The sequence below is a fragment of the Phoca vitulina genome, unplaced genomic scaffold (genome assembly GCF_004348235.1).
Source record: "Phoca vitulina isolate PV1807 unplaced genomic scaffold, GSC_HSeal_1.0 scaffold99, whole genome shotgun sequence".
NCBI lineage: Eukaryota > Metazoa > Chordata > Mammalia > Carnivora > Phocidae > Phoca > Phoca vitulina.
The window spans coordinates 1,064,907-1,136,732 of record NW_022589802.1 but is presented as its reverse complement, the minus strand read 5'-3'; the positions used below and the strand labels follow the sequence as shown (position 1 = coordinate 1,136,732).

The following is a 71,826-nucleotide window of genomic DNA, read 5'->3' as shown; positions in this document are numbered from 1 at the left end:
TGGAGGAGATTCTGCTAAGTGAAATAAGTCAAGCAGAGAAAGTCAATTATCATATGGTTTCACTTATTTGTGGAACATAAGGTATAGCATGGAGGACATTAGGAGAAGGAAGGGAAAAATGAAGGGAGGGAAATCAGAGGGAGAGATGAACCATGAAAGACTATGGACTCTGAGAAACAAACTGAGGCTTTTAGAGGGGAGGGGCGTGTGGGGATGGGTTAGCCTAGTGATGGGTATTAAGGAGGGTACATACTGCATGGAGCACTGGGTGTTATACGAAAACAGTGAATCGTGAATCACTGCATCAAAGATTAATGATGTATTGTACGGTGACTAACATAACATAATAAAATAAAATTTACGAGACCAGTGCTCTAACCCCTGAGCTACGGAGCCCCGTCAATAAAATAAAATTTAGAAATAAAAAATAAAGTAGGCCATTGAAAAAATTTAAAAATAAATAAATAAATAAAATCTTTTTTTACAAAAAGACAAAAGCTAGCTAAGCATTTTAATTTCAGTACATTGATAGCCCATGTTACAAGGACAAGCAATTTCAACCACATGGATTTGAGAAACACTGAAGCTGCTGACAGCTAGTTAGAACCACTTGTGCCAATGTTTCTGGTCTGCAGGCCATCTGGGAGGCAAGCCTCTCAATATCCAGCGGTGCCCTGTGGAGCCAGTGGCAGCCGGGCCCGCAGGACCACAGCCGGCATCCTGAAACCATGGGAAGAGAGTCCAAGACAAGGGGAAGGAGCCTCAAGAAATAGCTCCACCATTGCTGTTTTATGGACAGTGACATCACTGACCCGCTAGAAGTCTACTAAGCAAATATAGTCCTTGGCAATTACTGAAAGAAGAGTCTTTTCTTCTAATGTACCCAGAATGCTTAGCCTGAGTAGCCTGACCTGATGTGGCCTGCTGAGGCTGCAGTGTGTGGACTGGGAACCTCTAGGGACCAGCTCCGTTAGCAGCGTGGGCTCACACACCCACAGTCAACTCCCACCCCACGCCCACCCCCGCCCCGCTGGTGTGTGGTTGCATGGACTCCTCCCTCCTCTGTGCTGAGTAAAAATACATATACACATGTAGAATGCAAAACATTTTTGTCTTTGGATTGATTCAGTCTAGATTGGAAACATTGAGGCTTAAGATCAGCAGGAACATTGCTCTTTCTTTTCCAGTCTCTGAAGAAGCAGGAATGTAAATTGAGTTATACCAGTTGGCCACCAAGTTGAGTTCTAAAGTTTATCTAACTGAAAGCCTATTTAATTTTAGCACAGAGACACATTCATCCATTCAATAATCACTTCTGGAGCACCTACACCATGCCAATGACTGGGCTGGGAGCTGAAATTACCACACACTCTCAGCACAGCACACGCAAACCAGTGCCCAGTGGAGGACATGCTGAAACATGTACTTGTAAATCAGGAGATGTGTGCTGCTCAGATCCAAGATGAGGGATACCAGGGGACCGTAGAAGGTGATAGCAAGGGCACCCTCCCTTACGTAGCCAATAGGGAAGTCTTCCAGGGGGAATTTTAAGCAGGAAAAGGGTAGGCGTTAGCCAGGCCAGGAAGGTGGGAATACAAGGCAGGGAGAAGCACTCACAGGTAAAAAGGAGCACAGTGAGTTAAAGGTGGGGATGCCAAACTGTTTCTGTAAAGGACCAAAGGGTAAATATTTTTACCTCTGTGGGCTCAACTCTGCCAGAAATGAATTGGCATGGCTGTGTGCCAGTACAACTTTATTTATGGGCACCAACTTTTGGATTTCATATATTTTCACGTGTAACAAGGTGTTATTCTTCCTTTCATTTTTTCCAACCATTTAAAAATATTAAAACCATTCTTAACTTGCCAGTCACGCAAAAACAGGCAATGGGTCAGATTTGAGAAAGAAAACAGAAACGGTACATACGATGCACATTGTTCTTCTTTCACATATCTACACAGTTTGGAATCCTTTCCACACCAGTGTAGAAGTAGCCTCAATCTTTTTGTACGCTGCATGGTAATCCAATATGTAGATATGCCTCAATTATTTAATCTCCTATTGTGGACATTTAGATGGTACCAATCTCATGCTATTACGAACTATGCTGCAGTGAAGATCTTATATATACCTCTTTCACCCATGAGAGTGTTTATCTATAGAATAAATATTCCTACTAGTACAACGATTTGATCAAAAGCTTTGTGCATTTGGATTTTCAGTGGATATTGCTAACTTGCTCTCCATAGGTGTGGTACCAATTTCTACTCCAGCCTTAGCCCTGTGTGTGGGCCTATGGTACAAACTCCAGAGCTCTTCTTCTGCTCTCTGGGTAGCTGTTAACCACAACTTAGATTTATCCTTGCTGTGTTGGCTCTCTTCTTCTGGCTCAATATTTTTAAAGTATTTATTTGGCTATGGTGAGTGCCGTGAATTGTGTAAGATGGGTGAATCACAGACCTGTACCTCTGAAACAAATTATACATTATATGTTAAAACAAAAAAAGAAGATAGTAGGAAGGGAAAAATGAAGGGGGGGAATCGGAGGGGGAGACGAACCATGAGAGACTATGGACTCTGAGAAACAAACTGAGGGTTCTAGAGGGGAGGGGGTGGGTTAGCCCGGTGATGGGTATTAAGGAGGGCACGTATTGAATGGAGCACTGGGTGTTATACGCAAACAATGAATCATGGATCACTACATCAAAAACTAATGATGTGTTGTATGGTGACTAACATAACATAATAAAATAAAATTAAAGAAATAAAAACATCAGACAGTAAAAAAAAAAAAAATTTATTTGGTGCCTGGCATTGTGCTACACTCTAGGGACACACATGGAGAAAGCATTGTCTCTGCCCTTGGAAAAGACTCTACTCCTAAGGCTGGAGAATGAATGAATGAATGAATGAATGAGGTGCCAGGCAGAGAGGAACCTTTTCCACATCCAAGCCTCCTTCCTTGGCCTGCTCTTCTCAATATGCTTCCCCAGCTCCAAATACTGCTAACTAAGCTTATACCCAGTCTTCAAGGCCAGCAGTCTACAAACCAGGTGGCAGGGCCAGGTAGGTGGGGGCAGAAGAAGGGGGCAATGGTGCATTTTCTATGGCTCTTACATCATTTTAAGTGTCTAGCTTGTAGGTATTTTATAGTGTAGTACATACTATATTACAGTAGTAACACATATATGATTTAGAAATAGTTACGTACACGCATCTTTAGGAGGACGGTGTCAGGTGACTCAAGTCCTGATCATTCAATATTCACCTCTGTCACTGTCATTACTGTGCAGTTTGCTCATGGACTTCAGCTTCCTTTATCTTTATGCCACTTCACATGCTCAGTAGTAATGACTATATCATCCAGTGCCTTTCATCTATGTTTCTCATTAACATACATGAATATTTATTTACCTGTTCATTCTCAGACCAGGTCATTCAGTTCCAGTGCTAAACCACACACGTCCACATCAGGAGTCCTACACACAAGAATGGTTTCTGGTTACCTAACTACTGAACACATCACTTAAACAGATTTTTAATTCCAAAGGATTTGAATATGATAAAACACTAAAATTATGTTTTAAAATTACACTCAGGGGGCTCCTGGGAGGCTCAGTTGTTAAGCAGCTGCCATCGGCTCAGGTCACGATCCCAGCGTCCTGGGATCGAGCCCCGCATCAGGCTCCCTGCTCAGCAGAAAGCCTGCTTCTCCCTCTCCCACTCCCCCCGCTTGTGTTCCCTCTCTCGCTGTGTCTCTCTCTGTCAAATAAATAAATAAAAATCTTTAAAAAAATAAATAAAATTACACTCAGAAGTTTGGAGTCTTGGTCAATTCTAAAACCTCCTGGAGCTTTCAAAGGCCATCTTTCAAGGCTTTAGCCTTGCATATGCTGCCCCCATGACATTAGAATAGCAGCTTCACTTGTATATATACTAATATACAATGGAATATTACTCAGCCATCAGAAAGGATGATATCTTACCATTTACATGGACATGGATGGAACTGGAGGATATTATGCTGAGTGAAATAAGTCTGTCAGAAAAAGACAATTATCATACGGTTTCACTCATATGTGGAATATAAGAGACAGCGCAGAGAACCACAGGGGAAGGGAGGGAAAATGGAATGGGAAGAAATCAGAGAGGGAGACAAACCATGAGAGACTCTGGACTCTGGGAAAAAAACTGAGGGTTACAGAAGGGCAGGGAGTGGGGGGATGGCGTGACCAGGTGATGTGTATTAAGGAGGGCACATGTTGGGATGAGCACTGGGTGTTATAAGCAACTAATGAATCGTTGAACACTACATCTGAAACTGATGATGTACTATATGTTGGCTAATTGAATTTAAATAAAAAAGAATAGCAGCTTCACGGGAGAAGACTACCAGTGCCCACCTGCCTGAGTTTCTAACGTGTTTCTCCCCATCGCCCTGCCCACATGACCAAATGCAGACTCCAGGGCCCCACCACTGGGAGTCTGATTTGGGAATCTCAGCTGAAGCCCTGGCCTCTGGATTAGCACAGGCCCCCTGAGGGCCTGGATGCATGCTGTCCTACTCCGTGGGAGTCCAGCCCTGCCATCAATCAGAGTCTTGGCGCTGGGAAGACGCAAGGAGCTCACTGGGCCTCCCTAAAACCCGAGGTCGCACCTCCTAGAGCCAGCAGACAGCCTGTTTGCCCACATGCCCATCCGCCCCAGGGACCCGTCAGATCCCCAACGGCGGCTCTCCGGCCACGCCCCCCGCAACCTGGGCCCACGCTCTCGGAACCTGAGGGGCAGCTCACACATCGGGAGGCTGGTCTGGGCTGGTCCGGGTACGCTTAGGGCTTTCAGCCGTCCTTCTGGGAAAACCACAGGACTTCTTCCCACTCCAGCCCTGAGCACCGCTGGCGTGGTACAGGGTTCGAAGGAGTGGGGGAAAGAGTGCCCTGCCCCTGGGGGCGCTCCTGCCGGAGAGTGATGCTGAGGACACAGAAGACAGTACCAGCAACAACAAAAAGGACCAAGAGAAGGGTGGGGATCAGTGTGCTGGAGAGGTCTCCTGTAATCCCACTTCCCCGCTCCATCCCGATCATGCATTTCATGATCTCCATTCTGAGGAATTAATAAGGAAACAAACTGAGGACCAGAGGAGGGCCAGGGAAATGGTGTTTATTCATTCCAGTGAAATAGGTAATCACCAAGAAGTAAGTCAACCGAGGAACGGGACATGCTTGAGTGCGCCTAGTTTCATATCAAGAGAGGGTTCCTCAGTCTGTCAGCTCATCCATGGACAGCGCTGTCAGGGAGAAATCTTCAGTATGGTCGTTTCGTAGTTGCAGAAATTGAAGTTCAAATAGGTTGAGAGTATTGCTCAGGATCACCAAGCTACTAAGGGGTGGAATTGGACTTAGAATCTACACAGTCGCACAAAACCCTGCACTCTTAACCCATTGCTGGGCTACAGTGATTCTAGAACTGTCTTCCCTGTCAGAACCACTTGGAGAGCCTGTTAGAACTCAAGAGTGCTGGGCTCTGCTCCCAAAGTGTCCAGAGTGGGGTAAGGCCTGAGAATTTGCTGTTTCTGGAGTTCCCAGGTCTCCACCTCACCTCATAGCCCACCTCCAGCACTGGCTCAGCAGTGCCCTCAATATTGCCTGCTTTGAGGCAGGTCCTTTGCCCTTTCTGGAATGTTCCCTTCCAGGGTCACCCCAGGAAAATCCTCCAGATCTGCCCACAGGAGATATCTTTCTCTGTCCTGTCCTCCCCCTGCAACAATCCTTCCCAACATTCTATTGCTACTCCATGGAACAATGATCTTGTGGTTTTGCACATACTTACTTTTGTCTTTATCTGTTTCCCATGCTGAGATCTTACTTTTTTTAAAGGAAGTGACCTTGTTCTATTTATCTTTTTATGCCCAACAGCAAGTTTTACAGAAATGCTCGTTCACAAATGCATGACTCCATCCTCCCTTTCAGGTCCCTCCATAGCGCTGGCCTAACCACTGTTTCATTCTTATCTTTTTGGCATTCCTTTGACTCACCCTGCTGCTCCATATTGCTTTCCACGCAGTAACAGCATCAGACAGGACAGATGGAGTGATGAACATCTACAAACGTAACGTGTGTAATTCATCCTAACAGTGACCAGTCAGTGCAATAAATGCATCCCAAGGACTTAGGAAGTAGGGAATAACACAAGAATTCTCAAAGCAGACTCTGGGGAACCCCGAGGAGTCCTTAAGACCCTTTCACGCAGGGGTCCACAAGATCAAATCTCCTTTCATAATGATGCTTAAGATGTTTTTGCTTTGCTCTTTCTTTCCCAAGGGTAAAATGGAGTTTTCCAGAGGCTACCTAAATGTGATCCCATGGCAGACTGAAGTCAGAAACAGATATGATTACTCAGCTGTCTCCTATTAAGCCAGACATCGAAGAGAGTTGCAAAATGTAAAACTCTTCCCACTAAATTTCATTTGTTTTGTATAGATTTTCTTCATAAAATATTTATTTTTATTTTTAAATTTTATTTTATTATGTTAATCACCATACATTACATCATTAGTTTTTGATGTAGTGTTCCATGATTCATTGCTTGCGTATAACACCCAGTGCTCCATTCAGTACGTGCCCTCCTTAATGCCCATCACCAGGCTAACCCATCCCCCCACCCCCTCCCCTCTAGAACCCTCAGTTTGTTTCTCAGAGTCCATCGCCTCTCATGGCTCTTCTCCCCCTCCGATTCCCGCCCTTCATTTTTCCCTTCATAAAATATTTTATGTTAACATATAATAGTTTTATTGCTGTCATCTTTAAATGAGTGAAGTTTTTAAATTTCTCACTTTAGATTTAAATACAGCAAATAATTCATATGTATAACTCACATAAACGAGAGCTCCTTGGGGTCCTCAATAAGCGTTAAGAGTACAAAGGAGTCCTAAGAACAGAAAGTTTAAAAACCTGCTTTGATGTTCCACATTGGAATGAAGAAAAGAAAAAAAATCTTTCATAGTATATTTGGTTATAGGGGAGATCTTTACATTTTTAAAGATTACCTTATGTTTTTTTTCCCTCGTGATGGCAGTGCAGGTACCACAGAATGTAAATTTAGAACAGCAAGCATGGAAAATTTTTGTAAAATCCATGCAAAACATCAGGTATTTTCACTAACAATTTCTATGCCTTAATTTAAAAAATTCTCTTAATTCATTTTTACATGGGAAGGGTATATAAATAAATTACAATTAAGGAAATATGGCTTAAGCTGGAAAACTGCCTGTGATAAAGAAATTGGTTGCATTACATTGCTGTAGCCAAGCACCACAAACTGAGTGGCTTAAACAACAGAAATTTATTGTGTCAGAGTCCAAAACCAGGCTTCCAAGATCAAGGCACTGGGGCAGGACTTGCTCCAGGCTGCTCTCCTAGTTTCTCCTGGGTTTGCAAAAGCATTACTCTGATCTTTACAGAGTGCTCTCCCTGTGCACATGTGTGTGTCTAAATTTCCCGTTTTTGTAAGGACACCCATCCTATTGGATTGAATCCACCCTAATGACCTCATTATAAGTCTTTATCTTTGTGAAGACCCTGTCTCCCAATAAGGTCACATTCTGAAGCACTGGGGATTAGGACTTCAACATATCCTTTTAGGGGGACACAATTCAACCCATAACAATGGACAATGATACAAGTTAGAGAAATTATAAAAGAAAGAGGTATGAGTTAAAACCATGGGGTTCAAGTCAAGGAAACCAATTCCATATTTTGGTCCATGGTAATGAAGAGCTGAGGTTCCCACGGCTGAACCTTAAATTTTCTTGTTGTATCGTTATTTGTCACCACGTGCATGAAAATGTTACTTGGTAACTGGGTCTTCTGCTGTTAAGCTCCTTGCTGGACCTCACAGATGCCAGGAGGATCTGCTGGTCTGGGGGAGAAAGTTCACATTGTTTTAAGCCGTTCCTGCTCAGGTGATGCAGGTGCGTGGGGGATGATCTGGACCTGCAAGTTGTAGAACCAATCCTAATACCTTTCCATCAAAAGTCTGGGAGAAAAAAAAAAAAGTCTGGAATAAGAGGGGAATATGGAGGAGGAGAAAGAAAAAAAGAAAAGTGGAGTCTTACAAAACTCTAAAATATTCTAAAACTTGGGGCCTCCCAGCCATTTAAAGATGCAGCTCGTGGTGATGAGCAATGTTGCTAGGAAGGAAATGAGTTTGGTCAGTGACTATAGGGAAAGAGACCTTGTAAAGAAAGACAATGAGGCAGAAAACCCTGCCGAACTGTGCATTGTTGCAACCAAAGTAGTGAGCTGAGCCAGGAAAACAGTTGAAAGTTGACCAAAAGGAGCCAGGAGACTGAGGGACATTGAGCCCAGTGCCCACCATTCCTCTGAGCCTCAGTGTGGTGGAGAAAATCTATACCCATGGGCCACACCCATTGGAAGGAGCTGCATTTACAGGAGGAATGGTAGGCTGGCTACCTAATCCAGCCTCATATAACCAACCACTACAAATTTAGAAGCTTAAAATAATGCCCATTTATTATGCATAATTGCCCTGGGTCAGGAGTCCAGGCATGGCCTAGTTCCCAAGGCTGCAATCAGGGAGTCAGCTGGCTGGGGGTCTTTTCTGGAGGTTTTGGGGGACAATCTTCCCCGGTTCACTAAGGATGTTGGCAGACTCCAGTTCTAGGTGGTTGTCAGTCTGGGGTCCCCATTCCCACCCCACTCTCCACTTCTAGGGACCACCCACATTCCTTTGCACATTTGTTCCCCTCCATCTACAAACAAGCTTCACATCTCTCTGAATTCCCTTTGTGCTTCAGCAGGGAAAGGCTTTCCTCAGGTAGCTCCCACCAGAGAATCCTAGACAATCTCCCTATCATAAGGCAACTGATTAGTAATCTTAATTACATCTGTCATGCAGCTTGGCACATTCATGGGCATGACACCAGGAGGCAAGGGTCATGGGACCAAAAGCCTGCCCACCACAGAGGGCAAGCCTGTGTCTCAGGGAATGCTATCTTTGGAGTCTATATATTTCATTCATCAGAGGATTGTTTTAGTTCTATCCTCAAAATCTCTCCATCCTTCCAAATTGCTTGCTAGCCACTTTTAACTTGTAATCACAGCGGTTCCTTTAGAAGCAACTCAAGTTGGCAACCTCTTTCCTGATGCAAACCACCTTTGTGTATTTTTCCACAGAATGTCCTTCCATAGCAGCTTTCAAAAGAATGTTCTACCTGTTGTGAAAAACTTCATTATCAGTTGCTGCTTGCTGCGGAAGCACCCTAAGATGTGAGTGAACAGGCCAGCAACAGACCCCACTGATGCCCCCCCCACCACACACCCCTTCCAGGACCTCCCAGTGCCCATCTCTGGGAGAGGGATGCCCTGGGCCTGGGTCCCCCTCTGGGTCAGCAGTGAAAGAAGCAGATCCCCCCGCCCAGGATGTGAACAGGCCAGCAACAGACCCCACTGATGCCCCCCTCACCACACACCCCCTTCAGGGGCTCCTTCCCGCATGACCGGGCTGCTTCTCCATGCATTCCCTGAGGCCTTCCCTCCCAGTGCAGCTCCCCTCTGGGAGGATTCAGGCCCTGACCCTGAAACTGGAGCCCCCAGCTGGGTGGTCTCCTTGTCAGTCAGACCCGGGGCTGCAGGAACATGAATAAATAAATACACACATGCCCCAGCCCACCAGCACCAGGGCAGGGCCTGCTGGGGGCACGGAGCAAGTAGACTGGCCTGCTGTTGCTCCGGCGGCATCTCAAGCCCAGGGCGGTCCCTCATCTGCAGCGCCTCATGGCAATTCTGGACGTGGCTCTGGATCGCTGGGACCACGCCCACAGAAATGTCCAGAATGCTTGCACATTGGTCCTCAGGGAGGCATAAAGAGGGGTGACATGAAGGACAAAAGGAGGGGGGCTGACCTGATGGAGGGGACAGTGGGTCTTTTAGGAGTTTTCTCCAGTTTCTCTTTTTATATGTTACCATGCCATGATCATGTGGGAACATAATCCAGGGTTACCTAAATGTAGTCTTGCCATCCCTTAGTGGTATAGATTGGAGGACTTTGATGTGGCTTTTTCCTTGTGCCCTGAAGTACCAGACTCAGGTGGTGTTCCCTAAAGCTCAACAGATGTGATGTGAGAATGGCACATGGAAACACTCTTTGGCATATGTGTAGGAAAAAGTCATAATGGCCACTGCAACTTCACAGTCTGGTTCTGTGCGCTGGGGCAGGTCAGTTTAGGAGCTGTTGTGGCCTCCAGTATAAAGAAATCCCTTGGTCTTGCGGAAGGAGAAGGGACCGTTCCCACAAGTGGCAGAGGCTACCTGGGAAGCCCCTAGGCCCAGCTGGCTCCTCCCCACCCCCACTGCCCAATGGCCACAGCACCCCTGAGCCCCGACAACAGAAGAGGGACACTCAGGCCCTCTCCGGGGTGATGGCAACATGAAAGGGGAACCTTGGCTCCGGTCGAGGTTGGATTGGATGGACTCGGTGGGACTGTACCCTCTGAACTAGGGTGTTGTGAATGCCACTCCCACCCCTCCGTACTTGAACAACAGAGAAAAGGAGGACCCCCTTCCCCCCACACATACATCAGCAGCTGGTGTGCACCAAGTTGGGCCTGGAGACAACCACTAAGAGCCCAAGGTCCCTCAGGAGATCCTGGAGAGAGAGAGACAAGGCCTGAGGCAACAGGCCCCAGCTCAGAGCTGCACAGCTAGAGCCCCAGGAGAGGGAGGAGTTGTCCCAGATCCACCAGGGATGTGGGTGAGGGGGCAGTGGGGAGGGGGGCGGGTTGTCCCCAGGGCTGTGCCCGACAAGGTGGAGGGCCTCCAACAACAGGCGATGTGCTTGGCTCTGGGTCAAGGAAGCCCAGCCCTGGGAACACCAAGTGCAATCTAGGGGACAGGAGCTCCCTGTTCCAAACTGCGTGGTTGCTGCAGGGTGAAGGGGGAGGTGAGAGGCCTGGCGAGGAACACGGAGTCCACAGCCCGTATGTGAGCAGTGGGCTAACGCTGCTCACCCCAAGCTCTGGGGCCTGCCTGGGGCCTTCCTTGGGCCTCTCCCAGGGTCTAGTTTCTACCCCAGGAAGGACCCCAAAGGCTCTGGGACGAGGTGGACAAAGGTGTCCCTTCAGCCAAGCTCAAACCTACTGGCCCCACGGGAGGCTCCCCATCTTCTTGTGCAACCTCATCCGGCCCCCTGCCCATGTGTCTAGGTCCCCTCCAAACCATAAGGCTGTGCCAAGCCCTTTCAGTCCTGCTCCTTGGTCTCTACCAGGGAGTCTGACTCCCAGGATGGAGTGGGAGTGGACGTGGGGGCGTGAGTCTTGCCTGACATGCACCTCATTCCTGAACCACCGATCTGGCTTCCTTCAGAATCCCAGCACTTCCACTGAGGGACTGTGTGACACTGAGCAAGTCTGTAAATCTTACTGTGCCCAGTGTCCTCATCTGTAGAAGAGGGGACCTAACAGGGCTCCTCTGAGGACTCTGGGAGAGAGAGCAGGCCCAACTGCTCATCCCAGTGCGTGGGGCGTAGTCAGTGCTCAAAGATGGAAGCTCACGGGCATGGGGGCGCACTTTTCTCCAAGGCTCTAAACCTTCAGCGCTTTGGCGTGGATAGCTTGTGTGTGCAGGGCCATTAGTGATAGGTCTCTGCTTTCCCTTGTTTGGCCAGCTGGGATCATGGCTCTGATTGCCATGGGGGACTAGAAGCAAAATGTGGGGGTACCATGGAAGACAGTGGCAGGAGCAGTCCCACAGAAAGCATAGCATGGAGGGCATGCAGCGTAAGGATGACCCTGTGCAGAGCCCACATGGGCATGTGCTAGAACACCTGGGTCTGGACTCAAGGAGAAGATCAGGGCCCAGTCTTCAGCAGCACAACATGCCCCGGAACAGGACCAGAGGCCCCGAGGGTACTCTCAGCTGGCTGTCTGCCTTACCCACACCCTGGCATGGGAAAGCAATGTGCTTAGAGGGCTGACCTTCCTTGTGATGTGGATCATGGCTTGCAAGGAGGTGCTAGGAACATAGGGACCTATGGATTTCTACTGTGAGAATGGGAATCATGAGTTTGAGCCCAGGTGATCAACTGGGGCCAGGAGCAGGGTAGCCAGAGTGCTGGCAGCCAAAGTACTCATGGGAAGGATTCCTGTGTTCAGGGATAGCAGGTTTGGCTGAGAAATAAGCCCTGCTCTGGGATCCGTGAGGAAGGGTTGGGGTCTAGAGGAGGATGGTAGCCTTGAGAGGAGCTGCACCCCAAATGATGGGGCTTTGGGCATGGAAAAGCAGAGGGCAGGCTCCTGGTCATGGCACAAGCCTGGCTGGGGAGGAACGCAGGGTACACAGCTCTGTGGGGTCTCCAGCAACAGGGGAACTGGGCTCATTGCCCAGGCCTGGGGAAGTGGCGGGCAATCACACGGGCTTTGAACCTTGCCCTGCCAGCCTTAGGTGGAGAGGCCAGGGGCCTGGACATGGCGATCCTGCAGAACAGGCAAAGGTAAAAGGAAGAAAAGTACACATTCATCTCTTTCCAAGTTCTTTCACCACAAGGGGATAAGACGATGAAAGGCTGGGAGAGGGTAATCGCCAGGAGCCTCTCTCTTCTGAGCCAGCCCCAGAAAGAGGACAGATTCCCAGGGCCAGACTTGGGCCAGCCAGCCTGGGGACCAGCCCTTTTCCTGTCTCCCCTCCTCCAGAGGGGTGGGAGAGTGGCTGCCCCACTCAATCCTAGAAGGATTCAAAACCCACCAACCCCCCAACACACGCAGGCACACACCTTCTCACACGCATTCTATGACGCACACTCCTACTCACACATTCACACTCCTGCCCACGCACACACTCTCACATACTCAGGTCTTCTCACATTCACTCACACTTGCACACTCGCACACAATCACTGACACTCACACACACACTCACACCTGCTCAGGGAATACACATGCACAGGTATACTCTGAATGAGGGAGAGACAAGGGACCAGCCCCACTCCCATCCCTTCTCCTCTTGTCCTGCCTCCTAACCCAGATCCCAAAAAGTTGGTGGCAAGTGGCCAGTTGCCATGGCCCTGTAAGACACACAGGACACACGTGCTTAGGGTGGTGCCTTGCCTGAAGAAGGCAAGGAGAACAGAGCCCACCTGGGGACCTCACCCCAATCCTGCAGCACACCCTGGTGGGACACATCCAAGTGTCCGCACAACATGGGGCCAAGCCGCTGGAACAAAGCGGCTGCAGGCATGGCCCTGATGACCCCCTTCTCAACAACCTCCTACAACCCTCCTTCCATTGCCCATGTGTCTCATTACCCAGCATCTCCAGGGGCCCCTTCATCCACGCAGCCCCACTGTCCGCAGCTCTTGCCACGCGGCCCAGGTCTCCCTAGATGCGTGGTTCCTGCAGGCTGGTTAAGCAGCCGCAGGCCTGGGCCTCAGCTCTCTGCAAGGTTCTCGCTCTGGCTCCTTGGCTGCTTGGGGACTCTGTCCTTCATCTGTACCATGGGGGTGATCAGAGCCCCTGTCCCTTCAAAACAGCTGGAGAACATCTGTGGACACAGACTGAGTGAGCGCCCAAGGACCCCTCACCACTTCCAGGTGAACAGTACTATCCCCTCCTCGAACACATGCAGGGAGGGGCCTGATTGCTCCTTCTCTTAAACGCTCAATCAGTTCAAAGGCAGATAGTGGGCTGCCCTCAATTTGTGGAGGGCAGGGCCCAGGAGGGTTGGGACAGGCAGTTCCTGACTCCTCAGTCCTCAGGATGGCCCCCTCCAAGAACTTCCCCTCCAGCCACAGCACTCGGGAAGGGGATTCCCAGATTAGCAGTGCCCTCCACCCTGGACAGGTGCCCTCCTCAGGTGGCACTGAGGGCTCTGTGAGCTGCAGAGATTCAGAGCTCACCTCCAAGCAGGAAGAGGCCACTTCCCAGGCCCTGTCCACAGTCCCCACTCGTGCCCCACTGCCCCGTGCCTGCTCCCAGGACATAGGACTGGTGCCCTCAGAGTTGGTTGGGTGCTCCTTCCCCCCTGGGGACCACCCTGCCCAGGATTCAGAGTGGAGGGCAGCTCTCCCTGCCTTTCCTCCTTCCTGGCAAAGCAGAAGCACTGTGAAAACCCTGCCCAGCCTGCTGTCTGTCCCTTGATGTCACAGCTCCCAAGGTACCCCAGTCTCCCTCGGTGGCTAGACCGACTGGCCACTTGTTAGCTAGCAGGGCTAGGCTGATCACAAATGGAAGGGACACTCCTTCATCTTCTGCTCCTTCCTCACCTGCAGCTCCCTCCTCATCTGACACTCCTCCATCTTCAGCTCCTGCCTGGCCAACCCCTGCATGCCTCTGGGGCTGTGCAGGGAAATCTGGTCTATCCTGTGACTCTGAGTCGGGGGCCTGGGGCAGAAAGACCACAGGCCAGGGTCCTCCCTTGCCTGGTATTTGTCGGGGAATCAAACTTCGGTTTAAATACTGAGCAAACTCGACCAAGGCGACCCTGGATCCGAGCTCCTTTCTGAACACTTTGCCCAGCACTCGGTACCTGCCCAGGGGCCACAGGGCAGTGCGCACGGCCTTCTGGAATTCCTCGTCCCCGCAGTCGTCGGGGATGCCCAGGATGAGCAGGGAACGGAGCGTGCTCTCGCCCATCCACCTGCACCAGTCACCCAGCATTGTCAGTGGCAGGGCAGATACCTGGCAGGGAAGGGAGCGTAATGGGCCAGGGGCACGCAGAATGTCGCAGTCTGTAGTGGTGGCCTGTGAGTGCAAAGAGGAGAGAGGGACATTGGTGCCAGACAGCCCACCCCACCGCCCCCCACAGCGACCTGGATCTCCTCCCTGGCCAGTTCACGCCCTCCATGCCCCAACTCAGAACCCACACCAAGCACCCCTCAGCTCTGCAGCAAGGAGACCTCCTTTCGCCTTGCCCAAAGCCCCTGACCCGGCCACTGCAGCCGGAACCCCACCCCCCCATCACCTGCAACCCCGCAGCTGGGAACCCTCCCTTCCTGATCCCTGCAGCCAGGAGTCCTCCCATGGTCTCTTTCCTAGCGCCTGACCCAGAGCACCGCTGCTCTGCACGGGCAACCTTGAAACCTGGGCCCGCGCCCCCACACCCTGAGTCGGAACCCCGCCCTCTCCCACCAGTACCTGCTCCTGCAGAGTCGCCCTCCGCAGCCAGGAGCCCTTCCCACCCGTCCCCTGCAAGGCAGGTTGGGATCCCCCTCTGCCACCCCCCGCCTGCAGTGATCCAGCCCTTACCCAGGGTGCCCCATAACTCTAAGGTCCCGTCCAAGCAAAGCCCTTGGTCTCCTGCTCACTTTCTCTGACTCTGCAGGCGCTGCGTGGCGGGAAACACCGCCTGCGGGCTGCGGGGCGACTCTGAAGCGGAAGAATCGGAACCACCTCAATGCCCTGGAGCGAGAGAATCAGCAGACTACACCTCAGCTGCGCAGCCCAGGGCTGCACGGTCCGGAGGGTCTCCCAAGTCCTCGGTGCTAAGGCCACGTGGGCTTCCCAGTGCTCCCAGAAGGCCCAGGTAGATGAAGGAGAAAGATCTGGGCATCTCTGTGCAGGGCAAATGCCTGAATCAGGAAAGCATGGGAGGAAGCATCCGTGTTGCCATGGCAATGGGACCTGCTCGGTAAAGGCTTGATGTGACCAGGCTTGGAGCCTCCAGAAGCAACAGGCACACCCACTGGCCCGGCAGCAGCAAAAGAGCCCCAGCAATAATTGTGACCATTGTGTGGGGGCTGCAAACCGGGAGTCAGGGGGCAGAGGAACCTGTGAACAAGTCCCTAGTACCATTCTGTACTCCAGCCTTCCCTCATTGAGCCTGGAATCTCCACGGCAGACACAGGTTGGGTGTTCCCATGTCAGGAGCTCATCACACCTTTGTACATTGTAAAGCCAGCCCTGAACCCAGGCAGCCATCGCATTGGAAAGCGTGTGGCCTTGTGTTATGTGACTATAGATTCACCTAACAGCTGGGCGGCCTGCACAGGTCACTGAACATCTGTAAATAGGCGATAGAAAAACTTTCCTTTTGGGCGCCTGGGTGGCTCAGTTGGTTAAGCGACTGCCTTCGGCTCAGGTCATGATCCTGGAGTCCCGGGATCGAGTCCCGCATCCGGCTCCCCGCTCAGCAGGAAGTCTGCTTCTCCCTCTGACCCTCCTCCCTCTCGTGTTCTCTATCTCTCATTCTCTCTCTCAAATAAATAAATAAAATCTTTAAAAAAAAAAAAGAAAAACTTTCCTTTTCATATAGTGCTGGATTTGATTTGCTGATAGTTAAGGATTTTTCCTATACTGTTCTTGAGGGTTATTTTTCCATAATTTTCTTTTTCTACATAATATTTTATCAAGATTTATACTAGCTCAGAAATGAGTTAGGAATTGTCCCCTGCTCTTCTATCTTCTGAAAGTGGTTGTGTAAGACTGATGATTTTCATTCCTTGAGCATTTGCTAGAACTCACCCATGAAATCATCTGGGCCCGGACTGTTCTTTTGTTGTGCTTGCTTGTTTTGTTTTTAGGAAAGTTTTTTGGTAGTAAATTAAATTTATTTATAAGAGGGCGCCTGGGTGGCTCAGATGGTTAAGCGTCTGCCTTCAGCTCGGGTCATGATCCCGGGGCCCTGGGATCGAGTCCCACGTCGGGCTCCCTGCTCAGCGGAGAGCCTGCTTCTCCCTCTGCCTCTCTCTCTCTTTCTCTCTCTGTCTCTCATGAATAAATAAATAAAATCTTTTTTAAAAAAATCTATTTATAAGAAATAAGGCTATTCATATTTTCTGTTTAATCTGTTGTCAGTTTTTGTAAGTTGCTTTGTTTCCAAGAAATTTGTCAATTTTATCTAAGTGATCAAAATCATTGGCATAAGGATCATCCTAATAGTCCCTCATTATTCTTTTAATACCTATATGATCTGTGGTGATATCCCTCTTTCATTCCTAATATTGATTAGTGTACTTCCTCTTTTTCCTGATTAATCTTTCTAAGGGTTATATATTTTATTGCTTTTTAAAAAATGTATGGCTTTGGGGGCGCCTGGGTGGCTCAGTCAGTTGGACACCTGACTCTGGGTTTCAGCTCAGGTCATGATCTCATGCATTGTGGGATCAAGCCCCATGTGGGGCTCGCGTTCAGCAGGAAGTCTGCTTGAGATTCTCTCCCTCTGTCCCCCCCACACACACTCATGTTCTCTCTCTCTCTCTCTCTCTGGCTCTCTCTCAAATAAATGGATAAATCTTACCAAAAAAATGTATGGCTTTGTAGGGGCGCCTGTGTGGCTCAGTCTGTTAAGCAACCGACTCTTGATTTCACTCAGGCCTCTGGGTGGTGGGATCAGTCTGGCGTTGGGCTCCATGCTCAGCATGGAATCTGCCTGAGATTCTCTCTCTCCCTCTGCCTCTGCCCCTCCCACCCCTGTTCATGTTCTAAATAAATAAATAAATAAATAAATAAATAAATAAAATCTTTTTAAAAATATATGGCTTTGCTAATTTTCACCATAGTTTTCTGTTTCATTTATTTCTGCTCTTATCTCTATTATTTCCTTTTTATTTTATTTATTTTTTTTGTTTCTATTATTTCCTTTTTAAAAACTTATTTTGGATTTACCTTGCTTTTCTTTTTTTTTTTTTTAATTTTTTTTTAATTTTTTTATTGTTATGTTAATCCCCATACATTACATCATTAGTTTTAGATATAGTGTTCCATGATTCATTGTTTGTGCATAACACCCAGTGCTCCATGCAGAACGTGCCCTCCTCAATACCCATCACCAGGCTAACCCATCCTCCCAACCCCCTCCCCTCTAGAACCCTCAGTTTGTTTTTCAGAGTCCATCGTCTCTCATGGTTCTTCTCCCCCTCCGATTTCTCCCCCTTCATTCTTCCCCTCCTGCTACATTCCTCTTCTTCTTTTTTTCTTTCTTAACATATATTGCATTATTTGTTTCAGAGGTACAGATCTAAGATTCAACAGTCTTGCACAATTCACAGCGCTTACCAGAACACATACCCTCCCCAGTGTCCATCACCCAGTCACCCCATCCCTCCCACCCCACCCCCCACTCCAGCAACCCTCAGTTTGTTTCCTGAGATTAAGAATTCCTCATATCAGTGAGGTCATATGATACATGTCTTTCTCTGTTTGACTTATTTCACTCAGCATAATACCCTCCAGTTCCATCCACGTCGTTGCAAATGGCAAGATCTCATTCCTTTTGATGGCTGCATAATATTCCACTGTATATATATACCACATCTTCTTTATCCATTCATCTGTTGATGGACATCTTGGCTCTTTCCACAGTTTGGCTATTGTGGACATTGCTGCTATAAACATCGGGGTGCACGTACCCTTTCGGGTCCCTACTTTTGTATCTTTGGGGTAAATACCCAGGAGTGCAATTGCTGGATCATATGGTAGCTCTATTTTCAACTTTTTGAGGAACCTCCATACTGTTTTCCAGAGTGGCTGCACCAGCTTGCATTCCCACCAACAGTGTAGGAGGGTTCCCCTTTCTCCGCATCCCCGCCAACATCTGTCATTTCCTGACTTGTTAATTTTAGCCATTCTGACTGGTGTGAGGTGGTATCTCATTGAGGTTTTGATTTGGATTTCCCTGATGCCGAGCGATATTGAACACTTTTTCATGTGTCTGTTGGCCGTTTGGATGTCTTCTTTGGAAAAATGTCTGTTCATGTCTTCTGCCCATTTCTTGATTGGATTCTTTGTTCTTTGGGTGTTGAGTTTGATGAGTTCTTTATAGATTTTGGATACTAGCCCTTTATCTGATATGTCATTTGCAAATATCTTCTCCCATTCTGTCAGTTGTCTTTTGGTTTTGTTGACTGTTTCCTTTGCTGTGCAAAAGCTTTTTATCTTGATGAAGTCCCAATAGTTCATTTTTGCCCTTGCTTCCCTTGCCTTTGGCGGTGTTTCTAGGAAGAAGTTCCTGCGGCTGAGGTCGAAGAGGTCGCTGCCTGTGTTCTCCTTTAGGATTTTGATGGACTCCTGTCTCACATTGAGGTCTTTCAACCATTTGGAGTCTATTTTTGTGTGTGGTGTAAGGAAGTGGTCCAGTTTCATTCTTCTGCATGTGGCTGTCCAATTTTCCCAACACCATTTGTTGAAGAGACTGTCTTTTTTCCATTGGGCATTCTTTCCTGCTTTGTCAAAGATTAGTTGACCATAGAGTTGAGGGTCCATTTCTGGGCTCTCTATTCTGTTCCATTGATCTATGTGTCTGTTTTTGTGCCAGTACCATACTGTCTTGATGATGACAGCTTTGTAGTAGAGCTGGAAGTCCGGAATTGTGATGCCGCCAGCTTTGCTTTTCTTTTTCAACATTCCTCTGGCTATGCGGGGTCTTTTCTGGTTCCATAGAAATTTTAGGATTATTTGTTCCATTTCTTTGAAGAAAGTGGATGGTATTTTGATGGGGATTGCATTGAATGTGTAGATTGCTCTAGGTAGGATTGACATCTTCACAATATTTGTTCTTCCAATCCATGAGCATGGAACGTTTTTCCATTTCTTTGTGTCTTCTACCTTGCTTTTCTTTTTCTAGCTTCTTTAGATGGAGCATTAGGGCATTGATTTTATGCCTTTCTTCTTTTCTAATATAAGCATTTAAAGCAATAAATTGTCCTCTAATCACTTTTTTACCTGCCTCCCATTAATTTTAATGTTTTATTTTTAGTTATTCCATATGAAATATTTTCTAAGTTCCTTTGTGTTTTCTTCTTTGATCCATGGGTTTTTTTTTTTTAGAAGTGTGATGTTGAAATCCAGATATTCAGAGATATATTATTGCTGTTAATTTGTAATGGAACTCCACTGTGGACTCAAATAACTTATTATGTAAAATTTCAGATCCACTGTGGACTCAAATAACTTATTATGTAAAATTTCAGATTTTCTAAATTTGTTGAGACTTGTTTTATGGCTCAGCATTTGATCTATCCAGGTGAGTGTACAATGTGCCCTTGTAAAGAATATATACTGCAGTTGTTGGGTATGGTGTTTTATAAATATTAATTAAGTAAAGGTGGTTGATAATGTCATACAGATATTCTATATATTTACTGATTTCTTGTCTAGTTTTATCAACTGCTGAGGGAAGGGTGTTAAAATCTCCAACTATAGGGGCGCCTGGGTGGCTCAGTTGTTAAGCGTCTGCCTTCGGCTCAGGTCATGATCCCAGGGTCTTGGGATCGAGCCCCGCATCGGGCTCCCTGCTCAGCAGGAAGCCTGCTTCTCCCTCTCCCGCTCCCCCTGCTTGTGTTCCCTCTCTTGCTGTGTCTCTCTCCCTGTCAAATAAATAAATAAAATCTTAAAAAAAAAAAATCTCCAACTATAATTGTGAAAATATCTATTTCTTTCCTTGTTCTGTCAAATTTCATTTTATATATTTTGAAGCTCTGTTATGAGGTGCATACAAATTTATGAATTATTTGTGGTTCTGATTAATTGACCCTTATATCTCAGGTAATAATCTTTGTCTTTAATTGTACTTTGGTACTAATATAGCCATTCTCACTTTTTTTATGCTTACTCTTTGCATGGTGTATCATTTTGCATCCTCTTACTATCAACCATTTGTGTCTTATATTAAAATTGCATCTCGGGGCGCCTGGGTGGCTCAGTCGGTTAAGCGTCTGCCTTTGGCTCAGGTCATGATCCCAGGGTCCTGGGATCGAGCCCCGCATCGGGCTCCCTGCTTGGCAGGAAGCCTGCTTCTCCCTCTCCCACTCCCCCTGCTTGTGTTCCCTCTCTCGCTGTGTCTCTCTCTGTCAAATAAATAAATAAAATCTTAAAAAAAAAAAAAAAATTGCATCTCTTTGTAGACATCAAAAGCCTTGCCCATTTATCTGTTCTGGAAGCTCTGCCTTTTAAGTGCTTAGCCCATTTACATTGAATACAACTGTTGATATGGTTGGACCTAGGGCTATCCTTTCTCTATCTGTGCCCTCTATTTTGTTCTATGTTCCCTCTTTCCTGCCTGAGTTAATCAAATTTTTTTAGATTTCCATTTCCTCTTATATTTTTGGCTATACCTTTTTGCATTGTTTTTTAGTTGTTGCTCTAGACATTAATATATATCCATATCCTTAACTTTTCACTATCTGCTTAGAGTTAATATTGTACATAAATGTAAGAATCTTTCCACCATACAGATTCATTTCCCCTCTACCCCATCCACTATGCTATAATTGCCATATGTATTACATCTACATATGTTATAAAATCTATAATGCACTATTACGTTTTTTACTTTAAAAAGTCATATGTATTATAAAGAAATTAAGAGAAAACTTGCTTTAATATTTACTCACATATTTACCATTTCTGGTGTTCTTTATCTCTACCCAAAGATCAAGGTTTCCCTCTACTATTATGTTTTTTCAGATTGAAAGACCTCCTTTAGCATTGCTGTTAGTGCAGGCTGTTGATGAATTCTCTTAGCTTTCACTTATCTCAAAATATACTTATTTCACCTTCATTTCCAAAGAATATTTTCCTCAGATATAGATTCTGGATTGGAAGTTCTTTTTTTCTTTTATCACTTTAAAGATGTTGTTCCACTGTCTCCTCAGTTGTTCATGTCTGCCTTTTTCTGTTGTTTTCTGATGCATGCATGGGACTAGAAAACATTCAGACCCTGAGGCTCATGGAACCTGACTTTTTTGGCAGGATGGCTTAATTATTGGTTTTGGTTGCTGACTTAATTTTAAAAATCTATTTGGAAGTTTATGGCCCTTTTCTGACCCTTTATAAATAATTTTATCATTTCTAATAAATGTCTCATAAATCAGTAAAAAAAAAGATTTTTCTCATTAGGCTTTGTTTTCAGTAGTTTGACTACAGTGTGCCTAGATGTGGTTTTTCTTTGAATTTATGCTCTTTGGGGTTCACTGAGCTTCTTAAATTTATAAATAATCTTTCTTCAAATTTTGGAAATTTTCACCCATTATTCCTTCAAGTAGTTTTTCTTTTTTTTTTTTTAAGATTTATTTATTTGACAGAGAGAGACACAGTGAGAGAGGGAACACGAGCAGGGGGAGTGGGAGAGGGAGAAGCAGGCTTCCCGCCGAGCAGGGAGCCCGATGCGGGGCTTGATCCTAGGACACTGGGATGATGACCTGAGCCGAAGGCAGACGCTTAACGACCGAGCCACCCAGGTGCCCCTCTTCCCATTTTTTCTTCCCCATTCTTTCTATTCTCTCCTGGGATTCTAAATAACCATGTGTTAGACCTTTTGGTATTACTCCACAGACTACGTTTTAAAACAAGACATTCTGTTTTTTTTTAAATCTTTGTTCCTCTTGGTGTATCAGAATGGATCATTTCTATTGATCAACCTTTAAGTTTATGATTCTTCTGTCATCTGCAATCTGTTGTTAAGACCATCCAGTGGGGTGCCTGGGTGGCTCAGTTGGTTAAGGGTCCTGGGATCAGCTAAATCTCAGGCTCCCTGCTCAGTGGGGAGCCTGCTTCTCCCTCTCCCTCTGCCCCTCCCCCCTCTCATGCTCCTGCACATGCTTGCTCTCTCTCTCAAGTAACTAAATAAAATCTTTTTTTAAAAAAGACCATCCAGGGGCACCTGTGTGGCTCAGTTGTTAAGCGTCTGCCTTCGGCTCAGGCCATGATCCCAGGGTGCTGGGATCCCTGCTCCGCGGGCTCCCTGCTCCGCGGGAAGCCCGCTTCTCCCTCTCCCACTCCCCCTGCTTGTGCTCCCTCTCTGTCAAATAAATAAATAAAATGTTTTTTTAAAAAAAGACCATCCAGTGAATTTTTCACTGCAGACATTGTATTTTTCAATTCTAGAGTTTACAGTCTGTTCTTTTCAATAGTTTCTTTTTTTCCCTGTTAAAATTTTCTATTTCATAAATTCATTATTATTCCCTTGGAGCATGTATTTCTTGCATTTACATTTTGACATTTTACATTTTTACATATTACACTTTATATTTACATTTTACATTACACACTTGATAATATGTTCATCATAATAAACATAATGGCCAAAGTGTTAAGTAGTAGGGTTGGTGCATATAATCCATTCTTTATTTATTCATGTAGTCACCATTCAACAAGCATCGACTGTGTACCTACTGGGTCAGGCATTGTTCTGATTGCTAAGAATTTGGAGACAAACTAGAAATGGTCCCTGTTCTCAAAGAGCTCTCAGAATGGTAAGAAGAGGCAGGCATGTAAATGAATTGGCTAATTTGATATTATGGGGGGGGTGGTAGGGTTTATACAGAGTACAGCAGGGACACCAAGTGGGCCAATCTACCTTGGGAGGGTCAGGAAAGCCCTTACAGAGAACGTAACCCTTGCACTGGCATAGAGGAGCTTAAAGAACATCAAAGGAAGGTGACCAGTGGGCAGACAGACATCGAGAATTGAAAAGCAGAAGAGAATTTGGTCCTGGACATCCAGGTTTGATAGTCTATAGCTTTCAAGTGGTTGTGTGAGGCTGAGGGAATGGCTGAGATTCCCCCCGATGGCATGACAGGCAGCCTAAGAAGATGAGCGTGAAACATGCTTAGTCAATGAAGGAGACTGGGGCAGATGGTGTTGGAACTGAGGACCAGTCCCCAAGTCTGAGATACTCAGAATTAAGCTTATCCTAATACTTTAAGAACACAGACTCTGGACTCAGACAGATCTGAGTTCTATGTCAGCTGTGTGGCCTTAAAGAGATTGCTTAAACTCTAGTTGGCTCAGTTCCCATAACAATAGAATGGGAGTAATAATAGTACCTGCCTCAGCATCATTATAAGAATAAGATGAAATAATATTTATAAAACAGTGCCTGGCACATAATGAACAATTATCAAATAGTAGCTGTTGTTATCAATTCATTATTTAAATGGATGTGAAAGACTAGGAACAAATTTCAATTTCTTTACCACTAGATTGGAACACGGATGCACTCATTTATTCAAGAAATATTTTTCAAGGGGCACCTGGGTGGCTCAGTTGGTTAAGAGTCTGACTCTTGATTTTGGCTCAGGTCATGATCTCAGGGTCATGGGATGGAGCCCTGTGTCGGGCTCAATGCTCAGCGCGGAGTCTGCTTGAGTTTCTCTCCCTCTTCCCCACCCCCTCTAAAATAAATAAATAAATCTTTAAAAAGAGAAATATTTATTGAGTGCTTACCATATGCCAGGCATGGTTTTTTTTGTTCTCCTTGGGAGAAACAGCATCTGTGACCTTAAGATCTTAACCTGACATTAAGAACCCAAGGGATCTGAAATTTGAGTGGGGGAAAATGTCTTCTTTTTACTAAACTAATTAAAATTTAGCATTTCCTTCAATTATGAAGGTAGACAAACCATGGTATTAGCAGCATATGTGACTTTGTCACCACCAGAAATATTTTCATATCATGTCAGTTATTGTAGATATCTAGAAATATTTGCTAGAAATAGCATTACTTCAAAATTAGGGAGTTGGTAGACCATTTTAGATACTGTTATTTTATATGTTAATGAAGAAGTATATATATATCACTGCAAGAATATAATTATTAGCATGATTTATGTCCATAAGCATATTTAGAATAGCTGCTTTGAAAATACTGTCTGTGAATTACAGAGTCAGGATCATCTCAGGGTCAGTTTCCCTTAAACGTTTTTTTTTTCTTAAGTGTCACTACATTGTCTTGTTTCTGTGTTTTTTTTTTTCTAGTAATTAAGCATCATATCCTGGACATTGTCAATAATGTTTTCTGTTGGCTCTGACTTCTTGCTTTCTGTTTTATTTCCCCAGCTGCTTTAGCCGGCAGTTAACTAAGCTAAACTCAGACTCCAAACTCTGTCTCCCTCGTGTTGGGCATCAAGTGAAATGTCTGCTCGGTTCTTCTCTTGGAGTCTGTCCTGTGCATACACCCAAGAGTCACCAGAGATTTGGGCAGAGTGTATGTGCCAAATTTGGGTTCCCCATCTATGGGTTCTCTCCTCTCCAGGATTTTCTTTCTTGCTTTCCCTCTGAAATGGTCACCCTGAACTCTGTCCTCTGGGTCTCTGAGTTTTAGCCACCCAACATGACATCCTCTGTGGCCTGCCCAGGAAACTCAAATTCTACCAATTTTTTAAGGAAGAAACAATGCCAATATCACACAAACTCTACCAGAAAAGTGAGGAGGAAAGACTACTTCTAACTCATTCAATGAGGCCAGCATTACCTTTACATCAAAACCATACAAAGACATATGAAAAGAAAACTACAGACTGATATTCTTTATGAACATACTTGCAAAAATTCTAAACAAACTTTTAGCAAATTGAGTTCAACAAGATACAAAAATGATAACACAATATGACTAAGTAGCCTATCATGACAATGCAAGTTTGATTTAAACATTCAAAATTTTATCAGTGCAATTCAGCATATTAACAAACTAAACCAACTAAAAAATAAAAAACACATGATTTATGTCTTAGTCCATTCAGGCCGATACAACAAAATACCACAAACTGGATGCCTATAAACAACAGAAATTTATTTCTCACAGCTTTGGAGGCTGGAAGTCGAAAATCAAGGCACCAGCATGGTCACATTCTGATGAGGGCCCTCTTCCTGATTCATAGCCAGAACCTTCTGGAGCCTCTTTTGTAAGGGCATTAGTCCCACTGGGACATACTTACTTCCCAAAGGCTCCATTTCTTAATACCATCACCTTTGGGGGCTAAGGTTTCGACATATGATTTTTGGAAAGATACATTCAGACTATAGCAATCTTCTCAATAGATGCAAAAAAAAAAAAAAAAAAAAAAAAAAAAAAAACATTTGACAGAATCCAGCATCTATTCCTGATAAAAACTGCCAGAAAACTAGAAATAGAAGGGAACTTCCTCAACTTCATAAAGAACACCTACAAAAAACCTACAGCTAACATCATCCTTAGTGGTGAAAGACTGTGTGCTTTCCCCTCAATATCAGCAACAAGACAGGGATGTCCACTCTTAAACTTTCTGTTCAACATTGTATTGGAGGTCCAAGCTTGGCAAATTAGGCAAGGAAAAAAAATAAACAGCATCCAGATTGGAAAGCAAGAAGTAAATTGTCTTTATTCACAGATGACAGGATTACCTATGTAGAAAATGCGATGGAATTGTCAGAAAAGTTACTAGAATTAATATGTGAGTTTAACAGGTTGCAGGATATAAAATCAATATACAAAAATCGATTGTAGGGGCGCCTGGGTGGCTCAGTCGTTAAGCGTCTGCCTTCGGCTCAGGTCATGATTCCAGGGTCCTGGGATCGAGCCCCGCATCGGGCTCCCTGCTCCGCGGGAAGCCTGCTTCTCACTCTCCCACTCCCCCTGCTTGTGTTCCTGCTCTCACTATCCCTCTCTGTCAAATAAATAAATAAAATCTTTTAAAAAATCAACTGTATTTCTATATACGAGCAACGAACAATCAGAAATGTAACTAATGACGTACTATACAGTGGCTAACTGAACATAATAATGATAATAATAATAAAAGAAATTAAAAATTTTTAAAACAATGCCACTCAAAATAGTATCAAAAAATGCAATACTTAGGAATAAATCTGACAAAATACATAAAAGACCCGAACACTGAAAACTACAAAATATTGCTGAAAGAAATTAAAGACCAAAATGAGAGAAAGAGACCTTGTTCAGGAGTCAAAAGACTCAATATTGTTAAGATATCAATTCTCCCCAAACTATTCTACAGAATTTTTTTTTAAGATTATTTATTTATTTATTTGACAGAGAGAGAGAGAGAGAGAACAAGTAGGCAGAGAGGCAGGCAGAGGGAGAGGGAGAAGCGGGCTCCCTGCTGAGCAGGGAGCCCAAAGCCGGGCTCGATCCCAGGACCCTGGGATCATGACCTGAGCCGAAGGCAGCCGCTTAACCGACTGAGCCACCCAGGCGCCCCTATTCTACAGAATTTAATCCAATCCCAATCCAAATCCCAGCAGACTTTTTTTTTTCTGGAAACTAAGATGATTCTAAAATGTATATGGGAATGCAAAAAAAACTGGACTAGTTAAAACAACACCGAAAAAACAAAGTTGTAGAACTTAAACTACCTGCTTTCAAAGATTGTTAGAAAATTACACAAACCAAAACTGTAAAGATAGAAAATACAACAAGAGAACAGCAGAGAGAGTCTTGAATCCACACATTTACTGATATTTGATATAGGCACAAAAAATAGTAAAGAAAGATAGTCTTTTCAACAAATGATGTTGGGGGGCACCCGGGTGGCTCAGTGGGTTAAGCGTCTGCCTTCAGCTCAGGTCATCATCCCAGGGTCCTGGGATCGAGCCCCGCATCGGGCTCCCCGCTGAGCGGGGAGCCTGCTCCTCCCTCTCCCTCTACCACTCCCCCTGCTTGTGCACTCTCTCTCTCTCTCAAATAAATAAATAAACAAAATCTTTTTAAAAATTATGCTGGAAGAATTGAGTATCCAGAGGCACAAAAATGAACTTGGACTCATATTTCATACTACTTACAAAAATTTACTCAAAATGGATCAGAAACCTAAATAAGTATAAAACCTAAAACCATAAAACTTCTAAAAGAAAACAAGATCTTTGTGACCTTGGGTTAAATAAAGATATCTTAGATATGACACCAAAAGCACAATCCATAGAAAAGCAGATTGATAAATTTAACTTCATCAAAATTTAGAATTTCTGCTCTTGAAAGGACATTGTGAAGAGAATGAAGAGGCAAGCCACAGACTGGTAGAAAATGCTTGCAAAGCATATACCTGACAAAAGACTTGTATCTAGAATATATAAAGAACGCTTATAACTCAACAATAAGAAAAACAACCCAATAATAATAAAGTGGGCAAAAGGTTTAAGCAGACGTTTCACCAAAGAAAGGTATATGATGGCTAATGAGGACATAAAAATATGTTCAACATCATTAGTCAGGGAAATCTAGAATAAAACCAGAAAGAGATTGCACTATACACCTATTAGAATGGCTAAAATTAAAAAGACTGACCATACCAAGTACTGATAAGAATGTGGAACTGGAACTCTCCTACGATACTGGTGGGAATGTAAAATGGTACAACCACTTTGGAAAACAGTGCGGTAATTTTTTAAAAAGTTAAATGTACCTCTACTATATCATCCAGTCATACCACTCTTGGTATTTACCCAAGGAAATATATGTACATATAAAGGATTATACACAAATGTTTATAGGAGCTTCATTTGTAGTTGCCCTAAACTGGAAACAACCCAAATGTCCATCAACCAGTGAATGAATAAACCCATTATGGTATATCCAAAAGAATACTGATTTTACGATTCCATTTATATAAAACTCTAGAAAATGCAAACTACCCTATGGTGACAGTGGACAGATTAGTGGTTGCTTGAAGATGAGAGGAGCAAGGGAGCAAGAAGAGAGGGACTATAAGGGACACAAGGAAACTTTGAGAGTAATGGATATGTTTATTGCTTCGATTGTGGTGATGGTTTCATGGAGATATATATATATATATATATGTCACACCTTATCGGATAGTACAGTTTAAACATATCCAGTTATATGTCAAATATACCTCAAAAGATCTGTTTTTTTTAAATACACCTACAAGTAGATAATAAAAAAGACAAACAACCCTATAAAAGTGGGCAATCCATTTGAACAGACACTTTACAAAAGAAAAATATAGAAATGGCCAGTAAGCACATAAAAACATCATACTCAACATGATTAGTCATCAGGGAGATGATAATTAAAATCACAATGAGTTGCCACTTCACACCCACTTAAATAGCTAAAAATAAAGGCTGACAACCACAAACGTTGAGGAAGATTGGAAAGAAAAGGAACTTTCATACATTTCTGGTGGGAACGTAAATTGTACAACCACTTTACAGAATATTCTGGCAGTTTCTCATAAAACAACTATCCTATGACGTGGCAATTCCCTTTCTAGGTACTTATCTGAGTAAAATGAAAGCATATGTCTACAAAAACTTGTACACAAATGTTCATAGCAGCCTTATTTATAATAGTCCAAAATGGAAACCGCCCAGATCATAAACTGGTGAATGAATAAACCAACTCGGATATATCCAGACAATGGAATACTACTCAGTAATAAAAGGAAAGAAGCAATAACACATTCAACAACATAGATAAATCCCAACATCATACTGAGTGAAAGAATCCAGACACGTAATAGTATATACTGTATGATTCCATTCATATAAGTTCTCAAATAGGCAAAAGGTATCTATGGTGGAGAAAAATTAGAACCATGGTTACCTCTGTGTGGGATTGTGGTGGTGACTGACTGGAAATGCGCACAAGGGAGATTTCTGAGGTGTTGAGTGTTCTGTATCTTGACAGGAGATTGGAGTATGCGTTTGTCAAAACTCACTACATGGGGCACTTAAGATTTGTGTGTTTCACTGTATTAAATTTTACCTGCAAAAAAAAAAAAAAATCAGTAAATAAGGGTACGCCTGGGTGACTCAGTCGGTTAAGCATCTGCCTTCTGCTCAGGTCATGATCCCAGGGTCCTGGGACTGAGACTTGCATCAGGCTCCCTGCTCGGCGGGAAGCCTGCTTCTCCCTCTGCCTGCTTCTCTCTCTCTCTCTTTCACTCTCTCTCTCTCTGACAAATAAATAAATACAATCTTAAAAAAAAAACAAAACAGTAGGGGCGCCTGGGTGGCTCAGTCGTTAGGCATCTGCCTTCAGCTCAGGTCATGATCCCAGGGTCCTGGGATCGAGCCCCGCATCGGGCTCCCTGCTCCGCGGTAAGCCTGCTTCTCCCTCTCCCACTCCCCCTGCTTGTGTTCCCTCTCGCTGTGTCTCTCTCTGTCAAATAAATAAATAAAATCTTTAAAAAAAAAAAAAAAAACAGTAAACAGGTATTGATCTCTAGCTAATGTTATGCATGCTGAAGTGTTTGGGGGTGAAGCCTACTGATGTCTGTAGCTCACTTTGAAATGGATCAGTAAAATAAGGATGACCTTCCAGTCAAGCAAGTATAGCATAATGCTAATTGTAGAATATTAGTGTTTGGTACCTAAGTACAGATCTTTGAATTGATCTGTATATTGCAAAGTTTTCATAATAAAATCTGAAGGAAAATAAGAAAAAAAGTTGTTAACATCTAATGGATAAAACTGTCACAAGAATATTTAAGAAGTTGGTTATCATTATCACTAATAAAGCATTAAATGTTTATTAATAAAGAATGAAAAACATGTTAAACCATGTCTTTTAGACTCCGTTTCAGTGCCCAGCTTCACCCCACCAGTGTGGCTCTTTTTTCGCTTGACTTACTACAGTCGAGCATTTTCCTTTTGGTCTTAGAATATACCCAATTTATTCCTGGCAGAAGGCATTTACACTTGCTGTCCCTTTTGCCTTCAGATGCCCTTCCTGTCTTCAACAAGCTTCACATGGTTGAGTCCTTGTCATTCAAGTCTCACATCAACGAAAGCCTCCCCGAATTCCCCCACCATCACTTCCCAAACATCACCTTAATTGATGCTCTTCACAGTTCCTATCACTCTTATGTGTTGTATGCTGACCCTTGCTTATTACCGTCTTCCTTAGGAAACAGGAGTCTTCAAGAAAGCATCGACGGCCTTAGCACACTGCTGGGCAAAGGCAGCTTCCTAGATTTCTGATGACTGGCACCAAAGTCTTCTGGAACTGGCTGCAACGCCCCCCCCCCCCGCGAAGACTCCCGTTGGTTTTTCTTCACAGTATGACCTATTTTGAAATTAACTCGAACACTTTTCCCCTCTACCCCCATTCCCACACTCGTGCGCGCATACACACACACACTCACAGGAGCTCTTGGGCGCCAAATGCGCGCCCCCTGAGGGCAGGGACGCGGCCTGGTTTTGCTCCCAGCTCTATTCTTACAGCAAAGGGCTCACAGTAACACTGGTGACTCAGTGAGGCGCTTCGACCCCTCCCGTGAGATCTGGCTTTGCTCTGCTTTGCTTTCTGTTCCCATCCCCCCCCCCACCCCCGGCCAGAAGGCGCCCGAGGGGGCGGGGTTCTTTCCATTCCTTCATTCCTTCCTTCATGGGCTAGCTGGTTCGTTCGCTCATTCATTCATTCGTTCGTTCGCGTGTTCATTCATTCATTCGTACATTCATTCCGGCCCTCCCCCCTCCGCTAGGCAACGGGCCCGCACGCGCAGAGCCCCCGTGGTCGCGCCTGACCCTCCCCCCGGGCCTCAGCCCCGCCCCCTGCCCGCCCCGCCCCCTCCCCAGGCCAATTGGGGCTGGCTGGCCGGGCGGGGCCGGGGCCGGGGCGGGGCTTTGCTCCCCCACTACCCCCGGCGGCGCCCGCGGCTCCGGAAACGCGCCGCGGGGCTGCTGGGCTCAGCCGGGCGCTGGCGGCTCCGTGGCGTTTCCTGCCACGCCGGGCCTGCCTGGGCCGCGCGAGCGCCGCTGCACCGAGGGCTGCGCGTCGGCCGCCACGGGGCCGGGGTGAGCATGAGGGCCCCGGGAGGATGTGCCCAGGGTGCGGGAGGGTGTGCGGGACTGGGCTGACCGTCTGGGCCGCGGGAGGATGCGCAGGGGGCAGCCTGAGAGAGTGCGCGGGGCCGGGGTGAGTGTTCCGCAGAGTGTGCGCTGGGTGGAGAGCGAGCGTTTTGGGGGGGCGTTTCTGGGCCCGCAGGGCCCGCAGGAAACTGCTCGGCCCTGAGGCCATCCAGAGTGAAGGACGAGTCCCAGATGGCGGGTACGAGGAGGCCCGAAGGCCTTCTCGCGGCGGGCGGGGGGCGGCGGTCAGGGGCGGGAATCGCGGATGTGCCGAGGCCTACGCTGCTTTTGGGGGGGGGGACACTGGGAACTGGTCATTATGGGAAGGAGGGGACCCCTGCCCCAAGCGCGATGGAGGCTGAGGGGGGAGGGGGCGTTGGGAAGGTTAAAGGGCTTTCCCCCAGTCGGGGGGAGGGGCTGAGCCGCAGTCTGGGGCGCTGGGTGGATGAGCTGCGAAGGGTTCCTGCTGATGGAGTTCCTCCTTTCCTTTCGGGTGGAGGTTGAGCCTCAGGTTGGTGGGGAGGGATGGGGGGATAGCCCAGAGCCCAAGAGCTGTGAGGGAGCGCGAGGGGGCAGCGCTTGCTGGGGGAAGATGAGCTCAAGGCTCTAGGTCTGAACAGGGCTTTTTCTGTCGTCCTTCTGGGGGCCACCATCTCCTCCTCCTGTGCCTCCCCCTTAAACCCCTTTGCTGCCTCTAGTCTATATTTGGGTGATTAATTACATGTCTTTTTCCATCCTACCCCCACAAACACACACTTGCCTGCCGCCCAAAGCCCATGGTCCCTTTCAAACAACCCCCCCCCCCCCAAATCCTGGCCCTCTTCCCAGAGGTCCCACCCTGTTCCAACTGACGCCCTCCAGCCAACGTTGGCCTAGCCTGGCTGCCAGCCCCCTTCAGTCTCCTTGGTCAGTGAAATATTTTCTCTTAAACCTCAGACCCGACATTTTTCCTTTACCAAAGGATTTCAGAGGAGATTGCCAGAACAGCACCCCCTCTGGGTACTGATGCCTACTCACCCCCTTCCCCATCCTCCCTCCCCCATTGAGCCTTTAAGTAGAAGCAGCTTGCCAGGCACAGTCCAGTCCATTCCCCCCAAAACGTCCCTGGATCTATGTTTAGAATCCTATTGAACAGTGATTTGCAGCCTTCTTTGAGTGAGAGACCCCTTGGAAAATCACTAGAAAGTGTGAATTCTCTTCCCAGGAGTCTGACAATTGGCGCAGACAGTGGGATCCCATCCCGGAGGCTCACAGGCCTGAATCCTGTCTGCTGAGTGCTGGTGGTGAGGAAGACTCCAGATTCTAGATAGGCCCAGTACTAACAAGGCACAGTTCTACCTTCCAGTCCCCAAAGTGCTGGCTGCAAATGCAGATTCCTTGGCCCCACCCACACCTGCTACTCTGCCCCTTGAGTTCTTAGCAAACCCGAAGCCAGGATTCTAGTGCACTGATCCAGCCTCGGTCCTAACCTGCCTGGGCTCCCCAAATGAGCATCCCTCATACCTGTGTAGACTCTCTCCTATCCAGGGCAATGTAACCTAAACAAACCTATACTTATAATTTATTTTGATTTTTAGTAAGATGCCATGCGTCTTCTTGGGAAGGGGAGAACATAAACCTTTTCTCAGTTAAGTACAACAAACACTACAAAATCCCCTTCTGGTCTACCTTCTGGCTTTTTATAGAAGGGAAAGAAAACGGAAACCTAAAGAGAGAGGGACAGGTGCCCAGGCAAAGTGAGAGAGGAAAACCGGGGAAGATGGAGACAGATGCCTCCCACCCACGCACACAGAAAAAGACACGCACAGACACAAACATCCCAAGAGAAACAGACTTTCCTGGTGAAACACCCGCTCTTGGCCCTTTAGGATTCTGCCACTTCTAGCCGCAGTGCGTTTGCACAGTACTGGGTGGGCCCCGATAAGGCCTTTGTGGCCACATCCTGGTGAGACAAGTTGAGAGCACATGGAGGCCAACTTCAGCTCCAGCCCAGAGGCTTGGGTCAGCATCCTGGCCTTGCCTGGCTGGGTTGGACTGGGATCTTGGCAGTGTGTGTTGTCTCATCCTGTCCTTCGGTCAAGCACTCATGACCCAAAGAGACATGTTCCTGGAAGGTGCACCCAAGTCTGCTTCTGTCCCCCTGAATTATTTCAGTCCCAACAGGTGGGACATTACCTGCCTGACTTATCACTCAGAATTGGCCTGAGACACAATGAGCCATCCTTGCATGTCTCTCTGGGGTGAGTCTGGGAGTTTACAGACCATGTCTGCGGGCCTTAAAGCTGGTCGTGCTGTCAGAAGGCCCCATGGGTGAGGGTGCAAGATGGTGGGAAGTATCCTTTCGTTTCTGGAAGCACTTCTGTTTGCATATATGTCAGTGACACTGAGCCGTCTTTGCCCAGGGACAGTCCTCGGTGTGAGCAACAAGACTCGAGGGAGGACAGACACCCAGTGAGGAGAACTGGGAATCTAGGCAGTCATTTGCATGGGACAGAAAGCCGCAGGCACCCATCTGCATTAGTGCTGAGGAGTGAGGTCTCTGGTCTGACCTATAAAGACACCCTCCAGGGCATTTTTGCTCTGCCCAGAACTGAACACCACGAGCTAGCTATTGTCTTCCAGGGCCTGAGGACATTCTGCTACAGGTCCTTGTTTAGATGTTCCAGGGAGTCCAGGTATTTCTGGCATCCCTTAGAAGTTTCTGGAAGCTGCTAGATAGAGCCAGTTCGGGTGGCCTTGCTGCCTCTCCCCTGCCCCACTGCCCAGGGGAAAAGGGTACCTGCTAGGGAGGTTGCATGGCCGTTGGTGCCATGGAATTGATGAAATACTGATCTTTTAGGCTCAGATGCAAACTTTACTAGTACATTCTGAGGAGGGATTCTGAGCTCAAACGTCACCTTTTAAAGACACCTAATGATTCACTACTTTTTTGACATGGGTTGGTTTTTGTCTCCATTGAATTCAACTCTTAATTTCTGTTCTTTCATATCAAAGTGCAATGGGTATTTTGGTTCTCAGCGTTTCTGATTCTATACAGAAAATTTGATTTAAAGAAGTTGATTAAAATTTACATTGCCATCTAAAGCACATATGAGGAATATTTCTGCACTCACATGAGCTCTCGTGTTGTAGAATACATGATTTTTCAGACTGTCAGGCAGGGGTTTAGCATCGAGAGGATCTCCCTGTGCTCATCAAACAGTTGCAGTCTCTCTGGCACTTTGCTTGGTCCAGGGTGGAATCTGCCGTCAACCTTTGCTAGGGCCTTCACTCTCTGGGAGTGCATAGGCATTAGACTATACTTCAGATCCCACTTAAAGAAGGAGAACAATATTATTTATATTAAGAGACAGAGATTTGTTTTTCCATAATCTTTCTCCAAACTGCCATTTCCCAGGTGGGTGTAGGAGTGCACCTTATGAGTCTTGGGTGAATCCAAGTGCCTTATGGTCAAGGTCAGCATCGTCTTCTGTATCCATCAGGTGCATTACTATGGTGTTCATATTCTTCCTGGAATTGCTTTGACCTTGACCCCTGCAAGTCCACTTTTGGAAGGCAGTGGACAACTGCATTTGTCACTTTTGTCACAGCATCCGGCTTCTTTCCCAGGTTAGTTCCACCATTTCAAAGCAGAGCGGTCGTACAGCATGGCTTCTAAATGATCAGATGATCTTCGGGATTGGTGATAATTTACTTTTAACTGCAGTGGGGGTTAATGTGTATTTTATCATACAGAATTTAGCTACTTTTGTGAAAGAAGGGCTCACTTTTTCCCTCCTCTTTTTATGAGCACTTTCTAAATGATCTCTGTATGTCCGTGAGTGCTGGGACTGTGTGTGGTGATCTGAAGTTCTTGCAGGTTAGGCCCCCTGGGCAAGCCTGATACGGGAAGGACCACTCCTGTTGCTACACGGGGAAGGATCATTAATAATTCACCTGGGGGTTGTGGCTTGAGGATTTCAACAGTTAATCATTCCAATTAAGTAAAAACACTTTGATAGGATCTGCTCAATTAAATAGAACACTTCAGGAGGATGTGCTCAATTAAACATGGGTGGCTTGGAAGAACTGTGTGTAAGTGTGAGTGTGAGAGAGAGAGAGAATGATGTGTGTGACTAGCGCCCAGTGAGGGTCTCTGATGGTGTATCAAAAGGATGATTTAAAGCCAGTCCCCTAAGTCCATATATATCATTAGGCTATTAGGACATTCAGTAACTGCCTATTCTCTGGATATGGCCTGGTGTTAAGAGGGCCGCATATTTCCTTTCCTTGGTGTGGCTTGAAAAGTCTTAAATCTTGGGAGCTGGGCCTCAGGCAAGTTACTTGACCTCTTGGATCCATGACTTCCTTCTGTGTAAAATGGAGGTGGTAATAACTATTGGTTGCAGTAATTAAATGATGTGAAGGGAGAAGCACAGTACCAAACATGTAGTAGGTACTCTGTAACTAGAGGTTTGCTCCATTTAACACGCCCCTCCCCCCACAGTTTATCCCATGTCCACTCGGTGCCAGGAGCTCCTGCCGATGCTGGGGATCCAGGGGTGACCAGGAAAGAGAAGGTCTCTATCCTTTGGGAGGTGACGTTTCTCCTGGGGAGTCAGGTAAAGACAATTTCATTGCAGAGGATGATTTTTAGGTAGTGAAAAGTGTTACGAGTAAACGGTGATTGGGCTCGAGAGTGAAGACACTTTAGGAGGTAACACTTGAATGAGGCCTGAATTCTTAGCAGGAACTACCTGTGGCATGTTCAGAGCCCCGGGGGGCATCACCCTGGCATATTTAGGACAGAATGAATGTCAGGGTGTCTGGAAGGAATGACTGAGATGCGGGGTGCTGGATTTGGGCCAGGTGGGCTGGGCCAGGTCTTTGTAAGGGGTTAAGGCCTTAGGTCTCGGGCTTGAGGACAGTGAGACAAGTTTTAACAGGCCATCTTTTTCAGAAGGTAAATATGAGATGCTCTGTCCATTCCACTTGGCAGCAAAACCTCAATGTCAATGGAAGTGAGTTTTCTTCATGAATTGTATAAGTAATCTACGACCAGCTTGTTTTGTATTGGAAGCCAAAGTCAAACCAGACATCAAATGTATACCAGGAAGAATCCCAACTGCTCAGAGGGGGGCCCTACCCAGGTGCCAGTGGGACACAGAGAGCTTGGCCGCTGGGTACCTGGGGCTTCACTCACACACGAGGGAAGCACCTGTGCTGGGCAGTGGGTTAGAGAAGGGAATGGGGCTTCTGTGGATGTTGAGCCTAAAGGAGGCCTTCTGCTCACACCCATCCATGGCACTGAGAGCCTGGGGAGATGAGCCCAGGAAGTCCCAACCCCATGGTCCTATCCCTGAGCTTTCTGGGACTGCCCACACATTGCTCTCAGCCCCTCTCCCCTGTGTCCGCCATGCCCGTGTGGGTACCTCAGGATGTTGCTCAGCTTTCAGGGCCATTCCCCATTGTTTCCTTGGCCTCAGCCCTACCCCCTCACATGCTAAGAATCTTTTTTATCTAAAGCCTACCCAAATCTTTTTAAATTGTTATTCTTTTCTGATTACCAAAGAAATGCAGCTTGGTTACTAAAAATTCACGTGTTACAGAAACAGAAAGCAGAAGACCTTTCTAAATCTAGACTCTACCCCAGGGTGGCACACATTACAGTATGGGTGTGCTTATTTTAGCTGCAAGTCACTCCGTTTACTCCTTTTTTCTCCCGAAATGCAAATGTATACTTAGCTGCTCTCTCCCCTTCCCCTGCTCTCTTTGGATTTTTTAGTAAACAGTTACTGTCTGTCTCCATCTTCTATGAAGGATTTGAATTTTTGTAATCTGTGTGTCATCCGTATTAGCCACCTATTGGTTTTTTTTTTCATTTTTATTTCTTTTTCTTGTTTTCTACCACTTGTTGATTTTATGTTTAAGCTCTCCAGTTTTCTTCCTGCTCTGAGTTCTAGGACTCTTCAGTAAGGTCTCCAGAGCTCTGAGCCACATTCATCATTCCCCCTCTCCTTTTCTTATTTTTGACATTGGGATTATTTAGACCTATGGTATATTGTTTTCCATCCTTTTACTTTTCACCTATCTATGTCTTTACATTTAAAGTCTTTATATTTAAAGTGTCTTACAGACAGCATAGAGTTGAGTATTGTTTTTAATATAGTCTAATAATCTCTGCCTTTCAATTGGAGTGTTTAGTCCATTTACATTTAACTTAATTATCCATGAGGTTGGATTTAAGTTTGCCATCTTGCTATTTGTTTCTATTTATTCTGTCTGTTCTTTTTCCTTTGTTTCTTTACTCTTTTGGATTATTTTTTAGAATTGTATTTTATCTCCACTCCTGGCTTATTAACATGCATCAGAGTCTCAGAGGGCTTCCTTAAACACACAATCATATGTTTTATTTATATGTATGTTATAAACCCCACAGTACCTTATTATTATTTTTGCTTTAAATGGTCAGTTATTTTTTAAAGATTTAAAAATAAAGGGGGTAAAAATATTTTTACATTCCTGGTGTTCTTCATTCCTTTGTGTCCATCCAAGTTTCCATCTAGTATCATTTTCCTTCACCTGAAGAACTTTCTTTAATATGTCTCATAGTACAGGTCTGCTGGTGACCAATTCTCTCAGCTTTTTGTCTGAAAAAGTTTTTACTTTGCCTTCATTTTTGAAGGGTATTTTCCCTGAACATAGAATTCTAAGTTGACAGGGTTTTTTTTTTTCCATTAGCACTTTAAAAATGTCATTCAACTGTTTGCTGGCTTGCACATTTTCTGATAAGAAGTCCATAGTTATTCTTATCTTTGCGCTTCTGTATATAACATGTCCCCCTCCCCCTCCCCCCGCTGCTCTAAGATTTTCTCTTTATCACTAGTTTTCAGCAATTTTATTATGACGTGTTTTGGTATATGTATGTGGTTTTTTGGTTTTGTTGTTTGTTTAGTCTTGGTAGGGGTTGGCTGGGCTTCTTGGATCTAGTTTTCATCAAATTTGTGGGAAAAAATTTCAACCATTATTTCTTCAACTATATTTTTATCCTTTCCCCCTTTTCTTCGTCTTTTCAGATTCCAGTTACATGTGTGTTAGATGATTTTCCGTTGTGTCCAGGTCATTGAGACTGTTTTGTAAATATCTTTTTTTTTTTTCATTTTGATCTTCATTTGGGTTAGTTTCTATTGCTATATCGTCAAGTTTTCTAATCTTTTGGGGGGGGGGGTTGGACCCTGAACATCTCCCTACCTGTGTGTATCCTGGGAATTGTTCAGCTTAAATCTAATCCTTCTTTTTATCCTCAAGTTTTCTAATCCAGTGTCTAATCTGCTCTTAATCACATCCAGTGAAATTTTCATTTTAACTGTTATAGTTTTCACCTCCAGAAAGCCCATTTGGATCTTGTTTATATTGTCCATTTTTTTCATTATGTTTCTGTTTTTCTTTCAATATTTATACATAGTTAAACTAGCTGTTCTCCTTATCTGTAAGTTCTACCAGTAATCATTTTTGAGTATTTCTGTTGACCTGATTTTCCTTGCCATGGATCACAGTTTCCTGCTTCTTGGCATTTCAGTAATTTTATCTTGGCTGTTGGACGTCATAGAGATCATATTGTTGAGTGTCTAGATTTTGTTATTTCACTTTGAAAAGGGTTGGACTTCCTTTGGGGAGGTAGTTATTTGTGGACCAGCTTCATCACATTGAGGCCTATTTGTAAGCTTTTCTAGAGCAGGTTCGGGGTAGCTGTGGCCCCAGGAGTCAGTCAGTCCTACTACTAAGGCATGGCCCCTCTGAGTCTCTACTGAATGGCCCAGGTGATCACTGAGGACTCTTTACTCTGGTTGGTTGAACCCTGAACATCTCGCTACCTGTGTGTGTCCTGGGAATTGTTCAGCTTAAAGCTTCCTGGCCATTCTTTTCCTACTCTTTGGGAGTTTTATTATGTATGCGTGGCTTGGGAGTCAGGAAAGGCTCAAGGGGAGCCTTATGCTGATTTTTTGGAGCTCTTTTTTTCTGCGTAGCTCCCTCCTTTCTGGAACTCTGCTCTGCAACTTCTAGCTGCATCGACTGCCCTGGATGCTAGTCTGTGTCTTGATGAAGCCGCCAAGCTCCGTTTGAGTCCCCCTTCCCTGCACTCTCAGTCTAGAAATTGCCTCCAGGCAGAACCAGGGCAATGATAAGGCTCATCTCAGTTGTTTCTCTTCTCTCGGGGTGATGATCCTCACTTCCTGCTGCCCAATTATCTGAAAACTTGTTTCAAATCTGTTTTGTCCAGTTTTTTTTAAAGATTTTTATTTATTTATTTGACAGAGATAGACACAGCGAGAGCAGGAACACAAGCAGGGGGAGTGGGAGAGGGAGAAGCAGGCTCCCCACGGAGCAGGGAGCCCGATGCGGGGCTCGATCCAAGGACCCTGGGATCGTGACCTGAGCCGAAGGCAGACGCTTAACGACTGAGCCACCTTATGGCAGGACATTGTTCTTTGTTACAATATCATAGCCAGAAGTAGAAGGGTCTATCTCTCCCTTTCAATATCTGATTTTATGTAAACGTCTTTCTGGAGTGTCTGGGTCTTCTACTCCTTAAGCTAGTGTAAAAATGCCTCCTTTTCATTTAGTTAGGAATTAATTGAATTGACCTGACATCAGAACAGAAACTGTGTTCCTGCTTCTTTTGAATTCGCTGAAATGGGAGGCCTCTGAGGCACACACATTTGTGGTAATATAATTACACCATTTCACATATTTTGCAATCTGGAAGAAAAAGGTAAATTGTACATATTGTTCAGATCTTTTATTTAGCAACTTGGTGTTTGAAGATCTTTTCTTTGAGGCTTCTTTTTCTGGTTGTTTTGTCCAACTTTTCGTTTTGTCAGACATTTCACGGAAATGTTCTTGTCTGCATCTGTCTCACTGTCACCTGGTTGACTGTTTGAGCTGGGTGGGGTATGGCCTCTAAAAGGCCTTGCTTCTGGCCAACAACACCTGGATCCTGCTCTTTTGTTGCCTCTCTTCGCTCCAGTGGCCCAGGCTTTTTTTGTTGCCCTTACAAAGTTGGAAAGATCTCTCACTTCTCACTTAGTTATTTCTTCTGATATTCTTTTGGGGACGCTTCCTTCCTACGCAGTGTGAGCCTTGACCTCTTTGAGGCTGGCTGCTGGGAGGCCTGTGGCCGGCCTATCTCAGAGAGCCAGTCTCGCCACCGTCTCCACCTGTGTCTGTATTCCCTGGGCTGTTCCTGGGCCAGCGTTCATTTGTCTTGTCTGGGTCCCCTCTGGCCTGCCTGTATTAATTCTCTGCCAGTCTGTTTCCCCCAGTGTTGGGGGTATGTTTTCTCAGGCACAGCTGTGCTCTGGCTTGTCACTCAGCTGCTGGGCAAGAGAAGACTGAATAAGATGTAAAACCAGGGAAAAGGAAATCACCAATCTTGTCCTAGGGGACCCAAAGGCAGGGCTGCTGTCACTCATGGCTCTTTTCACTTTCCTTAGCTCTGCCTGCCCCCCCCCCCCAGGGTCTTGCCCTCCCCCAGGATGGATCCCCGGGAAACCAGGTCCTGGCAAGCCCTCTTGAGATACTTGAGGCCCAGGTGAGCTGTGCTTCCCTCTGCCTGGCTTAGGAATCTGTCACTGCTCCCTGATTGTGGCCGTGACCTCTACCTCGTTTCCCAGCATGACACACTACCGGACCTGAACTCCAGCTTATGCCTGTCCTCCCTCTGCTTTCTTCCTGAGTCTACCAAGAAATGGACGCCTGCTGGGGTTGTAATTCCCATTATGCTGGTGGGGGAGCTGCATTTCGGTCCAGGAAAGCGATTGAACTGAGGTCCCTCGGGAAGACAGTGGGAGGCCAGGGCCATGGCCCAGGTGTTCTGATGCTTGGTCACATTCTCTTTCCAGGACTTCTTTAGGCTTGTGCTTAGATCTCCATGCTAGCGATGCACACCCACTCCAGACCCTCACCTCTTATCCCTGCTGTTACTAGTGCTCCCCCCACCTCATTCTAGAACGGATAGAAGGACAACTTATCCCTGGGAATTCTTTCAGGATTCAGTGACAGTTGACGACGTGGCCCAGTACCTCGCAAAAGGAGCGATTGAGACTGGACGCCGAGCAGAGGACAGTGGCGTATTACAGGAAGGCGACCTCCGTGGGTAAGGACGGCCCTAGCCCTTCCACCAGCTTCCCCACAGCTGCATGGTCCTACACAGCTGGGTGTGGGGTTAGGGCCACCTGGAGTAGCCCTACACAAGCTTGCCTTCTGGGGCCTTACACCCCCCCACCCTGGGGATCGGCTGTAAGAAAACACAAAGTGTCTGCCACCCTCAGCATTTCTTTTTCTTTTTTTCTTTTCTTTGGTCAACATTTCAAAGTAGCAGGGCTCCCTCCCAACTCCTGATGGCATGGAAAGAAGCCCTGTCCGTGTTTTATTGGGAAAGAAATTAGAACAAACGGGCCACTATCATTTAGGAAACTTTTTAAAAAAATCACAAATTGCCCAAAAATTACACGGCCATTTTATTACAGTTTATTGTTGAGGGAGAGGTTGACAGAGCAAGGCCCTCTGCCCTATCAGGGGCTGCACCTGTGCGGTGGGGAGGGTTGCTAAGACAGGAGCCCGCTGGGGGTCAGGTTTGGGAGTTGCAGCACAGTACGAAGTTCAGTGAGCAGGCACTGAGGAATGTGAACCCGGAGAAAGGGAAGATCAGCTCTTCCGCATGACCGCCTGGCACTGCGTCCGGGCGGGCCCGGGGTCTGCCTCATCCGTTCCCTGGAGGGAGCCAGCCCTTGGGGAAGGCATTTGGAACGGATGAATGGCGTGCCTGAGGGCACAGCCAAGCTCGACTTCGTGGATTAAAAGGGTTTCATCTTTGAAGGCCCTGCCCCACTCTGGCTGCCAGCAAAGCCCTTTTCCTTTTCCGTGAGCAGGAGTTCCTGTTTTGAATCCTACCTGGTGTGAGGACACGTGCTGCTGGTATCTGCCCCATCCCTTATTGCAGAGCGAGCGAAGCATTCTGGTGAGTGGAAAAGAAACCCGAAAAATGAAACAATTGTGGGGGGACACCCAGCTGAGCCTTTGGGGAGGAGGTGTGGCTGCTTCTCTCCCATAGAAGGGGGAGATGTCCTCAGGGCCGCTTCAGTGGTAGGGGGTGGGCAGCAGTGAGGCCTGTCTGCGCCTTTCGTCCGTAGTCCTTGCTTCTCGTTGGACGGGCACCAGCCAGCCTGCCCGCAGCCTCTCCGGGCGCTGTGTCCAGCAGCTGTCTCAGGAGGCCTGCGATGCTCGACAAAGGAAAGTAACCTCCTTCCTTCCTCCTCTGCAGAGGACCAGTGTCCCGCGGTTCTCATCTCAGAAGGCATCTCGGTGACCCAGCAGCGGGCGATGGGTGAAGAAGCTCAGCCTCAGGAGATGGCATCCACGAGCTCCCCGCGGGCCGGGGAGCCCAGCCCCGGGCTCAAACAGAACAGGGGCTCTGAGGGGAGCGGGGGGAGCCTTCAGAACCGGCCTATGGAACATCACTTCGCGTGTAAAGAGTGCGGGGATGCCTTTCGGCTTAAGGTCCTCCTCGTGCAGCACCAGAGGATTCACAGTGAGGAGAAGGGCTGGAAGTGCGGGGATTGCGGGCAGGTCTTCAGGGGGGTCTCGGAGTTCAATGAGCACCGCAAGGGCCATGTGGCCGCAGAGCCGCAGCCTGGCCCCAGCCGAGCCCCGGAAGATGCTCTGCAGAAGAGGGAGCAGACGGAGAGGGAGGCGAAGCCCTTCGAGTGTGAGGAGTGTGGGAAGAGGTTTAAGAAGAACGCAGGCCTCAGTCAGCACCTGCGGGTGCACAGCCGGGAGAAGCCCTTTGACTGTGAGGAGTGCGGCCGCTCCTTCAAGGTGAGCACGCACCTCTTCCGCCACCAGAAGCTGCACACGGCCGACAAGCCGTTCGCCTGCCGCGCGTGCGGCCGCGAGTTCCCGGACCGCCAGGAGCTGCTCAAGCACCAGCGGGCGCACAGCGGCCACCTGCCCTTCGACTGCGACGACTGCGGCAAGTCGTTCCGCGGCGTGAGCGGCCTGGCCGAGCACCAGCGCATCCACAGCGGGGCCAAGCCGTACGGCTGCGCGCACTGCGGCAAGCTGTTCCGCCGCAGCTCCGAGCTCACCAAGCACCGGCGCATCCACACGGGCGAGAAGCCGTACGCGTGCGGCCAGTGCGGCAAGGCCTTCCGCCAGAGCTCCAGCCTCCTGGAGCACCAGCGCATCCACACCGGCGAGCGGCCGTATGGCTGCGGCGACTGCGGCCGGGCCTTCCGCGGGCCGTCCGACCTCATCAAGCACCGGCGCATCCACAGCGGGCTCAAGCCCTACGAGTGCGACAAGTGCGGCAAGGCCTTCCGCAGGAGCTCGGGCCTCAGCCGCCACCGCAGGACCCACAGCGGAGCGAGGCGCTGCGAGTGCAGCGCGTGTGGCCGCGTGTTCAAGAGGCGCTCGGCGCTGCAGAAGCACCAGCCCACCCACCACGACTAGACGACGCCCCGACGCGGCCCCCGGAGGCGGCGGCTTCCCGCTGGGGGGTGCGTGGCGGGGGGCGAGGCCCTAGAGGGGCAGGGCGGAGTCAAAGGAGATGAACAGTTTCGTAGCGCTGATATATTTTCGCGTCCGAAAGGTCGAATCCAATTTATACTGTCACCAGCAATTTCTAAGTGTACATGTTTCCCATTTTGCCTATCGAGAGTAGCTTCTCCGACATCCTAATTTATTTGGACTAGTGTGACGGGCATCAAGTACCTTCAAGGTACTCCAATCCGCGGGCCTTGAAACCGAGAATGAGAGAAGAGAAACCTGCATGTGGGGGTGGAGCGGGGCGTGGAGGTCCCCTTCTCCTGGCTGCTCCCTCCGGGAACGGGACACAGAGCTAGTCAGCGACGGCCTCGATGTAATGTGACCCCAGCTTTCCTGAAGACAAGATAGAGCCCCAGAGTTGTTTGGCCTACTTGAATTTATAAATTGTTAGGGATGTACATAGAGCACTCAAATGTCTTATAATATTTAATTTATTAATTCAGTTATACATACATACTGTAAATCACGTATTACATAGAATAATATATTACTTTAGAAAATACTCCTTTTTCTCCCTCACGCCACTCCACAAGATGATTTTATTCTGAATCCTCACATGCATCTCTGACCTCACCATCTTCACCAACCTCGTAGCCCCTTTTGAGTCCTCCAACAGTTTCAAAGCACATCCGATGGCTTCCACCCGTCTAAGCTGTGTGCCCAAGGCTCTCACTAGAAACTTCCTCCTAAGCCATAATGACGTGTTCACATCACGTTAGGACAGTTGTTGTTGTTGGTGTTGTTTTTAAACTTGTCCCATAGCTCTACACCATAACCACTTACCGTGTTTGCCTTTCTTAAATGACCGTCAAAAGACTTTTTTGAAGCATCTATAACTTGGTCATTGTGAGGTCATACTCCCAGGAATAAGTACTGAATCTGGGCTAAATTGCTTTCGCGTCCATTTTTCTTCAACCAGTTCGTTCTGGTGACTTCCACGTGCGTCCAAAACTAGCATCGGTTGGGGTCTGTTGCGGGTTCATAGGTCTTGTCCTCAAGCAGTACTGTTCTGTTCAAGCTCAAGTAGTTGAGAGAGCATCCCCATAACGGACATCTCCAGGACTCAAGTATGAGGTGATGCCTCTTTTTCGGGAGCGATAGCCTCTCCTCCCATGGAGGCAGCCCTCCGTTTCGGGCTCTGTGAAACAGGGGTGATCACAGGACTACCTCCTAAGGTTATCGTGAGAACTGCGACGCCACTCCTAGCCCGAAGGTGCACTCAGTGAAGGTCGTCTGCTGTCATCGCCATAATTATTGCTGTCATTCTATGGCTCCTCAGTACCGGACCTGGGGATGGACCCAGGCCTCCTGACTGCTAGTCTCCTCTTCTTTCTCTCGTGCAATGACTTAAGTCGTGTTCCTGTTTTCTTGCATGCAAACCGTACGTTCATCTCCTTTGACCAGTTATCAAGTTACCTTTGGATATATTGACTTTATACAGCGGTTCTTTCTATATCGATTGTGATGATCTCTTTTCCAGTTTTATTGCTTTGCTCTTTGTAGCAGTTTTATTCCATTTTTGTCGTGCGAGCTTTAAGTTTTACATATCTGAGCACTCACCGTTGTCCGTTAAGCCGTAACTTTCATTGCTTCCATACTTAGATACGATGATGTTTTCTTCTAGAATTTTAATTACAAATGAAAAGTTGAAAGCCCTGCCCCACCAGAAGGTGGATGCACCAGGTGGGCAGGCTGGATGGGAAGGGGCCAGAGAAGCAGGCTCTGTCCTCATCCAAGACGCAGACTCTGTGCATGTCTGTGGGCAGTACTTGACTATCCAACCTGGCCACGCAGACACGCAAGAGAAACGTCCATCTCGGATTGGCCAGAACATTCTGACTGTTCCTCAGTATAGCCCGACCTGTCAGCAGCAGGCCTGGGCCTCAACTAGATCAATGGGGTGGTCCAAACGTGGTCTCGGCTGCAGCTGGCTCTCCTTCAAGCTCCTGGGAGCTTTGGCCATGCCCGGCATGGATTCAGTGCCTGAGCAGCACATCCACCCAAGGCACATCTCCTCGAACACAAGAAGACTCACTTGACCGATGCTGTCATGTGGATGGCATCCTCCTCCTAGTGAGTGACTCTGGAACTAGAAAGAGGTCAGTTTGGTGGCTTTTGCTTTGGGCAACTAGGGGGAAGTTGACGCACGTGTTCTGATGTTACCTCCTGCAGCTACACCTAAGAGGAGCAACAGAGCAGAGGCTCGGAGCGGAGCCGTGCCCTTCTGATGCCCTGTGCGTCACGGCCATAGAAGCTGGCCACAGCAGGCCCAGGCTGTGACTGTCAGCGGCCATGCCCAGGAGGGGCAGTAAAACAAGGGTTTGGAGGGCAACCGTGCCCTTCTGATGGCCCATGTGGCATAGAAATCGAAGCTGGTCATCCTGGGGCTAGGCTGTTACTCCCGACAGCCTCCCCCAAGAGGAACGGCAGCAAGGGCTGGCCGGAAAGCTGGCCTCCAGTGACCTGCCGAACCCGCAGGTAGAAGCCAGCCGCACCGGGGCTGTGGTGTGACCTGCCGGCAGCTGTGCCCCAGGGGCCACTAGCGGGCCCCTAGAGGGGGTGTACCCTTCCTGATGGGCCCCCCCCCCCCCCCGCCGAGGCTGAGACGGAGCTTCTCAGCAGGAGCGCCCGGAGGAGCTTCTCAGGCCCCCATCCTGGGAAGCAAGGTCCCCTGGTGACCGCTGTGACCTTAGCCAGAAGGTCCTCTGGAATGGCCGCCAGGCCACGGGAGTGGCTCTCTGTGACGTCTCCATCCTGGCCCTCGGGCTGGAGAGAAGACAACAGCACTTGTTACATAGCCGCTGCTTTTGCTCTGTGGCTTCCGGTCCAGCTGTGTCCGCAGTCACTGCTTCCTTCTGCATCACTGGTCTGTTTTCGAGCTGTCAGGACGCGTCCGACACAGCTGCCATTGGGTAAGGAACTTGACATGGACGGGGGGCAAGTCTGGCAGCTCACTAGCCGTTTGTCAGCTTCTCTGAAGGATCCAGATACAGTATTAGCTCAGAACTTCGCGTTGTCGCGACGCCATGCCCTCCTCGACTTTTGCCATTCTCAGTTCTCGCGTTCTCTCTGACACAAACCCTCTTCTAGAGCTAACACTAAAGACCGCACCTTTTCTGTCGCTGTGTTTGCGGGTGACGTCCGTGCTCTGTCCGGCTTTAACATGTGTCCTGTAGTCGCGCCGAGTTCAGTGTTCGCCTCTCGTAACTTGGGGGTGGGTTCCTCGGGCCCCGTAGGTGTGCTGCATTGTCAGGTGCAAAATGTGGTCAAGCGTCCTAGTGTGCGTGCTCGTCTGTGCATTTGTGCATCTACCTCATTGCGTTTTTTCTTTCTAATCACACACATTCCTTTCGCAAGGGAAATGTAGAGCAGTTGGGTTACATAGAATGCCGACTCTCATTAGAAATAGATCCTTTTCTTAGATTCTGAAAGAAACCTTCCATTGCTTTTATTAAAGTTTTGAATACTTGCTGAAATTTTTAAATGAAAGTGGTTGTTTACCATTTTTGCTGCTTATTACGATTAACTGTGTTGATTAGTTATGTCTTACCCACTTCTGCACTTCCAGAGTGAGCCCCCCCCCACCAAATCGCAGTGCTGGCATTCCACGGGCCCGGGGTTTCAGCCTTGTCGTGTGCCCTGGGACCCTCACCACCCCCCCAGGCCGCATTAATTCAACCAGAACCGAACACTTGACTCGAGGGCAGCAACCAGTCATCAGAGCCGACTGGACACGACAGCCTGGGCCTTTCAGGTTCTCTGTCTGTGAAGTGCAAACGAAAAATGAGAGAGGAGTTTCTAGTTGGTATTGGAAGAAAAAGGGAGCCACACGATATTTAGAGGAGTTGACCCCATGGGTGGCACCAGCTGGAAGACGTGTGGGCTCCTGCTAAGCACTCCAGAGCTGCCTCAACTCCATCACTCCGACGGAGTCCTGGCCTCATTATGTTCTTGGATTTTGGGCAACTGCCCCCATCAGATCATTTGTGTCCCCACCGTAGTCTCCCTTGACCTGAGCCAGCTTGAGTGGGTCTCTGCTTTCCGCAATCTGTCAAGAGTCAGTTGCCTTTTACCACTTGGCTGCTTCCCGAGAAGAATCACATGGCTGGTTTTCCTCATGTTCTACCCGGCTCGAGTTCCTGGCCCAAGTCCCACCTGACTATCGGAAACACCTGTTTGAATGTGGTACTGAACTCTGTTCACTCAGATGGGTAAAAATCTATGCCTTTTAGTCTCAGTGAGTTGGACCAATGCCTTTCTGTCCAGGTAGCATTGCTGTACGGATCCCCTGTTTGTCCCATGAAATGAGTTTAAGTCAACACCCACCCTGTTGTTTATTTTGGAAGTGTCTCGCTACTTCCAGAGAATCCATCAGATTGGGGAATTGAGAATTTCTCTATTATTAGTATACTTACATTCTGTACTTCTCCTAGTATCAGTTTAGGTGTTTACCTTCAAAACTAGAAATGGTCTCTTTTAACTTGGCCTTCGGTGTTCTTTGCATATCTAAGAACAGTAGCCATGTCTGCCCTGGTCCATATTTCAGTTGTTGGCGCTCTTCTCTCATTCCTCCCTGATCTCCTTAACTTGTCTGTTTTATGGCACTTACTATAATCAGCCTTGCACTAGAGCTTCGCCCTCCCCACCTGCCCCCCACCCGTTAGATTGTGAGCTCTTATAAGACAGGGGTGACCCTTCATGTCTGATTCCCCTACCAGATCTAGCACAGTGCCTTGCATCAAGTAGATTTCAATAAATATATGTTAAATGGCATTGGTGTTCCTTGACTTATTTTGTCAAAGTTTAGGTCAACAGCTCTTCCCTTGCTCCTTTCTCTACTCTCTGAAGTTCCTGCCCCCTCCTGGGATCCAGGTGTTATCTTGTGCCTCCCCCCTTACTGGATGCCTGGAGGGGACAGGAGGTGCCCTGATGACAGAGGGCTGGCTTCCCTGGAAATGTGAGCTGGCCCTCGGCAGAAGAGGCCTGTCATTCAGCCAGGTACCTTCTCCCACCCTGGCTAGGGCTCTCCCCCGAGTCTGAATTCCAGTGGGAGCAGAACACCAGGCTGGATCCTGAGCTCCTCCCCTAGGGACCAGGAAGCGAGTGACAGAAGTGGCTTCTGGGCTAGGTGAGGGTGGGAGTGGACAGGTCAGTCCTCTTGGCCAGTGGCTGGCCCTCTTTCTAATGATCATTTCCTCAAAAAGGCAGGTAGTGAGGACAGGCCACTGGTATCCTAACCCTCCCAAACACAAACAAGGCTCAGCTGTGGAGTCAGCTGCCCGGTCCCAGAAGGACAAGCACAGAGGGGGGCCCCAGGAGTGCTTGGGTTGGGACCTCACAGGCCATGACGTGCTACGACAGCAACGAACAGGATTTTGGAAAGGCTTGTGTCATCTTTCCTCCAGGGTCCCATCCTCGTCAGTCAATCATTTTTCTACCCCAAATGCAGCTTCTCAGCAGGTGGTCTGATAGCACCAGCCCAGCCATCTCTGCTCACAAGCCAGTTATTTAGAAAGAACCATTCATTTACTTTGCTGGTTTCACGATGTACTTGCCAATGAGAATTCCACCTATTTTTCCTTAAAACACATGCAAGCTCTGTTCGGGCAAGCTTCAGTTGTGCAAAAGTCAAGGCCACAGGTCTGCTCAGACATCTAATACTGGGCCCAGAGGGTAGGGGACAGCCTAGGGCTTCTCTCCAGGGGCCCTGTGGGCCTCTAGTGGGGGTTTGAGAATGTTCCTTTCTGTCCCCTTCTTAGTGCCCCTGCTTTCTGGAGCCCCGTAGCTTCTCCAACACTGCCCTCCTCTGAGACCCCCAAGAAGTCTTCTGCTTCCCTGGGAGTTCACGGTCCCCAGACCCCCACGTCATGGGCCAGCACCTGGGCCTCCGTCATTGCCCTAGCCCAGGCTCCCGCCTGCAGCCCTCGGCCCCAGCCCACTTCTGCCCAGCTCACATCCCACCTAGAAGGGGCCCCTGGCATTGTCTTGGTCTGTTCAGGCTGCTATAACAAAACTACCAGAGAGGTGGTTTATAAACAACAGGCAATTATTCCTCACAGTTCCGGAGGCTGGGAAATCCAAGACCAAGGTGCTGGCCAAGCCGGCGTCCAGTGAGGACCCGCCTCCTGATTCATAGGTGATGGTCATTTTGCTGTGTCTTCACATGATGCAAGGGTGAGAGAGCTGTCTGGGGCCTCTTTTTTATAAGGGTGCTCATCCCATCCCTGGGGGGCTCTGCCCTCATGACCTAATCACCTCCTAAAGGCTGATGCCGTCACATCGGGGGTTAGGATTTTAATGTATGAATCTGGGGGGACACAGACATTCAGAGGTGAGGGTACCCGGACTTCTCTTGGATTTATGCACTCATTAGTCTGATTTATAGATCAGTGAACTGTTTGGATTTCTTTCCACAGAGCACATACTATTATGGCTTTGATTAAAAGATTTGTAAAATTCATAATAAAAAACATGGTCCCCAGTTTTTCTTTTCAGGCAAGACAGGTCAGAAAATCCTTGCGTTGCCTCACCCCTTTTCTGACCTTCATTCAACAAGCATTTATTGAACACCTGCTGTGTACCAAGCTCCAAAAGCAACTGAAACAAACCTCACCCTCAAGGACAGACACGTAGTCAGAATGTTACAAGTGGGACCTATACTCACCAAGCTGGGCTCCTAGGATTTGTACATTTTCGGGATGCAGGTTACACTTCAGTTAGGAAAATGAAAAAGCTAAACACACAAGCTCAATATTAGCAAATTAACCCCCCCTCCCCTGTCTGCAGGTCCTGTTGATTTTACACCTCAACCTCCACACCCGGCCCTGGCTCCTCCCTGGAGCCCCTTGGGCTTTCAGACCCGACCTCACTGCCTGGGAGTGGCCTGCACCCACAGACTGGGAGCCCCCCGAGGCAGGGTGGGGCAGATCCACCCCGGCCCCCCCAGCACCCAACCCAGGGCCGGGCCCAGAGTAGGCCCTTGGTGAAGGTGTCCTATGAGCGGGTGGGAGGACGAGGCTCTCCCACCCCAGGTCAGGACCTGAGGGACCAGACTGCACAGGGGGCCTCGGCCTGGGCCTCCCCTCGTCTCCCTTTCTCCCCTCCCAGAAGGAAGCGGTGGAGATGATGGATCAGATCGTGTACTGGGTGCGGGAGGACCCGTCGGGGCTGGGCCGGCCCCGTCTCCCCGGGGCCCTGGCCTCCGAGTCCATGGCAGTGCCCATGATGCTGCTCAACCTGGTGGACCAGCTCGGGGAGGCGGACGAGGAGCTGGCGGGCAACTACGCGGAGCTGGGGGACTGGTGTGCCCAGAGGATTCTGCGGCATGTCCAGGTTGGGGGGGGACACACCCAGGGGACAGGAGGCTGACATTCACCTGCCAGATGGGGCCTGGGAGCTGGGGGGGGGGGGCAAGGTGACTCCCACTCCCTATGCCCTGGGGCACCTCCTTTGCCTACACCCACACCCCCAGCTGGGCCTCGGTGGCCCCCTTGTACAGACGGGGGAGACACGGCAGGGTGGGGGTGGGGGCGGGGAGCACGGCTGTGGCTCAGGAGCCTAGACCCTGGGAAAGGCGGAGGGCCTGGGGGAGCCCGCTAGGGCCAAGGCCAGGAGGGAAGGTGCCAGAAGCCCTGGCACGTTAGCAGGAAACCCAGCCAGACCCAAGTTCTCCCGGGCCTCTGTATGTTCCAGGACAGCCACTTGGGTGGTGGTGGCAGGATCCCCTGGTTGGAGACGGCAGGAGTTGGCAGGTGCCGGGAGGATGAACTTCAAGAAGCCGCACAGCACCAAGCTGGCTATGGAAAGGTGTGGAAGATGTATTTGGCCAATTCTCACTATCGGGGAATGAACTTCTGAAATTCAGTCCGAATTCTGAAATCTCTCTCCCGATGCACCTGTTATTATACTTTTGTTACCCACTCTCACCCCCCGGTTTTCAGGGCCCGCCAGCCAGTGCAGGAGCCGTGCTCTCGGTTGCCTGCAGCTGGCCCGCTGGGTTCCCACGCCGTGGCCGTTACGGCTTCACACCGGCGGGCGCGTGGCGCCGGATGCTTTTCGAGCAGCCTGCTGGATTTCAGAAGAAAAGTTTCAGTAGCGTGTTTTCCAGAAGGAACTTTGTACCTAGGATTAACAGTTTGGTCGAATCTCAAAAAACCTTTGTGTTTAGTTACTATAGCAGTCCTTGTGACAAAGATTTCTTTTAAAATTTTCAGCAATTGTTTCCCTAAAGCATTTTATAAAGTCTTGTTTGAAGTCTGTTTAGTTGAGATCAAATGTGCTTTAAGAACCTTGTTTTCCTCTAAAACTTGGTTCTTTTCTTCACGTGTTCACATTCTTTATTATTTCAAGATCAGAGATGATTTACCAAAGAAGCAGTTGGAAACAGCTTTGGAGATTATCCCCCGTGGAGGTTCTGCTTTGTTTCCTCCCGGCAAAATGCGATCCTTCCCGACATTTCCTGCACATTTATATGCATATGTATACACACACACACTCTATGTTTATTCTGCAACTTGCTCTCTTCACATGTACGTGTGCCTGGGAGAGAGGTTTTAGTTGCAGCTACGTCTGCTCCCCGCTTCCCCTCCTTGGTGCACATGTGGGTGTTTGGCAGGGTTCCCCTCGTGGAAACAACGCTGCGAGGACGCCCTTGCCCCATCACACAGCCGCGAGCACTGCTGTGGAGCAATGCTGAGTCAGGTAGGGCGGCACTAGTCGGCTCCAATCAAGGGACAAGCAATAACGCAGCTAGTGGCTTAGAGAAGACTCAAGGTTATTGGGCCGAGCAGTCCAGGTTGAAGGGGTAGCTCCGGTCCACACAGTCACTCAGGGACCCCAGCTCCTTACATCTGGGTTCTCCTCTCTCCCCTAGTGCAGTGCTTCTCAAACCATTTGTGGTGAAAAACCAGTTTATATCCACCCACCCCCCAGTCCATTTCGGACTAAGGCTTTTGTAAAATGCAATAAAGAGATCAGGGGCGCCTGGGTAGCTCAGTCGGTTGAGCAACCGACTCTTGATTTTGGCTTAGGTCATGATCTCAGGGTCGTATAGTCAAGCCCCCTGGCCGGCTCCGTGCTCAGTGGGGAGTCTGCTTCTCTCCCTCTCCCTCTGCCCCTCCCCCCACTCGCGCATGCCTCCCCTCGCCTGCCCTCTCTCTATATAAAGTGAATAAATAAATCTTTAAAAACAAAGATATCATGGTGACGTTGAATTGCTATAAAAGCTTCACAGCACTTCCTCCTGCTACCTGCGCTAGCCTCATCATGGACCACTAAAGGTGGCTTGCAGCTGAGCAGTGGTCCAGGAACCACACCCAGGAGCTCGGCTCGAGGGCATTGCCTTCACTGCAGGGTAAGCTCCCACACGGGCACATCTGTGCTCTGGATCCTGGGAAGCGCCGGGAGGAGAACGGTGCGCGTCCAGGGTGAGCACTTGGCTTCTGAGCAGGTGAGGCAGAAGTTGGACACATCACCACTCTTGCATTCCATTGGTGAACTCTTACTCACATGGCCACCACACCTACCCCCAAGGGAGGCTGGGAAACAGTCTAGCTGAGCCCCCAGCACCCAGGAAGAACAGCCCTGGACGGAGACAAAGAACAGTCTCCCCAGCAGATACCCAGAAGTGGGTTCGAAGAGTACAGGCATTTAAAAAAATACTGTCAAACTTCTCTCCAAGAAAGTCTGTACCAAGCATGTACAAGAGTTCCCGTTGCCCCTCACCCTAGCCAATGTTGATGGGCAAAAATGGTATCTCTTTGTTATCATTAGTATTTTTCCTGATTACTAGTGTAGTCAGGTTGAGTATCTTTTCAAATATTTATAGGTCATTCACATTGACACTTCCGCAAACTACTTATTCTCATTCTTGGCCATTTTCCCTATTGACTTGTAGGGTTTTTTATGTGCTTGACATTAACCCTTCATCTGTTATACATGTTGCACATGCTTTCTTCCACTTATTTTTAACTTAATTATTGTGATGCAGAAGTTGCATTTTTCCTCTTTATGCTGTCAAATGTATTGTGTTTTTCTTTTATGGTGTCTGCATTGTGTGCCTTGCCTAATGGCATCTTCTTTATCTAAAGACTAGGAAGATACACTTCTCTAGTTTCCTTTTTATAAATTTGTTTTTATAGTTTATTTTTCATAGTTTTTTTCATGTTTAGATTTTTTTAATCAATTAGGAATCTCTTTTCATCTATGATATTTGTTTAGAATCTATTGTTTTGTTTTCCTTATGTGGATTGCCAGTTGTCCCAACACCATCTTTTCCCCTATTAACTGAAACGCCAAATTCATTATGTAGAACATAAGCTCCACACTTCCATTAGAACAGAGGCTTTGTTTTATCCACCCCTAAAACAGTATCTGATGCATTGTAGACAATCACTGTTTGTCAAATGAATGAAGGGATGGATGGACGGATGGATGGATGGATGGATACTAAATTGCCAAATTTTCTTTGGTGTGTTTCTAGAATTTCTGTCGTTCCATCAATTGGTATGCTGATTCTGGCATCAAAGCTGTTTCAATTACTATAACATTATGTTTTGATATCTAGTGAGTTCTTTCTTTTAAATTTTTTGGCCTATCTTGTGCATTTCTCTTCAGAATGGATTTACAGACCAGCTCATCAGTTTCCTTTAAAATCTCCTTGGGATTTTTATTGGGGTTGTATCAAAGTTATAGATTAATTTCAGGAGAACTGACATCTTTCAAAGTTGAGTCTTTCTCTCCAAGAACATATCTCATCTTTTATTCAGGCCTGCTTTTATGTCCTATAGTGAGTTTTTATATTGTTCTTCACATTAGTCTTACACATTTTAATACATTTCTGTCCAAAGCATTCGATAGTGTTGCTCATCAGATCAGGAGTTTTTTATATAACATGTTTGTTGATTGCTAATGCTGGGAAGGTGGAGCTTGTGAAAAGCTCTCATATGAGCTCTAATGATTTGCCAGGTCCTTCTTTTAGTTTCTCTAGACAAATGAGCATAACACCTCTGAATAATTAGGTTTTTTTCTCTTCCAATATATTTATCTTGTATTTCTTTCTTGTTTCACATTGATCAGGATGAATCCTTTACAAAAGAGTGGCAAGGATAGCGTGAATTGGTGTTGAATTTTATCAAATGCTGTTCCTATATCAATTGAGACAACACATTTATGTTTCTTCTTTAACCAGTAATAAGATGAATTACATTAATAACCGTCAATATTGATTTATCATTGCATTCCTGGGGAAAACCCTACTTGGGCATGATAAAGGATATGATTTAGTGTCTTTTTATAAGAAAGATTGGTCTACACAGAGCTTTTACTCTGCTATCTTAGTCCAATTTGGGAATCAGGATTATAATAGCCTCAAAAATGTGTTTGGATGCTTTCCATATTTTCCAATGCAGAGAAGGGTTTGGACAATATGATTACCTATATCTTTTTAGGTTTAGTAGAATTTAACCACAAAACCACCTGAGCCTGGTGCAGTTTCGAAGGATAGATCATTGACTATCTTTACATTTCTTTACGGATATTGGTTTATTCTGATCTTATACCTCTTGATCAATTATCATTTATATTTTCCTAGAAAGTTACCCATTTTATCTACATTTTCCAATCCATTCATACAAAGCTGTATGTGTATGGTATTCTCTTACAATTTTTAGAAAAATTGTATCTGCATCTGAAATTATAACCCACCCTCTTTCTTATGATATTTTTTCATTTCTTCACATTCTTTTCTCTTGACCAAAATTATTATGAGTTTGTGCAATTTTTTAATTTTGGTTATTCAACTATTCTGGGCTTTTTGCTCTTTATTCATTTCATTAGTCATTATTTTCAGTGTCAGGGGCTTTCTTTTGGTTAGTAACTTCTAATTTTAATGTTTTGGACTCAATGAATATGATTTCTGCTTTTGAACTTGTTGAGATTTTCTTTGTGACCAAATACATAATTACTTCTGGATAGTGTTCCATATACATCTGAGAAGAAGCTGTATTATCTGATTGTAAGGTGCAGTTATACTGCATATTGGTTACGTGGAGCTCATGACTTGTGTTACTCAAATCCTCTATATTCTTACTTACATTTTGTCTCCTTGGTCTGTCAATTCCTGACAGGAGGACAGTGTCTTCTACTCTGATTATGTCCATTTCTTTTTTTTTTTTTAAGATTTTTTATTTATTTATTTGACAGAGAGAGAGACAGCGAGAGAGGGAACACAAGCAGGGGGAGTGGGAGAGGGAGAAGCAGGCTTCCCGCCGAGCAGGGAGCCCGATGCGGGGCTCGATCCCAGGACCCTGGGATCATGACCTGAGCCGAAGGCAGACGCCTAACGACTGAGCCACCCAGGCGCCCCAGATTATGTCCATTTCTTTATGAACTTCTATCAGTTTTTTGCTTCATATATTATGAAGCCCTGTTGGGCACAAAAGTTTATGCCTATTATAACTTCTTTGGGCTTATGTCTTTTATCTATAAGAATATTTATATTTGTCTCTTTAGAAGCTTTTTGCTTTGGATCCTATTTTACATGATAGTAGTATTGCTCTACCTGCTTTTTTCTGTTAGTATTTTTTTAGCATTTTTCTTATCCATTTATTTTGACCCTTCTCATGATTTCTCTTGTACCAAGGCTCTGAGTTTGTTGGGGGTAGCAATGTGCCAGTTTCAAAACTACATTTCCCAGCCTTCCTTGCAGGTAGGAGTGGCCAATGAAATGAGAGTGGAAGTCATTGGGTGAGGCTTCTGGAAAGTTCTTTACAGGGAGCTGAATTGGTGGGAGCTTCCCCCTTTTGGTCCTCTCCTGCCCCCTTTTCTCTCTCCCAGCCTGGAACACATATTTGATGGCTGGAGCTTCAGCAACTATCTTGGTGTAGTAAGGAAAATACCAAGAAAATCGTAAAGACCTTTCTTTTGACACCCTTGAGCAACCAACCAAAACCAGCCTACTTTCAAACATCTTTGTGTTTAAACAACCATTGTTGCATGTCTGTTACTCCGTCAAGCACTGTTCCTATGTTTTAGTGCCTGCAGAGGTAACCAGCGTTATTAGTTTCTTGTGTACCCACTCTAGAGATATTCTTTTTATTTTTGTTATTCTAAGTACATTTTTTACTTTATATTATGGAAATTTTCAGACAGATACAAAAACAGCAAATAGTATAATTAACTTCTATGTACCCATCACTCAGCTTTAACAACTATCCTTCAATAGTCTATGCATATACATACACACGCACGCACACACACACACTCTTGTTTTACACAAATACCAATATACCATTCCTATTCTCCACTGCCTTCCTTTTTAAAATTACCAGTGTATGGTGGAGATGGTTCCATATCAGCACATAGTTTCTTCATGCTCTTTAATGTCTATCAGTATTTCTTTATCATTTCACATGTGTGAAACTATATCTGTAGAATAAATTCGTAGATGTGGAGGTGCTGGGGCAAAAGTTATATGCATTTGTAATTTTGATAGATGTCACCAAAGTAGCTGTATAGAAGTTGTGCAAACTCCGACTCCAATCAGCAATGCAAGTGAGTGGGTGCCTGTTTGCCCACACCTACGCCAATAATGTGTGCTAGCAAACTGTTTTACTTTTGCCAGTCTGATAAGTGAAAAAAAGGTATCTTGTTATGGTTTTAATTTTGATTTCTCTTATTTAGAAATCTTTTGTATTTCTTTCCCGTGAACTGTAGTCATAGCTTTTGCCCATTTTCCTATTGAGTTGTTGGCATTTTTCTTACTATTTTGTAGGAGCTATTTACATAATAGAAAAAATGAGCCCCCTTGTCTCTGATATGAGTTGCAAATAATTCTCCTGATTTATCATTTTCCTTAGACTTCGTAACAGTAACTTTTGTATTAAAGAAACTTTTTGTTTTTATGTATTGAATGAACCAAGCTTTGCTTTTTTGGCTTCTGAGGTCTAAATCGTACTTTAAAAAAGTCTTTCCTCCTCCAACGTATTTTAAATCTAACATGGTTTCTTCTAGTATTTTTATAGTTTCATTTCCTTAATCTTTAAGTCTAGTCCATCTGAAATCTCATGTGGTGTATATTGTGAATAGGGATTCAACTTTATACTTTTCTCAAGTGGCCACCTATGTGTCCCAATGCCATTTATTGAGAATCCATTTTTCCCCAGTGAACTGAAATAACATTTTTATCGTATACTAATTTCCTGTTCAGATTTAAGTATATTTTCGAGTATCTATTTTTTCTATTGTTCTATCATTCTATTCATACACCAGTACCACAGTGCTTTTTAATTACTGTCCTTTTATTATGTTTTAATATCTGATAGGACTAGTTCTTCTCTCATAGTCTTCCTTTAAGAATATCTCCAATGATTTTCACTCCTTTAGTTTTCTATATTAATGTTAGAATCATCTTGAAAAGTTCCAAAAAATTCTATTGTCATAAAACGTTTGATATCATATTTAATTTATAGATTGATGTAGAGAGATTTTGCACCTTTATGAAGTCACATTTTTCTAAGAACACAGTAGACCTTTGCATTCATTCAAGCCTTTTTTTTATGTCCCCGAGGAACATTTTAAAGAGCCTTTACATAGATCTTGCATATTTCTTAGATTTATTTCTACATATTTTATTTCTTTTTTGTTAAATGGAGGCTTTTCTTTCATTATGTCTTCTAATTTGTCATTTGTCTAAATGATTTTGTACCAGCCCCCTTACTGTATTCCCCGTACTCCTTGTAACATTTTTAGAGAGTGGATTCTCTTAAATTTTCCAGATATAGGAGGCATATCATCGCAAATAACCATCATTTTAATTCTGCTTTTTAATGTTCTAACTTTTCAAATTGTGAAGTACAGCACAGATGCAGAGAACGGTGTAAATCTCGTATGTTTTACACGCATTTCCTGCACTTTATATAAAAGAACATATGCTTGTAACCACCCCCAGATCAAGAGCTAGAGCCCCACTCTCCAGCCCCAGCCTGTCGTCTCCCCACAATCAACTCCCTAACTTCTAAGGTAATCATCAGAGTTTTGCCACCTTAACATCCATCCATTCATAAATAATATGGTTTAATTTTGCCTGTTTTTAAACTTTATATAAATGCAATTCTAATATATGTATTCTGTATCTTGTTTCTTTCACCCAACACTATGTCTTTAAAATTTATCCATGCTGTAGTATATAGAGAATTTATTCCTTTTTATTCTGGTAGAGTATTCCATGGTATAACTTTACCATAGTGTATTTACCCATTCTATCTCTGCTGGATATTTGGATTGTTTTCAGCACACAAATGCTGTGGCAAACCATTGTTTCCTGTGGCTGCCATAACGAAGCACCATAAACTTGGTGGTTTACAACAACAAAAATTCATTGTCTCAGTTCTGGAGGCCAGAAATCCAAGATCAAAGTGTCAGCGGGGCTCTACTCCGTCTGAAAGATCTAGGAGAAAATCTGTCTTTGCCTCTTCCAGTTTCTGGTGGCTGCAGGAGTCAGTCCTTGGCTTGTGGCCACATCACTTCAGTCCCTGCCTCTCTGATCACATGGCCTTCTCCTCTTCTGTCTATCTCAAATATCGCTCTGCCTTTCTCTTATGAAGACATTTGTCACTGGATTTAGGGCTCCCCCAGATATCCCAGGATAATCTCATCTCAAGAGACTTAAGTTAATCACGACTGCAAAGACCCTTTTTTCCAAGTAAGGTCACATTAACAAAGGTCTGGGAGTTAAGATGTGCACATATCTTTTGGGGAGCCACAGTTGAACCCATCACAACCATTTACACTGTTTCCTGGTGCCAATGTACACAAGTTTCTCCAGAATTTGTACACTTGGCAGTGAAATGCTGGCTTATAGAGGAAGTATGCCTTTAATTTTTCTACAAAGTGCCAACCAGTTGTCCAACACACACTCCCATCAGCTGTATGTGAAACTTTCCATTGCTCCACAGCCTTGCCAACTCTTAGACTCATCAGACTTTTTGGCTTCCACCAATGTGGTGGGTGTGTACTATCTCATGGTAGTATTAAGTTCTGTAATGACAAATGAAGTTGAGCACCGTTCATATATTTATAGGCCATTTGGGTTTCTTCTACTGTAAAAAAAAGGTCTGTCCAAGCCTTTGATCCATTTGTTCTATTGCATTATCTGTGTTTTTTTGTTGTTGTTGTTATTTCTTTCCTTCTATCTTCTATTTATGAGAACATTCTCAGTTACATGTGTTTCCTCTCTCTTATCCAAATCTTCCATCAGAATCTCTCATATGGCCCACCCGAACTGAAACCTAAAAGAAACGGAATTCTGAGAAATGTAGTTCAGGCTAGCCAAGGTGACACATTACAGAGCTACCTCAACCCCTTTATGTAACTCTCTTCAAATTACTTAGTTTGCATATGCCATCTACTTCCTGTCAGACCACTTACTGATTCAGATGTGTAGTATTTTTTAATCATTCAGTAAAATATTTCCTAATTTCCATCATGTTATTGTCTTTGAACCATAGGTTATTTAAATGTGTATTTCTTTTTTTTAAAAAGATTTCTTTATTTATTTTAGAGAGAGCGCATGCACACATGCGAGTAGGGGGAGGCGCAGAGGGAGAGGGAGAGAGAGACGCGGATGCCCAGAACCCAACACAGGGCTCAATCTCAGGACCCTGAGATCATGACCTGAGCTGAAATCAGGAGTTGGGCGCTTAACCCACTGAGCTACCCAGGTGCCCCTAAATGTGTATTTCTTCATTTCTAAACATGTGGGAATTTTTCTAGTTATCTTTTTGTTATGAGTCTCAATTCCATGCTGCCAAAGACACCCAGGAACCCATCAGTAGGTGAACAAGTTAGGACTATTACTCTTTGCACTGAGGGAAGATCACACCATGTGGAGCCATGAGGCGTCTCAAAAAGAGTGTATTAGGAAGAACCTACTGTAACATCTGGGCTTTGTGTGATCTTGGGGAGAGTCCAAGGAGGTAAGTGTTTGCTCTAGATGCTGTCAGAAAGCAAGGGCAATTCTGTAATTGAAGATCTCAATAAATCTCCTTTATAGGGAAAGCAGACTACAGCAAGGCTAAAGCTGTGATTGAGAAAACAGCCCCGGGCACCCATATCAGCCAAGCAAGAGGGAGATGTCGGGTGTTTGTGAGTTGCACATAGACTTTGGCTTTATCTGTGTTCAGAAAAATTCATGAAGTAGCCTTGCTTCATCTCTTTTTATCAAATGGTCTCAGAGTAACCTTGTTTGCGGCTTGGTATTCTGTGAGATTGTTTATGTCCAGTAAGAGAAAAACATGGCCTAGCTGTGAGTGCCAGGCCAGCGTGCAAATGGTAGAAGCTGCTGCTTTGTTCTTTTCCCCCCTTTCTCATGGGTTTCTAGCTTAATTACACTGTGGTCAGAGATCATGCTCTGAATAATTTTGATCCTTTGAAACATGTTAAGACTTGCTTTAGGTTACAGTATATGGTCAGTGTTTTGTAAAGTTTCCATGTGTGCCCAAAAGAATGTGCAGTCTTGCAGTTGGATGCAGTGTTCTGTACTTGTTCATTAGATTAAGCTGCCAATGGTTCAAATTCATATCCTTACTGATATTTTGTGTGCTTGATCTGCCAATTACTGAGAGAGGTGTGTTAAAGTCTCCCAACTTCACATATGAATTAGCCTTGCAAAAAAAAAAAATTGAACCCAAATATGATCAGCCTTCTGATTCCCACTACTAATTTACAGGAAATATCAAGTTCAGAGGAACTCGTTGAACTACCCCACAGAGATGCAACCATCAACATCCAGGCCATGGGAAGTTTACGGTAGAAACAACACAGTTTTCTCAACAAATAAACTGCAAGAAAAAAATAGAGCTAGGCGGACAAACTGCAGATTAAAAGACACTTAAAAATATATCATTCCACGTATGGACACCAATTGGTCCTTGATTCAAACAAACAAGGTAGAAAGAAAAAAAAACCTGACAATACATAGGATACAAAATCAGTATACAGAAATCTGTTGCATTTCTATACACTAATAAGGAAGAAGCAGAAAAAGAAATTAAGAAAACAATCAATTTACAATTGTACCAAACATAATAAAATACCTAGGAATAAGCTTAACCAAGGAGGTAAAAGACCTGTACTCTGAAAACTATAAAACACTGACGAAAGAAATTGAAGACAACACAATGCAATTGAAAGATAGTCCATGCTCATGGATTAGAAGAACAAATATTGTTAAAATGGCTATATTACCCAAAGCAATTTACAGATTTAATGCAATTTCTACCCAAATACCAATAGCATTTTTCACAGAACTAGAACAAACAGTCCTAAAATTTGTATGAAACCACAAAAGACCCCAAACAGACAAAGCAATCTTTAAAAAGAAGAGCAAAGCTGGAGGCATCACAATCTCAGACTTCAAAATATATCACAAAGCTGTAGTAGATCAATGGAACAAAATAGAGAGCTCAGAGATAAGCCCACAATGATATGGTCATTTAATCTTCAACAAAGGAGGCAAAAATATGCAATGGGAAAAAGACAGTCTCTTCAACAAATGGTGTTAGGAAAACTGGACAGCCACATGCAGAAGAATGAAACTGGATCACTTTCTTACACCACACACAAAAATAAATTCAAAATGGATTAAGGAACTAAATGTGAGACCTGAAACCATAAAAGTCCTAGAAGAGAACACAGCAGTAATTTCTCTGACATGGGCCATAGCAACATTTTTCTAGATATGTTTCCTGAGGCAAGGGAAACAAAAGCAAAAATAAACATTAATTTATTCATTTATCTCTTTTTTTTCCATTTGTCTCTTTATCATTGGTTTGCACTCACAAGTTTCCATTTTTTAATGGTTTATAATTCATTATTGTCCTGACTTATTTGGTACTCAAACTGTCCCAGATTTAGCCAGTGTAAGCTCCTTGAGGCTAGCTCCAGTGTCCTTTTGACACACCACTTCCTTACTTTCTGCCCCAGTTCTGAGATTAGCCATTTTTCTGAGGAACCCTGGTTTCTTTCAGTCAGGAATGGTAATAGGGACCAACATCTGATTGTTGGGTGTGCTTGTTGCTAGTGGGCTTTTTCAGTGGAAGGAGCTAAGAATATATGCATGTACTTAAATGTATACACACATACAGGGGTTCCTGGGTGGGTCAGTCCGTTAAGCATCTGACTCTTGATTTTGGCTCAGGTAGTGATCTCAGGGTCCTGGGATAGAACCCCAGGTCCGGGCTCCCTGCTTAGCGTAGAGTCTGCATGGGATTCTCTCTCTCCCTCTCTCTCTGCCCCTCCTCCTGCTTGCTCGCTCACTCTCTCTCTCTAAAATAAATAAATAAATCTTTAAAAATAAATAAAGGTATACACATAGACATATTTGCGTATACATATACATATGCACATGTCCATGCATACACATATGCATATATCTTCATTCCACATCCATCTCCACAAGCTTCTTCTTTGTCTTCCTCCATCTCCCTTCTTGCCCAGTGAGAACCCTGGCTCCAAACAATGACACATTTACTCATTTACCCAATCCTATCAGAGATAGTTTCAAAATTGCTTCCAGCTTCCCACTAACCTAAAACAAACTTACTAAGAGCTTGGGCTCTCTTGGCAGTCCCCCTTGCCGCTGCGACCTTGCCCAAGACTGAGAGTAAATAGTCAAATAAGCTTTAAAAAGAGTTTTCAAAAATAGTGTTTATGAGTTACTTGGTGTTTTCTTTCCCTTTCAATGTGGTTATAGTATACAGGTGATATAGAGTTAGGTTCGTTTGCTTTCAGTTTTAAGCTTTTTCCCTTTCCCATTCTTACTGATTTTTCTTTCTGAATATGAAGAACATTAACATGATCACAAAAGTCAAAACTAATCAAAAAGGCATACTCAGAGAAATACAACTCCCTCCGGTACTTCTTCTGCTCCTTTTCCCCCACCCCCCTGTAGATAACCAGCTTCTTTGTTTTCTGGGTTATCTTTTTCATGTTTCTTTTTGTAGTGATTAGCAGATGCGTTCATATTTCCTTACGTTCCCTTCTTTGTTACACAAAAGACACCACACTGTATATCAACTTTCCACTTTGCTTTTTTCACTCAACAATAACCCCTGTATTCCACTCTATATCAATTCACAGAGAGCTTCCTCATTCTTGTTTACAGCTGTGCAATCCTCTATTGTGTGTATATACCATAGTCTGTTCAATCACTCTTCTGCGTTCAGACATCTGGGTAGTTTCCAACATTCCAATATTTTTCAATTATAAATAAAGCTGCAATAAGTAACATTGTTTATATGCATTTTCATATTGCTAAAAGCATATCCTGAGAGTAGATTCTTAGAAGTGGGATTGCTGCTTTGAAGGATAAACTTATTTTATGTAATATATATATATATTATACAATGTTCACTCTTACTTTACTTTTTATTGTCAAATTGTTCTGTAGAACAGAATGGCTCTATCAATTTACACCCCCCTCAGAAATGTAAGAGAATACCATTTTCCCTGCACGCTGCCAGTACTTGAAATTTCTTTGGTCAACTTGGTGAATAAAAACGGTAACTTGTTGATATTTTAACTTATATTCTCCTGATATCTAATCATATCTAATATCTTTTTATAGATGTATTGGTCATTTTTATTTCTTCCTCAATGAATTTTCTGCTTATATCTCAGCCTATTTTTCTGTTGTTTGATTTGTCATTTTCCTCCTGATCTGTAGGAGTTCTTTATTAGTCTTGAAATGAATTCTTTGTCTGTTTTATACACTGGTAATATCTTCTTCCAGTCTGTCATTTGGTTATAAGCCATGTTAATGGTGATTTTCATAAATACAGTTTTTTTGAAGATTTTATTGATTTATTTGACAGAGAGAGACACAGTGAGAGAGGGAACACAAGCAGGGGGAGTGGGAGAGGGAGAAGCAGGCTTCCCGCCGAGCAGGGAGCCCGATGCGGGGCTCGATCCCAGGACCCCCGGATCAGATCATGACCTGAGCCGAAGGCAGATGCTTAACGACTGAGGCACCCAGGCGCCCATCAATACAGTTTTTTAATTTTGTTGTAGTGAAATGTATCTCTTTGCTTTTGTGCTTTTTATGTCTTATTTAAGAAAGTTTCAGAAAATTCCTACTACCAGGCCATTTGTCTTGTATTTTATTTTAATTGTATTTGAATTTTGTTTTTTTACATTGACGTATTTAACTCTTCTGGAAATTATTTTCTGAGAATAGAGTAAAATAAGAACTTACTTTCTTTTTGTCCATGTGGAGCACTGAATTGTCCCATCACCGTTTATTGAAGACACACTTGTTTCCTACTTGCTCATGGTCCCTTCTTTGTCATATGCTAGATATGTAAAGGTCTCTTCCTCTTTCTGAGCCAATACCAGGCTGCTTTAATGACTAGAGCTGAAAATTTTCTTGATATCTGATAAGGCAACTACTCTTTTTTGTTCTTTTGAAAAATATTCTGTACAATCTTTACCACTTTACTCATCCATATAAATTTTAGGATCTGTTTGTCAGGTTCCCACAAATATATTGAATTTATATTTAATTCAGAGATTCATTTGGGTAAGAATTGTCATATTTGTAATGTCAAGCCTTCTCTTTCATGAGTATAGTATATACTTCTTCAAATATTATATTCTTCAAATATTTACTTGGCAGTCTTTTACATTCTTCACTTAAGTTTGATAATTATCTCCATAAAGGTGTTGCACATTTTCTGTTAGGTTTACTCACAGATACTTTTCATTGGTATTGTTCTTGTGAATTGTATCTCCTTTGTCTCTGTCTCACTTTCTACTTGGTTATTGATAGTGTTTAAGAATACTAATGATTTATATATGCTGATCTTCTATCTGGTTACCTTGGTGCAGTTTTTATTAATTTTAATAAGTTGCTCATTGATTCTCTTCTTCTTTGTGATATAGAATCCATAATTCAATAATTCTCAAATGCTGATAAGTCTCTTTTTTTACAGTCTCCATCCTGCTCATTTCTTTTTCTCATTGCATTGGTTAGTACTTCCAGGGCAAAGGTAAACAGGGATGGTAGCGGGCAGAGGGAATTTACGATTCAATAAGTATGATGGCTGCTGTAGGCTTTTCTTTTTTTATTTGTTTATTTGAGAGAGAGCGCGCACAAGCAGGGGGAGGGTCAGAGAGAGAAGCAGACTCCCTGCTGAGCGGGAGCCAGATGCAGGGGCTCGATCCTAGGACCTTAAGATCATGACCCGAGCCGAAGGCAGGCGCTTAACTGACTGAGCCACCCAGGCACCCCTGTTGTAGGCTTTTTGGTAGTTAATCTTTATTAGGTTAAGGAAGTTGTTTCTATTCTTAGTTTGATAAGAATTTTCATCAGGCACAAGTATTGATTTATATCTAATGCCTTTTCTGGATCTCATATGATTTTTGTCCTTTAGGGATATATCTTAGTTACAGTGTGTGTGTGTGTGTGTGTGTGTGTGTGTGTGTGTTTAATATACTGTTGGATTCAGTGTTTTCGTAACAACTTTATTGAGATATAATTCATACACCACAAAAGTCACCCTTTTAAAATGTACAAACCAGAGGTTTTAGTTGCTGAATTAGATTTGCTAATATTTTCTTTAGGATTTTTTACTCTAATTTCCTATACATTTTTATGTTATACTAGATTCATAAAAAATAAATTTTGGTAGATTTTCCTCATTTTCTTACAGCTGGAATAGTTTGTATAAGTTAGGAAATCCTTGAAATCTTGGTAAAAAAAATTTTTTAATGCCTGGAGCCTATTTTTTTTCTGGGAAATTTTTGAATACTGCTTTAAGTTCTTAACTGGTGATTTTTTTTAAATGGAGACTTCCTCCCATCCATCATTACCTAAGGGCTGCTTCCAGGAGCATTGAGTCCTGCCCATTCAAATGAGAACACAGCCAGCCAACAGTTGGATTGCAGCCTGGTGGGATCCTGAGCAGAGGAGCAGCTAAGCCCACACTCCTACCTCAGGGAGACTGGGAGACAATAAATGTGTGCTGTTTTAAGCCACTAAGTTTTTGGTCATTTGTTATACAGCAAAAGAAAACTAATACACCTGTTACAGAGAGTTGAATGGTAGTCCCCCAAAAGACATGTCCACATGGAAGCTGTGAATGCGAGCTTATTTGGGAAAAGGGTCTTTATAGATATGATTAAGTGAAGGATCTCAATATGTGATCATTCTGGATTAGGGTGGGCCCTAAACCCAATGACCAGCATCCACCTAAGATATAGAAGACGAGAAAGACACACACAGAAACAGAGAAGACCATGTGAACATGGGGGCAGAGGGTGGAGTGAAATGGCCACAGACCAAAGAATGCTTAGGATTGCCGCTACCATCCGAAAATGGAGGAGCAGACTCTCCCTCAGAGTTCGCAGAAAGAACCAACCCCGCCCACATGTCCATTTCAGACTTCCGGCCTCCAGAGCTGGGGAGTTGGGGCCAGTTTCTCCACTGCAGGCAACTTGAAGTGTCAGGGCAAGATGTGACTCATACTTGTCAAGGATCTCTCTGCTTCTGGGTGGCAAAGGGCTTGAAGGAGACCGACCTGGAGGCCAGGCAAGCCAGAGGAGGCCATCACAGTGGTCTGGAGGAGAAAGGGGAGACGTGTGAGCAAAGTGAATGGAGAGTGTGACACGTGGGAAAATTGAATCAGCCAAATGGGAAGAGAAAAGGAGGTGAGAAAAAAGATCCTTGGGCCTTGAACCAGGGTGACAGAGATCCTGAAGCTGACAGGAGGGACAAAATGTAGAGTGTGCACAGAGCCCTTCTGAGGCCAAAGAGGGGCCTCAATTTTTGTACCAAAGTAGACATTGCTTAATGCTTACTAACCCAAAGAAACAGGAAAAGCAACTAAAACAGGAAACAAGTCAGTTATGAGAGGCCACCCCACAAGCCTGTCTGAGCCCCTGGTAGTCTCCAATGGACTGATCAATTCACCAACTTCATCCCTGTTAGGTGACTGCAGTGGCCTTTCCCTCCATGGGCTGTGATTCTGAGGTCATTGGATTCCAACTGGGCCAGGGCCTTCCCAATCTTTCCCTGTTCCCAAATAAGCATAATCAACTTCTAGGTACATGGGACTCAGCTGTTACAGGGATTAAATATTTTAGACCTGTTCCCCAATTCTTACATTCCTTTTGAATTGGGCTATAAATCCTGGCAGAGCGCAGAATTTTCCAGAGGGGACAGGCTTTGCCCTGGCTGTGCTCCCAGACTTCTGTCCCTCCCTGTACTGCTCAGGGCCCATGTGGCCAAGGCCAGTAGACATGTAGTGGCCCCCCAGAATGTTCACATTCTAATCCCTGGAACCTGTGAATGTGACCTTATATGGCAAAAGGCACTACAGATGTGATTGAGTTAAGGGCTTGAGATGGGGAGGTGATCTTAGATCATCTGGGTGGGCCCAAACTGCAACCATGTGTATCACCTTAGAAGAGGGTGATTTGAAAGATAGAAGTAAGAAGGCAATGTGATGGAAGCAGAGAGAGATTTGAAGATGCTCTGCTGCTGGCTTTGATGATGGAGGAAGGAGCCACAAGTCAAGGAAGGCAGCTCCAGAAGCTGGAAAAGACCAGAAAATGTATTCTCTTCTAGAGCCTCTGGAGGGAACACAGATATGCCAACACGTTGACCTTGGCCCAGTGAGACTGAGCCCCACCCCCCTCACCCCCATCACTGACTGCATAAGCTCCAGGGCCCTCACTCACACAGGCTCCTTCTCAGGTCCTGAGATGGGCCCTAGCAATTTTGTAGTTATAATTTTACATTCTTTTTCTTAAAAAAAAAAAAGCCCTCCAAATTGCATAAGCTTTAGGCCCCACAAACCATGGATCCACTCATGCCTGTGCCTAAAGCACCCACTGGCAAACAGAATGAGACCCCCATGAGTGGTTCACTGGGTCAGCAACATTCCAAAATGGCCCTGACAGACTCTCTCCTTGATCAAACTCTAGGCAGGCTCTTCAGAGCCCTCTTCCTGACTAGGTCTCAACCTTGGCCTATAAAGACTTAAACAAAACACTAATATAGTTTCTAACAGCTCAACTCTGTATCCTTAGGATAACCCTACACCCCCCTTAAAGTGCCTACCTGAGAAAATTCAAGGCTGCCAAAAGAATTTCCAGTTTGTTCCAGCCAATACCTGAAAATAAAACCCCAGTCTCTCAGCCTTTGTGCGAGGGCAGGAGCATGACTTAGAAGCACCAGTTAGCGAACTCAGACAGGTTTCATATGACCCACCACCCCTTGCTGCTTTTTGTGATTTTTCACTCCCCTTACTCTACTGAGCCCACTAACTGCCCTCCCTGCTCCTTCCTTCATCCTTGAAAATACCCACTCAACTCCTATGAATCAAAATTGTGTTGAATTTACACTGGGCAGTAGTACATTACTAATTAAGATCTATCCTTGCCACTTTAACTAGGGTCCAGCTTTGATTTGCTTTGACCTCCCCAAGTCTCTGCCCCCTGGTTTATACTCCCTATGTGATGCTCCAGCCTGCAAATCAAATAGGCATCCAGGCCCATGATGTAATCCCAGGAGCCCTTTAAACCTGGATCTAGAAGCCAGAGACAGGGAAGTTGGAGACTCAGATTATGAAAGGGATTCAAGGAGAGGAAAATTCTCCTGCTGGCTTTGAAGATGAGGGGGCCACATGACCATGAAAGCAGATGGTGTTTGGAAGAAAGAAACAGGAACCTCGTTCCTATAGCCACAAACAGGGAAACATGGCTGATAACCTTCAGGAGCCTTCAGACCAGAAGGCAGCCTGGCAACACCTTGACTATAGCTTGTGAGACCCTGAGAAGAGGACCCACCCATGTCATGCCTGGAACTTTCATTCAACAGAACTATGAGCTAGTAAATTGGTGCTGGTGAAAGCCATTAAGTTTGTGGTGATTTGTTATGCAGCCATAGCTAACTCATACACTTACCGGTCATGATCTGGCCGCTGGCCAGAGAGAGCTGAGCACAGGGCTCCAGCAGGCTAAAGATGGGGGCTCTTCTCCTCTTCCCACAGACCATAGAACAAGGGGCACTTCTTCACTCTCCTCCCGGGCTACATTTTCCTTCATGGCAGTTATCACTATTTGTAACTGTGCATGTAACTGTGGGGCTACTTGTCAAGGTCTGGACTGTGACATCCGTGAGGGCAGAGAGCTGACGGATCCAACACAGCAGAGCCACTCCTTGGAGGTGCCATCTTGGGCACACCATTCACCAATGTGAGCCTCAGTTTCCTAACACAGTCCACATTTTGGTCACATGTACCACATAAGGCTTGTAAAGACGAAATGAGGTAAAGTGTGGAAAAGTGTTAGAAAGTGCTTCTGGTATTTCCTTGAACTGTGAGATCTGAACAGAATGCAACTTTCGGAAAGTTGGTAACCAAAGCAGTGGAGTTGCGAGCTTTTCCCAGCAGGGTGGCTTTAATCACTTGACTACGTGGCCACAGAAGCTGCCTCTGGCCCTCCCTGGGCCACCCTGGCCTGAGTAACGGGACTCCCCAGGTAAGAACACATGTTTCCATCAGCCGAGCTGCTGATCAAGGACAGATCTGGTCACCACTGGCCACCCTCCCATCCCCTACCCTTGGAACTATGCTCACTGACTGAGGGCCAGTTCTCAACCTTGAGGCCCCAGGGTTCTGAAAGAGAAACCACCAAGGCAGGGCTTCTAGAAGTGGTGCCTTCGGGCCAGTGGGTGAGACAGAGGTGGCCCATGAGGTTGCAGGCAGTAGCAGAGGCAAGGCAAGAGACACTTGGGGAGGGTGCCTGTGGCAGAAGGGTCCCAAATGTGAGGAAATGACTCAGCCTGAGGAGGCAAGGGCACTGGTGGCCAGTGGGGCTGCCAGCCTACTGGGCTGTGATTCTTTTGACAAAATATGTCAGCTACCTCCTCTGGGCCACCTTCTTTCCAGCTGGGGCACTTGGGGACATAAACAGAAGGGAGCCACACTTCTTACTACTTCTCTGCCCCCAAAGGTCCCTCAGATACCCCATCACCTGCCCTTGCCTGGGAGGGGGACTTAAAACTGGCCTTAAAGGCCTCAGACAAGACCCAGAGCCCCAGGAGCCCTGAGAAGATGACCCTCACAGTCCCCCTTTCTTGGACACTGTGGCGTGGGGCCCTGCAGCCCTCCACACTTCACTTCATCTTCAGGTAGCACAGTTTTGGGAAACAGTCATGTTTTAGGCACCAGAGAAATGGCCACCCTTCATCCCTCAAATCCTAACTTGAATCAGGGTCAGGAGAAACCCACCCTGACATTTATGGGTTGTCATGGGCATGTAGTTTTGAGGCCTCACTAACTCAACATGGTTACCGGAGCCACAGTAGGTGGGGGAAGATACCTGGTGTCATGCTTCGTCTTTCCTTTTGTCCTGGTGGTCTTTAAGAAAATGCCCCTGCTATAGGACCCCATTATCCAAGTTCAAATGCCTGGAACCGCCTTGGGACAGACAGCAGACGTGACGTGGAATTGCTGTCCCTAGTTCTGATATCAACAACCAGAATGCATAAAGTCCACCCCCTTCCTCCAGATCCCGCCACGTGCAGCACACTCTTGCACATCAACCGCAGTCCGCAAGCCCTCCCCCAGCATGGCCAGCCTCATGCCCAGGTGGCCTTCCTTCCTGCCCATGTTCTCTTTCCAGCCTTTACTCCTAGAGGGTGG

General features: G+C 45.8%; 1 protein-coding gene across 5 annotated transcripts; it reads left to right on the top strand.

Moving 5' to 3' along the window:
* Positions 1-31,353: 31,353 nt before the first annotated feature.
* Positions 31,354-48,889, top strand: ZNF275 (zinc finger protein 275). Of its 5 annotated transcripts, XM_032397489.1 has the most exons (7): positions 31,354-31,483; positions 35,020-35,146; positions 36,024-36,138; positions 41,011-41,108; positions 41,566-41,672; positions 42,448-42,536; positions 42,840-48,889. In XM_032397489.1, the coding sequence occupies exon 7, from the start codon at positions 42,899-42,901 to the stop codon at positions 44,024-44,026; it is 1,128 nt and encodes a 375-aa protein (XP_032253380.1). In that variant the 5' UTR covers positions 31,354-31,483; positions 35,020-35,146; positions 36,024-36,138; positions 41,011-41,108; positions 41,566-41,672; positions 42,448-42,536; positions 42,840-42,898; the 3' UTR covers positions 44,027-48,889. The 5 variants fall into 5 exon arrangements, with proteins under 5 accessions (XP_032253380.1, XP_032253379.1, XP_032253381.1 ...); XM_032397488.1 differs by lacking the exon at positions 41,011-41,108; XM_032397490.1 differs by lacking the exons at positions 35,020-35,146; positions 41,011-41,108.
* Positions 48,890-71,826: the final 22,937 nt, after the last annotated feature.

What these genes read in the sequence shown, in the direction of transcription:
- ZNF275 (XM_032397487.1), top strand. Translation starts at nt 42,899, where the DNA reads ATGGGTGAAGAAGCTCAGCCTCAGGAGATGGCATCCACGAGCTCCCCG.